The sequence below is a fragment of the Medicago truncatula genome, chromosome 1 (genome assembly GCF_003473485.1).
Source record: "Medicago truncatula cultivar Jemalong A17 chromosome 1, MtrunA17r5.0-ANR, whole genome shotgun sequence".
NCBI classification, from domain to species: Eukaryota; Viridiplantae; Streptophyta; class Magnoliopsida; order Fabales; family Fabaceae; genus Medicago; species Medicago truncatula.
In genome coordinates this window covers 28,855,322-28,926,547 of record NC_053042.1, presented here as the reverse complement: position 1 = coordinate 28,926,547, position 71,226 = coordinate 28,855,322, and the positions used below count along the sequence as shown (strand labels likewise).

The window sequence follows — 71,226 nt, the reverse complement described above, 5'->3', positions numbered from 1 at the left end:
AAAAGTAGATTTACAAATATTATTTCTCTATTGAGAAATAGCTGTAAAATCAATTTTTAAGTGATGAAAATTCAGTAAATAATCATTTTTGTATTTAATGTGTAACCAATATAACTAGGGGCGGACCCATATTGGGTCTATGTGGAGCTATAGCTTCATTTGGTAAGAGATAATGCATAATATGTGCAGGGGCCGGGGTTCGAATTCCGGACACCCCACTTATTCATCTTTAAGGTGAATTTCTCTAGCCACTAGGCTGCTTGACCAAAAAAAAAAAAAAAAAAAGAATATTGAACTTTTAGGGTGTGTTTCATGCTTGAGTCCTGCAAAGTCATTTGCAGTTTTTAATGTGAACAAATTATTGAGGATGATTGAGTTTTATCCAAATGATTTTATAGATGTGTCGGAAGTGGCGTTACACACTCAACTTAAGAGTTATGTTACAAATGTTCGATCTGACCTAAAATTGCTAAGTTCAGAGGGCTTTCAGATCTTTGTGCAAAACTTGTGGAAACAAATAAATGCAACACATTTGCTATGGTTTATAAACTTTTGAAGTTGACTTTGCTCTTGCCGGTAACAACTGCAATTGTTGAACGTGTTTTTTCAAATATGAAAGTTGTGAAGATTAACCTATGTAACAAAATGGGTGATAAGTGACTAAATGACGGTCTTGTAACTTATATTTCTTTCAAATTTTAGCTCCACATGTATCTAAAGTCGGGATCCACCCCGGGTTATAACAATCCTTTAATGTATTAAAATTCTGAAACAATCATTGATTGTTTACTCTCTAAGTGAAAATAATATCTGATATTCAAATGGTTCTTTTAACGCTGACATTGAAGCTCTTGTAGGATTGAATTGTGGTGAATTAACACATAGAGAGTTAAAACCAGTGGCGGAGTCAGAAAAAAAGAAGAAAAAAAAGAGAGTTAAAACCAGTGGCGGAGCCAGAAAAAAAAAAAGCTCGGGTGGACCACTAAAATTAATTATTAATTATTAATTATAATATATAAACACAAATTAAGGTTGTAATAAGCATTAAAGATGAAATTGAATTGACGGAGTTTGACTAAAAAGTTAAGGTGGATACTTAAATAATTACATCTTTAACAACTATAAAACTTTTCAGTTGACAGGACAATATACAGGAGATTTGAAACCCATGCAAGTACGAAGGTCTATAAGCCTTCGCTAACATGCAGAGTATAAGCATAAAAAAAATCATGTATGTCACTTTTGAAAGCGCGGAAAACTATAACCGTTAAAAAATTATTTAAAGTCTTCCAAAATAGATCTATAATTAAATTATTTAAATTTTTTGGTTGAACCACTACACCACTTTGCGGGAATTTGGATCAACTATAACCGACACAATATTGTATAAAATCTCGCAAGATAAACATATAATCATTAAGTTTTTAATTTTATTAGGTGGGTCGTGGCCCACCCTAGCCTATGAAGGGCTCTACCACCGGTTAAAACGGGAAGTAAGAAAGATGTAGATTTTTTTTTATCGTGAACAATCAAAGATAAATTTATAATTTTACTATATTAAAAAATTATCATGACTATCTTTTTCAATGAAAAATATTATGACTATTCGTTACTCATTTTGAAAGAAGATACAACAACAAATCACTCTAAAATGGTTATAATTCAGTCATTTTGAAATATTATAATTCAGTCTTTAAATTAAATTTGTTTATGTGTTTAATAGGTTAAATCGAATTGAACCGGTGACTCGATCACTCTAAAATGAACACCTATAAAATAAAAAGAAAATACAACAACAAATCACTTCATTAAATTAATACAAATCAATCCCTTAATTACAATAATATTAAACAAAAATGATTAGAATATACACAATATTACATTATTTTCTATATATATATATTGTAAGCTACGATTATATCACACATGAGAACAACAATATTTTTTTTTGAAGGATGTGAAGAACAATATTTAAATGCTCTTTTTCTACACTCATTTAAATGTTTATTAGAGGAGTTAAATGCTCTTAATTTGTTTTGGTCAACAGATAAATGTTGTTCTTATTAACGTTAATGCAAATATGAAAATTGAAAATTGTTTGAAAATTGAAATAGATACCAAAATAATAATGGAAACAATCAAAGACAATAAAAACCAATAATGACAATAAATAAATCAAAATAAGAAATCAAGCTCAAAAGTGAATTACACATGTGGATCTCTTTAATTGAGAAAAGACAAAGAAATAAAAAAAAGTATTTTTCTCGTTTAAAAAAAGGTATAATTGGCAAAAAAGGGTTGTGAGTCTAAACTTACAAGATACAAAGGTTATAAATAGAGACATAAACACCTTTGCAAATAAAACAAACTGTCTAAGTACTCTTGTTTCTATTAGTTCTCTCTCATTTTCAACCACTTTAATCCCTTTTCTTGAGTTAACCTTTCCACAAAGAAGATCATGGAAGAAACCAAATCAAAGTTTAAGAGGATTTGTGTCTACTGTGGTAGCAGTTCAGGGAACAAACCTACTTACCAAGAAGCTGCTGTTGAACTAGGAAAAGAAATGGTAGATGATTTTCTTCTATTTTTCTTATAATAAAGTTTTTTTTTTTTTTTTTGTGAGTTATATAACACAAACACTTTCATCAATCATGTTTTCCTTCCAAAAAATGTCTTTTTTAGATATATATATATATATATATATATATATATATATATATATATATATATATATATATATATATTTTATATTTTATGGTCAGATTCTACATTCTATCTTTCTTTGTTCATGTTCATCTTCTCATCACTCATGTTCATATTTTTGTGGTCTTTTACATTTTTTTTTCTCTTCCCATATTAGCCTCTTTCTTCTCCTTTTTTATTTTTTTCAGCTAATAAAATTTTATAAAGTTCCAAATCTAGGTTAAGATTGTTGAGGAATGAGAAGATTGTTGTGTTTCTCATGAAAGAGAGAAATTTGCTAGCTGGAATCTCTCTGTCAGTTGATCAGCCTTCTTGCATGATCTTAGTTTTTATTTCTGCATAATCTATCTAAAAAATTAATTTTAATATCATACAATTTTTTATTTTTCAATATGATGAAAAATAATAATAATAATAAAAAAAAATCAAGAAATGCTTTCTGCACTTTTCTAGGAAAATGAACGTGCAAAGCTTTGTATCATTACACTATACGGAGCGTGCTATTAGCCTTTACCATTTCCCACAATCTTTCATGATTTTTTTCCCTATAGCCAAGGGCTACTTTTTTTTTTTTTTTTTTACATCCCAAATTTTAATTTTATTTTTAATTTCTTATTGACTACTCCACTAAATCAATCAATCTCTATCAATCAATATTTATATAATCTAATATAATAGTATTTTTTATTTTTATTTTTTTAATCAATATTATTGTTTCTTTCTTTCTAGCTTGGTTTGGTTTTGTTGTCATGATTACTATAGTTACACGTGTCATTTTGGTTTGTGTTTTCAATGTTGAAGGTTGAGAGAAGGATTGATTTGGTTTATGGAGGTGGTAGTGTGGGTCTGATGGGTCTTGTTTCTCAAGCAGTTCATGATGGTGGACGTCATGTTCTTGGGTTAGTTTCTTCTCTCTCAATAAACATTTTTTTCCCTCATTTTGTATCAAATCTTGAACACAATATAAAAAAGTAATTTGGTGTACTACAGCTTTTGCATATGCAGAGTTCAGGAAAAAATCTCATCATTTGATGTATGCAGCCTTACCTCGTTTTTTACACAAGAGGCTGTTTCGAGTAAATTTTGAACATAATATGTCGCACTTTTAGTTTTTATATTTACCTTTTATCTCTTTTAGTTTACAACTTATATGCATTTTGAAAACACACACAATCTAGGACACACCATTTGACATCAAAATATGATGTCCAAAAATCATTCTCTTTTTTTTTTGTTTGTTTTTGTCTATATTCTATGTGTTTGTTTAATGAAAGGACAAGTTAATCATTTTATTGATTACTAAGAAGTGGGTTAAATCTTTCTATATGTTGTCTATTGTCCCATGCCTGTTCCCTAAGAAATTAATGATTTCAATGTAAGACATTATGGGGGATCATAAAATATTAGTAGAGTGTGGGACAATTTTTAATTTAATTAACCCCCCCTATAGAAGCTTCTAAATGTAGGATGTAAGGGAGCATATTAGAGTTTAATAGAATATAAATTTACTATGTGATGTGGTTAATTTGGCTTTTTGCTACATTGTTGAGTTTATGTAAAGGGAGGTGAATTATAAGTAATTATGTGTATAACTTTTACTTATGGTTAGAAGCTTTTTGAAGACATTGGTTAAAAGGTGAATACCTTTTGGCTTATGGTAGAAAGTTCTTGCGCGGGAATTGGAGCCAATGTTTTTGCCTTTTCCTTTTCACTTGCATGCACTTTGATCATTGACATGTTTTTATACTTATAACTCTTCTCTTTCATGTATCTTACTTGTCTTGCATTTTTTAAATTAAATTTGTTTTTTAGTCATTCATTAGATTCATTTTGTTAAATCACAATCATTATCCATTAAAATATTTCTGTCTTGTAATGTTTGACTAATGATGTGTATTATATCGACTTTGTTTATGCAGTGTTATCCCAAGGAGTCTCATGCCAAGAGAGGTAAACCATTGTGTTAATGTGGTCCTTTGCTAGTTACAATATGATCAATATTTTTTACTTAATTGTCAAAGTTAAATGTCAAATGTCTCATGCAATTTGTTAATAAATATATGGTGGTCGAAAATGCAGATAACTGGTGACCCTATTGGGGAAGTGAGAGCTGTATCTGATATGCATCAAAGGAAAGCTGAAATGGCTAGGCAGGCTGATGCCTTCATTGCCCTTCCTGGTATGAAATCTTGGCTACATGTCGAATTTATATATAGCCCGAGCCCACATGTCGAATTGACCATTTTTAGTAATACTTCACCGGTTTATATTTGCCGGATTCATAGGCGGACTTTATATGGTCCGGTCTGCTACAACAACTGTTGTAGCAGACCAGAGACTTTCATTGAACCAAGACTATATTAGAGGCTTCATACATTATTAATTTATTAATGAAACATAAGAATGAAAGAAAGAAAGAGCATACTCATGTGAAGTAGGATATTATCATGTGAAGTGGGATTCTTAATTTGTTTAACACATGAAGTTGGTACTAAAATGTCTTGTTATTTTGAAACATCAGGTGGATATGGAACCCTTGAAGAATTGCTGGAAATTATTACTTGGGCTCAACTTGGGATCCACAGCAAACCGGTAAGAACCATACTATTTTTTTAATTTATTTAAAAACTATTTTCTCCATCCTAAAATACAAGTAAAATTTATTCTACAAAAATTAATGTATCTGATTCAAAATTTGTTGTACTAAATATATCAACTTAAGTTACCGATTTTGTGTATATTACTCTTTTCCAATTTGTTATCATATGATGTCGTTTTTACTTCTTTGGTTATAGTTAGGGGAGATACTAATGAGATTAGTTACAAACTAATTAAGTTGACCAAAGTTATAATAGAGACATAACAATATTATAAATAAGTAATAACTAGAGACATGCCTGAAAGGTGGGAATGGAATAAAGTATATCTTACAAGGAACTATATAGCTTTTTATAATTAAACAAACTAGCTAATTCACTTGCCTCTTGTGAACTCTCTGGAATCGAATTTCCCTTAATATCATACTTTATAAAATATGAATTAGTCAAATTCGATTTAATTAATGTATGCTTTATATTTTCTTTTTAATTATTCGGACAGCACTTGCCTTAACCAACTTTGCCTCCTATCTATGATGCATGTCATACGTATTTGTTCGTTGTGTCCATGTTTAAAAACCATTGTTTTTACGTATCTTAAGATGACATGTTGCTTAGAAATGTGTTTTAGGTTTTTTTTTTTTTGTTAATTAGCTTAATTAGTTAACTAGTTGATGTTTTAATTTTAAGCATGATACATAACATTAGGAAGCTTCGTATATAATTGAACCGAAACATGTGGGGTATTGAATTTCAATTCACATGAAAAGATAGTACTTTAGGATTTTGTGTAGTTAATCGTTGTCACGTTACATTATTTGATATTGATATATGACGTTAGACTGATGGTTCTCCATTTGAATGGGAGAAAGATATGTCACTATAAAACTATTAATAATTAAATTAAAGTAATTAACTAAAGAACAACAAAAAAACCAATAAAGTTGTTGGTCAAAGGAATACTACTAGAAATAAAAATATGAATATGTCATGATTAACAACAATTCACTCTTTCGTTGATAGTCATCTGATCAAAATCAGACTATTTGATTCTAATACATATTTAAATTTTTATTATAATATAAAGATTTTGATATTTTTATTAAGAAGCTAAATAGCTCACTCAAATTGGCATCGGAATATAAAGATTTTGATATTGAAATATGAATCGTCAAATTTCGATTTTATGACTATATATGTTATGATTAGCAATTCACATTTTCGTCGGTAGTCGTCAGATCAAGATCATACGATTTAATTCTACTACATATATAGATTTTTACTATAATACGAAGATTTTGATATTTGAAATATGAATCGTCAAATTTTGATTTTACGACTATATATATATTGATATTATAATTGTGACATTAGTGTTTGATTGTTTAATATTTTTATGGAGCAGGTGGGTCTATTGAATGTGGATGGATTTTACAATTCATTGTTATGTTTCATTGACAAGGCCGTTGATGAAGGCTTTATTTCCCCAAAGGCACGTCGCATTATCGTGTCAGCATCCACAGCCAAGGAATTGGTTAGGGAATTAGAGGTTCGTGTTCAATTCCATTGCTCTTTCTTGCTTTTAAAAGATAATGATGATGATGATTTTATTTAATTAATACATATTGCTAAAACAAGTGGGTCATAATGATGATTTTTGTAGAGTTAATAATTATGAAACATTTAATGTTATGTGAAGCAGGAACATGTACATGAGCAAGATGAAGTTGTATCCAAGTTGGTGTGGGAAGAAAGACTAAATTACGTGCCCGAATCAGAAGTTGCCATGTGATGATCTTATATAAGTAAGACTAGTGGGTATTTGATGGAAAAATTAGTTTTTCTTTTTTGGGTCCTTGTCTTTGTTTTTTGGGGTCTATTTTGAATGTATTTTGGGTACATAAAATAGTCATATATATGGGCATAGGAATCGTAGAAAAAGTTGATACACTATCTTTTTGTTTTTCCAACTAATGTTAATGTTGATGATGCCCCTAGTATATACACTAAATTAGGATAGTTTCATTATGAAGAAAAATTCAACTAAATGAAAGTGTTGTTATCATTGCTTATGAAAATAGATGTGAATCTTCCTCCCATATCCTAACTTATTATTTCTATTTTCTATTGTTGCTTTTGAAATTTGATGTTAACAATTCCCCCTTTCCCAGCTTAATATTTCTATTATTTTGACAAGTATGAACATATTTCCTACCTTTAACAAATAATACAATAAATCTCAATTAATTGACTTTAAAATAAGTTATATTATAAGATGAATTGTTTCGGTGAATTTGAGTTTGAAATTGGATGAAACAATTCTTATCTATCTTCGAACAAATCTTATCTTTATACTCTAACCGCAAGCCGTCGTATCTTCTTCCATATCCAAAATTTGAATGCACCTTTGGTGTACCAGTTATCGTGCCAACGGTAAACGCTGGGTAGCCAAGTGCGGAGCGGATAACTGCTGAAAGCATCTAAGTAGTAAGCCCACCCCAAGATGAGTGCTCTCCTATTCCGACTCCCTCCACACCACCAACGTCTCTCTTCCTCTTGGTTATTGGTCGTGTGCGGTGGAGTTTTTGTGGTGTTTTCTTCCTTTGTTGTTTGTGTTTTTGAGAGTGAACTACCGTCAAGTTTTCGAGCACTGTCGTGGAGCTCTTGCTTTGCTGGCGTCAGATTGTTCCAATCTACTGATTCTTGTTGTTGTGGTGGAGGCGGTTTGTTTTTGTGCTATAGTGTTTGTTTTTGTATTTTCATGTTTGTTAAAGCATTTCTTTTGTTATTTGATTAGAGATTATGGTCGCTTCAAGCTTAAAACTCGTTTTGTGGTGGTTCTTTTTTCAATAACAAATGGTATGTTGTGATTAAAAAAACTCGAAAGGGTCTATTCCGAATGGGTTTGGTTTTGTTAACTAGAAAGGGTTTGGTTACTGACGTATTGGATTCATCCCTCAATTTGAGTTTTTACGCGTATGTGGTGTTTGGTGGTCTGACTTCTTCGACTCTCAGATGTTCCAGATCTGTCTATAGATTTCAAGGCATCATGTATACTTACACTCTGGTACTTCATGTTCGAAAGAGCCTTTATGCTTGTTGCTTTGTTCAGTGAGTTGTTGGCACTTGGATTTTGATACCATATTGGCGGTCGATTCATTCGTCATATATAAACCCTAATTGTTCTTTGCAGATGTTCACTCTTCATATTTTTTGGAACGTGGTTTCACACCCGTGTGCAGGTTTGCTAGGTTGCATGCCGTGATTAGTGAATTTTTATAAGGATAGATCATGGATGGTCCATTTGGTTTAAATGATGTATTATCATTTAGGTTGTATCTAGGTAAGGTTTAATGTCCCATTAATCTTTGTTTCTTTTTTGTTTTATTAATACAATTTTCCTTTTACCTTAAAAGAAAAGGATGAAACTTTTTTTTTTTTTTTGTTAGTAATTACTTATCTTTCATATTTTACTTATCGTTTGTTTTAAAGAATTTGACAGCGAAATTCAAACATTAAATAATGACAATGGGAAACTAGATAAAATTATGAGGGGACTAAATGTACAGAAAAATTACTTTTTTAAATTGATATATTCATTAAATATAAGAAAAAATTACAATAATTATAACTATATAAGTGTAACTTAAAACATAAAGAGAAAAAAAATGATAATAACTATTTGAAAAAGTAAAGTTACACTAGATTGTCAGAGCCCATTTTTCCGGTAAATCAGAGGGATATACCAAAAATAAAATAAAAAGTAAAGATTAATGTCGTTTCATTAAGTCAAATTGATCTATAATTGATTTTGTATTGAACAAGTAATTAGTGTTTTTGTCGATACGAACAATTAACTCATTTCCAAATAATATGCTCTTAACAAAACTTTCTTTGTTGCTGAAGAGACCTAAAGTGTCAAAATAAGACGATAAATTAATCAATCATTTGAGTTTTTTGACTTTCATATTTTACTAATTTTTGAGAAATAAATTATTTTTTATTAGCTAAAAATTTATTATTAGGGTAGTTAAATATAAAACATACATACTTATTATAACTAAATAAAATAAAATGGGGTAGCATGCTCCTTCAAAGGTTGGTTTGACAAGACCAACAAACTAGCTTACAACTTATAAACTCATATGATTAAAAATTACTTGTTTGCTAATTGACATTTCATCACGAGTTTATAACTTATTTTACTAGTATATATTTTTTAGACGATATTTCAAGTGATATTTGAGCGTATAATTTATCTTCTTTTTTTTCTCTCATTTTGACCCTTTATACTTTATTATTATTAAAATAAAATTGTTTTGTTCGTTAATCAAGTTTAACGAAATAATTATCGAATCGAATTTCAAACTATATTTTAATTGACTCAATTCATTGTTATCCAAAATTCAATCTACCAGCAAAGTGAGAAAGAAATAACAAAATGTAAAATGTAAAGTGCTAGATGTGATTAACTAATAGTATGATAGGAAAAAAAATATAAGAAGATAATGAAAGTAATAAATAGATGTAAAACAATTAAGAGTGTACAAATATAAATGTTCTTATATTATAGTACGGTGCTAGACTTTTAAGCTAATATTTTTCCTAATTTTCTAGTAATCTCTCTCGGGGTTCAAAATTCACACTTATTTGTGGAACACATGAGTTAGAACTTAGATATACCAGGGAAATTTGTGTAGCACATGAGTTAGGGCAGGGAAAAGATTGAATGAATTTGGATATCTTAAAGAGCAGTTTTATTTGACGAGAATAATTTGGATGTAAAACAATTAAGCCGGTCACGTGCGTTAAAATGCATGCCGGCATGATTGGCTCCTTCTTGCAATCAAAAAGCCTATTATTTGAGATATGTCAACTCGAGCCTGCATTGCACCATACCCTTATGGGCAGATGTTGGTTTTTAGTGGATTCATTTTGGAATGAAGGAACACTTATTCTTAGGTCACATGGCATCATCTACTAGATTTATGGGATTTCTTATTATTTACAAAGTGTTTAACCTCAACTTTGTAAAATTTCAAACTCATACTTATTATACAACACTTACAAATGAATTTATAATACTTCATCCGGTTCTATTTACAAGAAACAATTGACTTTTTAGATTTATTGAATAATTGATGTATCCGGATTAGAATATCAGCTAAATACATCAATTATTCAATGAATCTAAAAAGTCATTTGTTTCTTATAAATATGACGGAAGGAGTATCTCTTTACTTACTTGACCAAACTCTGGATTACAAAGGCTCTCTTCTCTTAGGAACTATTTGAAAAATGTGAGTGAGATTTTCTCCTCTTTAATTGTAGGATTAAAACTTGTTTATTGAGTCTTATCAATAACTTCCTTATCGTTGTGATGTTTCTTCTTGGCTTGTCAATCATGTTGACTGTGACGTCATTTTTCTACCATTTTCATCATGGAACTTGATGGAGTAAAATTGAAAGTTATTCTCTTAGGAATTTCATACCTGTATTTCTAATTTGTTGACTTCTTGTGACGCTAATCTTTGACTTATCAATTGGAACCTTTGTAGCTGATTGTAGCGTCCTCATGAGTTATCTATTGGATATTCATCCCGATTGTGGTGTCTTTTTAAGAATTAAAGTTGTTATCTTTAGCATGCAGATTTTGACATGGTACTTAGCATTTAGAAGAGTTCAAGAGCTTTGAAGTTCGACAAAAGAGTATTCAAAAAGGAGCACGGTCGAAGACAAGCAGTTGTTGTTGAAGGGAAAATAATTCAAAATTCAAAAGCAGCGGTTTCTTATTAAGACATGGGAGACATGCAGTTTTTGGTCGAGGAAGTGCAGCTCGTGGCAACTTAGTTTTTATAGTTATTTTTTCTATGTATAAATAATAGTTTTGAAGTAGATAAAATAGTCACAAGGAAGGGGGGGTTTGAATTGTGACCCTTTAAAAATTATCCTGAAACTTAAAAATGATTCTCAAGTTGTTTACTTGGAATTATGTTAACTTTCTGACTTCAGAATGTTCTGAAGTTCATAAACAAAATTGTTTAATAAAGTACAAGTGTAAGTGTGTGTTGTGTATACTGTAAATAAAAGAGTATAGAGAAGAAAGAAAGAACACACAAAGAGTTATAGTGGTTCACCCAATGTGGGCTAGTCCACTCCTCACAATCCTGTGAGAGTTTCCACTAAGATGCTTGAGATAACCTCTCAAGTCCTGCACCTTACAATCTTGTTCACCTGAACAATTACAATCCTGTATTCTCTAAGCCTCAGCAGGCTTGCACCTTCTTGCTAAGTTAACCTCTTAGACTTTTACAACCTTTGCTCAACCTAACACTTTAGGACTTCTAAAAGCTATATGAGACTTTGTTACAATTTGTATGGAAGTTGGATGTTTGTAAAACAAACAGTGGAAGAAGAAGAAGAGGTTATCCTACAGATAACAAGAGTATTGATTTGCACTAAGTTCATGAAAGACTTAGAGATTGATCAATTTCAGTTTGCAAGAGCTTCAAACAAAATCAGAGTTGTTTTCTTGTATGCTTTGCAATGGTGAAAGTTTTGCTAATGCCTTGATCTCTATTTATAGAGTCTTTGGGCTCATATAGCCGTTGTAGGATGTCCAATGGTGTTATGCCATGTGTCTTGGGTCCCACAAGCTTTAACTTGAAATTCTGGGCAAACATTCTGATCTCCGATGAACATCAGAATGTTGTTGTGTTCATGATGATCTTCATCTAGGTTCATCATGTTCTTCATCTGGGTTCATCATGTATGAATGAACACATGAAGTTCTGGGCTATGCATATGCTTTTCATATGAATTTATGGACAATAACCAATGTATGGACTTTTCTTCATACATCAGAATGTTCCTTTCCCAGATTTTATCTTGGAACCGGTGCAGGAGGATTTAGTGGGATTCTGCATCTTCATGCCCATGCTTTGAAAGATTGTGTTGTCCTTGTTCAGTACCAACTCTCAGACGTGTCTATCTCTTGTTGAAGATGACAGATTTGCTTTGCTTTTGCTTTTTGCTTTTCACCTACTATACTGTTCATAAAGTAAGCATGAGCTGAGCTTGAACATTCTAATCATCAGAATGTTCCATCTGTTTCACTTAGGATGATTTGTAAGACTATCATTTGATGTAATCAAATCCTAATAGTGAAACAATGATGAAGAGCAGTGATAATAACATCTAGGATGATATTCCCTTGTGAAATATTCCTAGTACTTCAATGTTCATAGTCTTAAATGAACATTGAATGCCTTCTTTGACATAATCCTTGTATATGCCTTTATTGCTTGATTGATCCATGCAAATGTACTTTCCTGGACATATACCCATGTCACATGTGCCTTGCATGACCTTTGATCAAAGTTCTTGAGACTCTTGGCTTGTTTAAGAACAACCTTCTAATCTCTGCTTGAACATTCTGATCTTCAAGCAACATTCTGATCTAACTTTCTGACCTCAGTGTTAGATCATGAATTCAAATGTCCTTTGATTTCTTGATTCTTGGTATGATTTAAATATTGTCCTGTCTTAGTAAAACACTCAAGAGCACAAGTTAAATACCAAGGAATTAATCAAAGTCCATTAATTCTTTAATCATATTGGTTTATTATCTTTAAAATTAATTAGGGATTTTGCCTCAACAAGTTTTTCATATGAAAAACAGGTCGCAAATCACTTATAGAATTCTGGCACTCGAAGTATCAGCGTCTAGAAAAAAGAGTCATACAAAATGTATGTAAACTAATTTGCCGAACCACCTTTATATTTAAATGCAATGCAATTTACCTTTCTTTAAGTTTCTGCGTTTAAACTTTTAAGTCTTTTTACTTGCATTTTTCTTTACTTCTTTCCGTCGAAAGACGTTTACTTTCACACACAAAAAACATTGTATTCATAAAGCAACCTATGAATATGATGAACACTCGCGTATTTTCTAGAAAAAGATTGCACAACATGTCCTAGGATTTCTGGTTTGATCATGCTTGTAATAATCAAAACTAGCCTTGTTTACAAAAAAACACCGGTAAACATTTTTATCCCTTCCACAATCTCGATTCCTAACTTCTATTTTGACGGCTTCGTGATCCTTTTCACTAAGGCTTTGTTTGGTTGAAGAATGAAGTAAAAGGAAAGAAAGAGATAGGAAAGATTGTATGAGGAAAGAAAAAGAGTAGAATGCGAGGGGATTATTTTGGTTGTTTGGTATAAGAGAAAGTAGAGTGGATAGTTGAAAGAAAGAAAGATATATAAATGTTAAATTGACATAAATACCCATGAATATAAATAATACGTTATATCTCTAAACATGTGTTTGGAAAAGAAGGTGCAGCTAGATTGTGAATAATAATTCAATTGCATGCCATAGAGACATAGCAAAAAATGAGGCAATGAATTGAAAAAAAATAAAGTGATATTACGGGCGAAACAGTGAAATGCATAAAAGAAATTATGCCAAAAAAATTAATAAAGGAATAAAAGTTAGGGCATTTTGGACTTTTCACACAAAATATGTGTTTCTCAACTTTCCCATCCATCTATGAAGGGAAAGGTTTTTAGTGTGGGTCCCACTAAATTCTTTCTTTCCTTAGTCTTTTTGAGTGAGTTTCAAATAATGGAAAGTCTTTCCTTCCCTCACCTTTCTCTCCTCATCACTTTCTTTCCTTTGAAACAAACATACCCTAATTGTGCTCAAACTCGAAGCCTCCAATTTTGAGACCTAACTTTTTATTATTAGATAAAACTTTTGGAGTTTTATTGAAGTTTATTATATCCATTACAAAATTTTGACCGCAAATTTACATGTGACATAATATATAAATAGTCATAAATCGAAATAAAAGAGGCTTGTCATTTTGTCGATAAAAATACAATTTGAAATAAGAGAGATGTGATATAACCTGTCAATAGTGTGCTAAATAAAATTAGGAGGTATATGCCCTTTCTGAGACCTCTTTGCGGTGAACGTTCGAATAATATCAACATCATCAAGTGATTTGAATATCTCTCGCTCGGTGTAAGATATCATCAAGTCATTGAACCACACATCGTTGATCTTGTTGGTAACAATTCTTTCTTATGAGCTTATGAAGTGATTATAAGTTGTAACTTGATATTATGTCATTTTGCCTAATAAGCTATTATGAATAGTGATTCAAATTTTGTTACCATAAATTAAATGAGCAATGGAGTATATATAAATTTTGATTTCTATGAGTATTGAGTATTTATTTGGATGAATGGTATAATTGTTTATAGTTAGGGAGAATTATTCTAGTTAAATCACATCAAGAATTTATTCTAAAAATTTATTATAGTAATCAATTTCTATTCCAATGATATTGATAATAATATTTTATTATATAGATTAAACTAACTTTAGTGGAATATATATTTGGCTGTTGCAAACTATTCTTGAGATCATCGGTTGGTCTAGTAGTTAGCTTTTGCTAGAACCCATGCAGGGGTGCTTGTTCGATTCCCTCTCAAGAACGTTTTTTTTAATAAAATAAAAAATATAAAGAAATATAAAAATGAGAGGAAGCAGGACTAGAACAAGAGACATCAAGAATAATATTGCGCTTTCTAACCACTGAGACAGAGGGAAATTGTTTAAAATAAATTAGCCAGATATCATATATATAGAAACACTAGGGGATGCCATGGCTGCATAGGTCTAGGAGAAGATCTGCCGCTGAGCCCGGGAGAGGAAGCAGGACTCGAACACGAGACATCAAGAATAAATTCCGCTTCCTAACCACTGAGACAAAGGGAAACTTCTGAAATAAATTAGCCAGATATCATACATATAGAAACACTGGGGGATGCCATGGCTGCCTAAGCCACTAGGAATAGCTTGTGTATGGAAAATGAGGTTGTTTCCCCCTTTTCTATTAGGATGTGTACATACAACTATGTTAATCTTCTGGCTAAGTGCTTCCTCAAGCAACATCCAGTTTCACTCATGCGGGTGATAAAGTGGAACGACAAGGGTGGTAATGACATGATTTTTGATGGTAGTAGCTTAGCAATCTCGGTGTCTCCAGTTTTGGGGGCTTTCTTAGGAATGGGGATGGTGCTTGGATCCATGGATTTGTTGAAAATATAGGCTTCTCTAACATCCTCCATGCAGAATTATTGGCAATTTATCATGGGTTACATACGTATGGCCTGGGAGTTTGGTATTTCAGAGTTATAGTGTTATTCTCATTCAAAGACCGCAATCAAGTTGATATTTGAATCTATCAATGTTTGGCATCACTACGAACAATTATTTTTAATATGAGGGAGCTCTTTTCCAGGGACTAGCACATTCACATGCATCATACTCTTTGAGAGGGGAATGCATACGCCGACTATCTTTCCAACCTTAAAACTGGTAGCCATGAGACCTATCATTCTATTGTAGTTCCTCCAGCCGATGTAGGATTTCTTTTTCTAGATAGTTTTTTTTTTTTCTATTCTCTTTTTTTTTTAACTATTCTACAAAAAAAAAAAAAGTATTAAACAAGTTTTACCTAGAGATTATCGGTAACCAACCAAACTTCAATATACCTTAAATTTACCTTTAGGTTTAGAAAAAAAAATAACAATTATAAGCTTTTCGATCGGCTCATGTTGTTAAAAAACTTGTTGGCCCATGCCACTTCTTTGAATTATTTTATCATAATCTTATTCATAATGGCAAAGATGGTTGTTTCCTTCATTTAAAATTATATTAAGAAATTTTTACTACATTGTCACTTGCCAGATTATATAATAACTCACTACCAAAAAAAAGATTATATAATAACAGAATTGTGCCACCATATGTAGTAGAATAAGAGAACCATGATGTAACCCAATACATGTGAGGCACATGATATGTAGTAAATTAGAATTACAATACAATTATCTACTTGCTAAATACATTTGATTTTATTAATCGTTATCATATAAATCTAATCCAATATGCTTGGAAAATTCCAAGTAACCGACCATCATAGACTATTTATATAATGAACTATATGTTTGATAAAAAAAAAAATTAATGAACTTATTAATGACGTTAACCAATTTGATTGGTCTAATGTTCTCGTTCAACAAGAAGCTAAAGAATTCCCAACTTCTGGCAGTGGGTCTATATCTGGTTTGGCTGTTATAGCAATATTTGTATCATTCAATATTCAATGATCCCCTGTACTGTCACGTCAGCAATATAATCAAATAGATTCAATTAAAAAAAAACACCATATGTATAAAAAGAAAATTCTTTTGGTGAAACAATATATATAATCTAATACATCTTTAAAAAAAATAATACTACATCTAATAGAGAGAAATCATAAAAAATGACTTGCAAGAAATAAAAATACTACATCTAATAATAGAGAGGAATCATAACAAAAGACTTGCAAGAAATTAAAGAATTATTCCCATCCCTAGCTATGTTTGAAATACCATCCAATAAATTTGGAATCCGCTTCGGTCTCCACCAACCCTCAACAATAAAGGTTGATCACACATATTTTTATCTCGTTGAAGTGCCTTTTAACTAAGAACAAAACCCTAGGAACTTACATTGGTGTTGTCTGTGAGTAAGCGTTTTTAAGTCACGTACTAGGGTTAACATACCCCTTAATTAGCATTGATTTGGGGCTATTGTTTTTGTACAATAGAAATTTTCGCATTGTTTAAGAATCGATATTAAAAGGTAGTTTATAAACACCTCATCAACCCTCTAAGACTCCCTTTAACTAAGGATAAAACTATGAGAATTTACACAAAGACCTAAACTGGACAATACTTTGGTAAAGCGGTGCAACGAAATTGAAATCGAAACAAAATCCTTATCAAGAAATTCAGTAGGAAAAAAAACATAAGAATTTATTTTTCCACTTTACTTGCTTCTCGCGTGCCCTCCACTTTTTCATTTTACCTATGTTCGGATTATATACATCGAAGCATTTCGCTTCGAGAATGACACAACAATGGGTGGTTTGGGTTTTGGTGGTTTGTTAGGGCAAAAGTTGCAAGGTCCGGAATGAGAAGAAAATTATAATTGTTAGGGCAAACATTATATATATATATATATATATAATGTTTCATGTTATATAATCTGAAGCGTATTTTTTGAGTTTAAATTATATAATCTGAATGGGATAAAATTGAAAGAGAAAAGAGGGTGTGTGAAAAGCTTGAAGGATGGGAAAAAATATTTCTAAAAAAAAAAAAAAAAAAATCCGAGTTATTTTCGTTATTCATATGACCCATGTTTAACATGGTCACTTGCGTATAGCCGTATACCATTCAACTGCCAATCGTAACGACCTTAGATGCACCTATTCTAGTATTTTATGAATGTTCACACAACCATGTTGAAGGAATTCTAGTCACAAAAATATTTTCAACTGAGAACGGCCAAAATGATATATAATAACTTAAAAAAGATATTGAACATAGATAATTAGATATGAGATATCCTATCATTAACTAAAAGATATTCATAATGAAGATCAACTAACATGTGAACATTATATTTGCTACAGTTTTATTAGTGTATATTATATAGTATTGGTTCCGGATAAAATAGTTAGGGTATAACTTCTATCTTAATCAAAGTGTTGTTGCATTTTATTTACCTAACAACATTTTAAAATATAAATAAAAAAAAAAAAAACCAATCTGGATTTTATTGAATCTGCAGGCCGCAATACCCTAAACCAAATTATAGGGAAAATAATATATTAACTTATGTAACATGACATGAATAATGATTTTGTCCCATTGTAGGAAATTTGTATATATGAAGCAAGTGCTATGATACCATGTTTGGTGAGTTTGACCAATGGCTAAGGCTAAAGCAGTGCCTAAAATCGTGTTGTATCTAATAGAGATATCATAGATATATACAGAGATTCTCTTTTGTTATTTATTTCTTTTTATGTATTGTCAATGTCTAAATTGTCTCTAGTTCTTACTAAGCCATTCCTTTTTATTATTTAGTTGGGGAATTTGGAAGCTAAATACCAATACGAAAGGGTTACAAAGTATTGGAAAATCTTAAATCTCATATTGAAAAGAGAATATACTTTAAAAGAGTTTATAAATAATGACATTACTCGTCTTGTGAATTGATTAAGGATGACTTAGATAAAGTATGCTTGTCCTTGAAAATTAGTCGATAATTGGAATGATAACGTTCAAAAGCGATACTTTTTTTTCTTCAAAAACGATAAAGAATAGTATTAAGTACGGATAATGATTTTTGAGAACCAATAAGCTAGGAAAAACATAAGTAAAACTGAAAACATAAAAATATAGGAAAATTGCTAGTAAAATAAGTTGAATGATTAAGTTTGTCTAAACTAAAATGTGTGAGTGATATTTTTTTTTTTTTTTTTGAGGGAGCGTGTGAGTGATATTTATAAAACAAAGATTCATAACATGTAATCGTATTGGCCATAAATGTCGACTGCAAAGACTAAAGACTAAGCTCTAATTTCGGCAAAATTACACTTTTAGTCCCTTAACTTAATTTCAGGTAACAGTTTGGTCTTTATCTTTTTTTCATTTTAATTTGGTCCTTTTTGTCCATTTTCATATACATTTTCAAGCTTCAAATCTAATATTTTTACGCAAACATAGACAAGGATCATAGATTTGAAGACCGGAAGACCATAAGAAAATAAAATCATGAATTTTATGCTTAAAAATGTATATCAAAAATGAACAAAAAGGACCAAATTAAAATGAAAAAAAGATAAAGGACCAAACTGTTACCTAAAATTAAGTTAAGGGACTAAAAGATTAATTTTGCCTCTAATTTCATATTTGATTAAACACGTAAATAATGTGTATGAATTTGATCGTTGTTGCATGTACGTGGCGCGCCACATTTTGCATTATTGCCCTTATTTTTCGGCATTTTTTGGATTTTTGTTACCTTTAATTGAGAAAGATTTGGCTAACTCATCTTCGGTTATTTTTAGTTCAACTAATCATATATTTAACTATCAGCTCACCCTAAATTTGGATGTATGTTGTTTTTGCTAATAACTTAGATTATTTTTTGGTGAAAACAAATACAAAATCTTAATACAGTATCAAAGTTTATCCATTCAAACCAACCACCAAATTATCCATGCAACAAGTCCAAATTATCCTTGAAAATTATTTTGTCAGATTATTTTTCTTTTAAATAGAAAAGGAATTTTTTTTTTGAAGGAAAATTGTTCAAGTATATTATGTATTGGTCATCATCTAAACATTTGATGTTTTGGTGACGTCAATATTAAGATAATAATTTATCCACTAACGTTTGCTAAAGGAAAGGGATCAAAGAATATATCCTAATAAGCAGAGTCAAACAATAGATTGTCCGGTAGTTTTTTTTTTTGTTTTTTGAGCAAGATTGTCCGGTAGTTACTATATAGGCGAGTATAATAATAGTATTAAGTGTTGGTAACTATAAATGAATTGTATAATTTACTACTATCTATTTTTTTTTAGGAAGAGTTTGTCATCCATTTGAATCCCACAATGTTTACGAGATTAGTTTTCGTGGTTGACGTGTGGAAGATACCCGATTTAAAAAAAAATTAAAAAAATTATTGTCTATTTACATTAAAGTAAGGCACATAATGTGTAAAAGTGGTCATATGATAATTAGTGTATGCCAAAAAGCAAAGGTCATTATTAAGTATATAAGGTGGAGAAAGTGGTGAGGAAAGTGTTGAAAAGAGAGTGTTGCTAAGACCAGGGGCAGATCCATCCCACAGCTAGCCAGGCTCAGCTCCAACTTTCTTTGTAGCAAGCCCAACCATTACTAGAATTTTTAGCTTTTCCTGCGGATTTTTGTGTAAATTCCGCAGGAAACACATTTTCTGCAGATTTTGCCAAGGATTTAGGTTCCGCAGAAAGATATATCCGTAGGAAATGTGAAATTATCTGCAGAAAATGCAAAATTATTCGCATGAAGGAAGTAACGTTTTGCGATAATTTTTTTGCCCAGATTCTATAAAATTTCTGGCGCCGCCACTAGCTAAGACTACTATATACATTCTATTGAACACACCATACAATGAAACACATATGAAGTCGGGGCATGTAGTGAACTTTTGGAGCCTATAAGCAAATGATTTTTCAAGTTTTAGTATGCAAGGTGAAATTGTGCAAATAGTGGATACTTGCTGAAAAATAAACAAAATAATTAACAAAATGTGGAAAAAATGTTTTTAAAATGTAAAAAAATAAAATAAACCCGTGTACAGTTTTTCAAAATAGCAAAACAAAATAACAAAGAATGAAAACATTGGACCCAACCCAAGGGAATATGATGTTTTTTCTTTTACGAAAGAATTATATGATAGACTTTTTTTTTACAAAAGAAATAGGATGGACTTGCTTACAGTAAAATAAAAGAAATCCAATTGAATGTGATAATTATGAAGTGAAATATCAAATTTAAAAAGAGAATCAATATTTTTTTTTGTTAACCCTCCGGTTCATAGAGGAAATGGGTCATAATAATCCGGTGTTCAACTAAAAGGTAAGTAAAGTCTGAAAATGAGTCAAAATGGATAGTGTTATTTTCTTTGCATATTATTTTGTCGAGATGTAGACACTACATTGTTGAGATTTGTTCATGTTATTCAGGCAAGTTTGATATGTTCCAAAACATACAAAGAAATCAGGGTGTGCGTAGATAAAACAATGAAGAAATTAGTTTGACTCTTTTATGATTTTGTTTGTGTTTATTTATGTTGTCATTGTTGTTGTAGTTGATTTTATATTGTCGTTGTAGAATTTGATTTAATGTAAAAAAAATTGGTATTTTGTCTTCCTATTGCTTTTAGATTCTAGAATCCAAAACTTTAAAAATACGCATCGGATTCTAAGATCCAAACATGGGTAATTTTGAAAACTAGAAGAGCAGATGAGAGGGGGTGAATTTCAGAAATTCTTTGTCTTCCTAATGAAATCCAAATTACAAGCGGGAGCTTTCTTTTTCCTTTGAGGCCTGTTCTGGTTGAGCCCAGTTTCAGATTTAGGCTTATACAGTTTCTTTTCCCACCCTTCATACCTGATTCAGATTATGAAATCTGAAAAAATGTAGGGTGTTGGAAGGTGTTTTTATACCTTTCAAATTATATAATCAGAAATGTCGTAAGCTACGCGAGAAGTTAGTAGAATGGGATAAGAAATTGTCTCAGTCTTATAGCCTAAGGTGTGCTTATGTTGGTCCAATTGCTTCCTTGGGACCCTGACTCGGTTGTGTCATGTCTCTTTCTATTCAAGCTAGAGTAGTGCTAGCAACACTCTCTCCAACACTCATTTTTTTATTGGCTTAAATTATAGTGGTCTCACACTTTAGAAATGGGTTCCATTCAAAATAGTAGGTAATACAATGGTTTCATCCAATAAGAGAATGAGTGTTGAAGGAAGTGTTGAAAAGAGAGTGCCTCTAGCATTGCTCATTCAAGCTATAGTATCATTTCCAAAAGAGTACGGGCAAAGCTCTCTCTAGGATAGCAATATCTATATTCATCTATGGTTAAGCTAAAGTTGGATGATACTCTGTCACAATTGATGGTAAAAGAATTACTCCCTCCATTTTAAAATGAGCGTCGTTTAACGTTTTTATACACATATTAAAAAAATATAATAATGTTGTCTAAAGACACGTCACTTTGAGTAAAATAACCTTGTTAACTATTCTATTGGTGCATCTCCCATCATTATAAATTAAAGTAGAATTTGATACTTGAGAATAGTGTGCATAGTAATAATTAGCGATACCATTGGAAGAAAAAAAATGAATACTACATTAAAAAGTGATAATTACATTCATTTTTAAACAATTTTTTAGTTAAAGTTACCCTCATTTTGAAAGGAGTGAGTATCATTTTGTCAAAATTGCTAGGGATAAACAACAAAATGGACAAACTATTCGAACACCAAACTCAGCAACAAGAAATTCTACAAAAAATAATTGAGTTAACAACTATTTTGGTTTCCGATGTAACTCATTCTCACATTGGTTTTTTATTGTATCAAAATTACAAACACATCTACAAGTATCTTTTTTATTAGTCATTTTGCTCATCAAATATATTTTTAGGTAGTCAATTTAGTCCTCAAATGTGTTTTTCATCATCAAATTAGTCCATAAAATTACCAATAAAAGAAACACTAGGCATGTTTTTGCAATTTTAATACACTCAGATATTGACAACATCTCACAAATTTACGAACCAAAATGGTTGTTTGCCCAAAAATAATTCAAGTTCTATACTTAAACACACATGTAAAGTTCGAGAGATTATACACTCTGCTTTTATTAATGTTCAAACTTAATTTTTTTGTGTGCAAAACTTAATTTTCAGTCTGCATTTAGTTTCTAAATTTCATATTACCAAAGTGATAATTTCCAATTCTATCCCATTTAGCACAGGATTGATAGCGATCTGGAACTCTAGTAGTGGCAAAAAGGTATACATCACACCCAAATATGATCATGCAGGCACCATAATCAAAAGAAATTGCAAATTATTATAAATACATAGTACAATACAAAATCCAAAACACCAGTGTGCAATTATTACCACCTTGAGGTTTTAAATTTGAGGACTAATATTACATGATACTCTTTTATAACTCACAAATTGATACAGATGCACATGGCTACTCTTAACTGGCATTCACGTTACACCGCAGCAAAGTAATCTTTGCTAAGTTTTGGGTCTGGTTTCATGGACTTCTCCCCAGGCTTCCATCCAGCAGGGCAAACTTCATCTGGGTTCTCCTGCACATACTGCAAGGCCTGCAAAACAAATGCACATCAAGGGAACAATGAAGTTATGTACACGATAGAACGGATATAGAAGCGAACAAATAAAAATGTGATATTCTAAATAGATATTGTTCAATCTTGATGTGGTTCTAATTAGTTGTATAATCACCTGTAGTGTTCTCTTTGTCTCATCAACACTTCTACCAATTCCCAAGTTGTTGATGGTAGAGTGCTGAATAATCCCTTCCTTGTCAATAATGAACAATCCTCTCAATGCAATTCCCTGCAACATTGGGAATTTTTAGGCACATTATGACACAAGTCCAAAATAGTGGAATGGAAGACAATAGTTTAGATGCCAACTTTTGACTGGTTAATGCTATTAAGCATCGTAAATTTCATTCCAAAACAACATTGAAATATGAGCGTAAAGGACAAGTGTTGGGGAAGGAAAAGCAATGTCCTAGTTCAATTCCTTAAAAAGTCAAATAAAAACTTGCTTTGATTAGATAGCAAGTCCGATAACTCGGGAAATTCTACAAATGGGAGAGCATTCCCCGTAGATATGGCATACCCTTGATAAGTTCGTTTAGGGAGAGATGATACAACAGAAAATCTAGACGGCTGTTGCTTTACTACAATCCAGCCATACATAAGTTACACTATTTTAATATGTTAGGACATACCTGATCAGGAATGAGAACACCGTAAGATTTTGATATGGATTTGGTGACATCGGAAACCAGAGGATAATTCAAGTCACCAAGGCCGCCTGACTTTCTATCTGTTTGAACCCATGCAAGATGCGAGAACTGCACGATAGAAACAACGGCGTCACTAATAAAAAAAAGAAACAGATGCTGGAATTTCTGTTACATAGGTTATACCACATACATAAGAACATAAAGAACCTATCAGATACTAAGACAACAAGCCTTGTTTTTCAAGGGTATGTGTCAGCACTCAGCATGTGAGCGTATCCAGTGGCGGAGCCAGGAATTTTATAGAGCCTGGGCAAAAAATTTATCGCAAAACGTTACTTCCTTCCTACGAATAATTTCACATTTCCTGCAGATAAATTCACATTTCCTACGGATATATCTTTCCTGCAGAACCTAAATCCTTGGCAAAATCTGCAGGAAATACATTTCTTGCGGAATTTACACAAAAATCCGCAGGAAAAGCTAAAAATTCTAGTAATGGTAGGGCTTGCTACAAAGAAAGTTGGAGCTGAGCCTGGGCATTAGCCCAGGCTAGCTGGGGGGTGGCTCCGCCCCTGAGCGTATCCTTGCAGTCTATGTAAAGACTGTGTGCATTGGTATACAAATGCTATGTATCTCATTACATATGTAGATTAACAAGATATATTTCAATTATTTATGTTTGAACAAATGTTCATTCACATTTTTTCATTTTCCTTTATTTATGAAGTAATTCCCTCTGACAATACTCTTATTCAATTCAGCAATTATTCAGAGACGTGAAAATACGACATGTATGAACTGTTAACCTTATAGTAAGAACTAGTTTATCTCTACAAAATAAATCCTTAAACAGTATGGAATCTTTAAAATGCCCTGTAATCCTTTGCAGTTGATTCATTTTTCTTGCTAACTAATAGACACAAAGCAGGTATGTCATAATGAAATATAACATGAACTTATGCATACACACACACATTGACACACAACATTAACTAGGTCAACAGTAATGATAAAAGAAACAGTCTAAGCCAATGTACCACTGTCCACTGAAACACCCAAAATCTCGGTATAGACAGAAAGCAGGTATGTCATAATGAAGTATAACATGAAATTATGCAGACAAACATTGACACACAACGTACCACACTGTCCACTGAAACACCCAAAATCTCGGTATTTATTGCCTCAAACTCTGCATGTCGGTCACTGAAAGCAGTGATTTCTGCAGTCAAGTATCACACATTATCATTAGGAAGTTAAAGAAAGAAATTTAAAAGCACGACTAGATCGACCTGACTAACCAACCTGTTGGGCAAACAAAGGTGAAGTCCAATGGGTAGAAAAAGAGGATAACATACTTCTTCCCAATGTAGTCAGAGAGTTTGACCTGGAATGAAAATGATTTAGTCAATCAAACATGAAAGTTTCCAACAGCAATTACTCGAAAATAACCACATAATAAAAATGCAAAGAAAATATTCAATCTAGTAAGAATCAGTATTCTTATTTGCTTTGGTTGGTGGCCACGTACGTTGATAAACTCTTGATCAAAAACAGCCTCTGCTTCAAAATCAGGTGCTGCATTTCCAACCAATGGAAGCTCACTCTGTGAGGTCAAACAAGAAGTTTAAAGACTAAGATTTGGTCATTTTAAAGAAAAATTCTCAAAAACGCACATGAACTAGAAATATTGAAGAAATTTCAAATTTTCAATACTTTATGCTTAAAACTTAAAAACACCCAAATGCATTGAACATTCTAGCTCAGAGCAAGGCCATAATTTGGATAAACAACTTGCTTATGTATAGTCAAACTGTTTTCTATAACAGACGGTAAAATAAAGTCAAATTGTTTTCATATAAGCTATAAGTTGTTTTCATAAGCTATCTTGGAGATCTTATTGAATTTGGAAATAAGATGAAAACAGCGCTCAAATAAGTCAATCCAAGCAGACCCTAAGATTTAGTGATTAAAGACAAAAAACCGAAAAATGCATATGAACTAGAAATATTGTAGACATTCTAATACTTTATGCTTAAAAATACCCAAATGCAATAAAGCATTGTAGGTCAAAATGAAGTCAACTTGTTTTCATATAAGCTATAAGTTGTTTTCATAAGCTATCCTGGAGAGCTTATAAAAACAAGCTTAAAATATCTTACTATAGAAAGTCATAAGTTGTTTTCATAAGCTCTCCCAAACAGACTGACAAATGCTAATACAGCCTGTCAATTTAGGGGGCCTTATATGAGCTTATCCACATGCATAATACAGGTGAATAAGCTCATATAAGTCAATCCAAGCTTATGCTAAAATTCAGAGATTAAATGTAAAAATCCTAAAAATACAACACGAACTAGAAATATTGTAATTGTCAACAAAAATAAAATATTATACAAATTTCAATACTTTAAGCTTAAAAATACTGAAATGCACTAAAGCAGTGTTGCTGAAATACTCAAATTAAAACAAATTTCACAACCAACTAGCATATCTAATTATCAACAAACCCAATAATCAATTAATGTTTAATTAACATAATTAAGATACAGAAAAAACACACACAGCAATAAACAACAGTAACATTTTCAACAATGCAGAAAATTTCAAAAACAAAATTGGGGGAATGCTTACAGAGGCTTTAACAAGAAAGCTACTACGGCGAGAAGAATGATGAAGCGAGGGGCGAGTGAAGGAAAGTGAAGGGAGAGAGAATGGTTTAGGAAGAGAATTGGGGATAGAGAGAGTAGAAGAAGAGGGTAATTTGGGAGAGAAAAGTGAGGATTTAGGGTTTAGAGATGAGAAGAGAGAAGAAGCAGAGGTAGTAGTAGCTGAGCATGCCATGGTTTGGGATGATGATGGGAAGTGCTATGAGGTTGAAATGAAATGGTTTGGGTTTTGTGGGGTAAGATAAAAAAAAATGTGGTGAAGCAAACTAAGTTGGTTGAGTTGAGATTGAGAATTGAGAAATGACAACACACGGTCACGGAATAGCAAGCAATAAGACAAGGACCACCAAAACTACTAATGGTATCACGGTAGTTATATCAAAATTACGTTAAAAGTTATGTGTATCTTTAACAATATCACGGTGATTTTGGCATACTCGTCATGATAGTAAACATACATCAAGTGGTAAAATTTTGCACTTGCAGGCAAAACTAACGTGTCTTCATGCTTCTCTATAATTAATGTTTGGTCTAGTCGTGAAAGGATAGACTTTAGCCATGCAGATTCGGAGATTGAATTCCCTTTAAAAAAAATATAAATACGAATATCTTTGTAAAGCCTTCGGTTTTGTTCGAAAAATTTAAAGGGAGGACGATAAGAGAGTTATGAGAGTGGAAAATTAATAGGAAATGGATAAATCTTTTGTATTAATTTAATAGAAAAATGGATAAAGCGTTCAAACCATCAATGTTGTTGACTTTTCACCAAGAGAGAGTTCACTTCAACCCGAAGAGGCATAGAACCTCTTAAATGCACCACCCCTAGTATGCATAAGTTATCCTCACTTACAACATCATTTACCTCATGCAAGTCATCATAGTTGACATAAAATCACATAACCACTTATGTTGACATTTTATTTCTTCCATTCTCATTACTTTTCAGCATTTTGATTTTCATTACGGTTGTATACAAGGCCTATAGGAATGCTACAAATATATATTGTTATAATATTCTTAAAATTAAAAATGGTTAATCATAAACATAAATTTATAATCCCCTAAAAAAATACTCTTCAAACCAAATGATTCAGCTTAAGGGTTCATGTGCTCCACTAAGGCTTCGAAGTAGGTTTTCCAAACTCTTGTTAACAACTTCGGTTTGTCCATTTGTTTGGTTTTTGACTAGCACTACTAAATGGAAGCTTGGTGCCCATCTTCCTCCACAGTGTTCTCCAAAAATGACTTAAGAATCCCTGTAAGAAGTGATAGTTTTTTTTTAATTCCATGAAGACAAACAATTTCCTTAAAATATAAGCTAGCAACTTGAATAACATCATTAGTCTTCTGACATGGGAATGAGCCATTTTTTAAAATCTATCCATAATTACCATCGCATAATTTGTATGGCGTTGAGTCTGAGGCAATCCAAGTAAAAAATCCATGCTAACATTTTCCCAAGATGCTTCTAGAACGGGGAGTGGCATATAAAAACCAGTCTTTTGGCTTTTCTCCTTGGCCAAGTAGCAGACTCGACATCTTTAAATATGTCAATAGACATCTCTTTCAAGTCTTGGCTAACATAAATTTCCTTTCACAAAAGCCACAGTTTTATCCCGTACAAATGACTTGTTAAACCTCCATCGCGGGTTTCCCAAACAATTGCTTCTCGTAGTGAGGACTAAGAAATAGATAGGGCTTTTCCTTGAACAAAAATTCCTTATGTTTGTAGTAGTCTTGAGAGTATATTGTAAGCCAGTGACATTCCAACACCTTTTAAAATCTGGATCATCTATATATAACTCATTTACTATCTCAAATCCAATTACTCTTTTAATAGTGGTAAGTAGGGTACAACGCTTACTAATAGCATCTGCAAAAACATTTTGAACTTACACCTTATGTTTAAGTAAGAATGGATAAGGATGTAAAAACTCACTCCAAGCCGCATGTATGTGATTGATCTTTTGTTGAGAGTTCAAATGTTAGGGATTCATGATCAGAATGAAGAAGGTTACATGATGACCTTCGTGACTTAGAACCGCGCCAATTCCAGAACAAGGTATCATGGAAGGAGTGTAGTGGTGAGACAACTAGTTTTTGGAAAGATGGTTGGGTGGGTGGTGCCCCCTTGTGTTTGCAATTTCCCCGCTTATTTTCAATTGCAACTGATAAGGATGTGAAGGTGAGGGAGTTGAGGGTGAGAGAGGGAAATATGTGGGTGTGGAAGTGGTTGTGGAGACGTAGATTATTTGTATGGGAGGATGATTTATTGGGTCTTTTGGTGGAAGTGGTTGATTCATGGGTAGTGAGAGAGGATGTTGATAGGTGCATGGTGGTGGAAGCCAGAAGATAATTGAGTTTTCTCGTTGAGTTGGGCCTATTTATTGTTGGAAGAGAAACTTCTTACCACAAATGAAGTACAACCTTTTGAGAAAAAAGTATTTCCATACTTATGAAAGAGTTCGGCTCCTTTGAAGGTTATCACACTCTCTTAAAAGGTGTTACTAGATCGTGTCCCTACTAGAATTAACTTAAGAAGGCAGAGGGTACCAGCTCCTAATGAACCTTTGGGGTGTATTAATTGTTATATTGGGGAAGAAACTGCCTTGCATTTATTTCTACGTGTGCGGCTATGCTAGAGAGGTGTGGCAATCTTGATTCCTGAAGTAAGGAAAAGTTGTTGTATCAAAAATGTATATTACTATGACATTTTTGTGAGATATATTACTATGACATATTCACCTCTATAATTATGGGTTTGGAAGAAGATGATGAAGATAGTGGATTTTTTTTTTTTTTTTGAATAAATGGAAAGTGGATTATTTTGAATTTGAAGAACCCTAAAAAAGAAAGAGTATAAAGAAGAAGAAGATGAAATTATTTATTTTTTCTTTGTTGTTTTCATGTTATTTAGTTTTTTTAAAAAATGTTAATTAAATAATGACTCGGCCTCCATGTCAACGATTTTGGATAAAAAATAGAAATATGGATAACCTTGTGTATTTTTTAAAAAATAAATGACCTAAACCGGAAGAAAAAATAAGATAAAAGACTTAAGTATCACAAATGAATAAGATAAAACACATGTTGAGTAATTTTTGCCTGTTATTTTTCTATAGATTCCCTCCACTAGATGTAATCATGCGTATCGGACACAAAATATGAGTTCTTTTCTAAGCCAAAATTTGAACATTGTTTCATCATATTGTGAGAGTCTAACATCTTTGTTGGATCCAACTTTTGTCGGTTGCACAATGTAATACTATTATCAAATTATCGAATAAGAATAAAAAGATTGTGATGAATTTTTTTTTAGCAAAAGGATTATAGCATTTCATCACTTAAACTTTGTTTCTTTCGAAAACAAAAACCAACAATTTACACCAATATCTTTTGTAAAAAAAAAATCTTAAAATTAGCTGACAATAATAAGATTTGCAACAACAATGTACACACATTACAAATTTACAAGCATTAAATTACCATCAAGACATTTACTTTTTTAACATGCACAACTCTAAAATAGTGGTAGTGAATAGTAAAACATTTATTTAAAAAGGTAATACTACACCATATAATTTTTTATGTATGTTTGTTTTAAAAAAAAATCATGTAATAAAAAAAGTTCTATTGTTTTTTATTCAATAAAATATTTTTTGGAAAACGAAATGTCACACCATATATCATTAATAATTAAATCCGGATATACATCTATGGTATTTCATCAAATTCCCTTACACCGAGTGTTCCTTATGTGAAGACGTTCAAAAGTATCATTATGTGTATTGCACGCATCTATTACCACTACTACCAATAAATCAAATAACACTTAACCAAAAAGATAAAAACAATAATGCATTTATAAATATAAAAAAATAATTATAAAAATCATAAGCATCTCCGGTGGTAGAAAAATATTGATGTTCTTAAGGTAATTTTTTTGGGCCAATAATTACCACATAGAATTCAAGAATTTTCATCATTTTGACTGCAATGTATTCAAGTTCTTAGTTCTTAGTTTTTTTTTTCTTAGTTTGTTTTATATGAGGTCCACCATGAACTTCACATATTATATATTCATTTCCTTTCCTCTTCTCTCTCCTTGCTTTTGTTTTCTCTAACACAATAGTGCAAGAACTTGTTCCTCTAGGAGAACAGTTCTCCAACCTGTATTTCCATATCATTCTCCTCCAATACCTAGAACAAAATTCTCTGTTCTTGTGTCTTAAGAACATAGTGTAGAACATGCATTGGAGTTGCTCTCTTTAAAAAATGATCATAATCATAAAAACTATTCATATATGTTTGCTTCTAAGGTGTGATGCGATGAACTACATTGACTTTTCTACCGAATAAGAGTTGACAAACGTAAATGATAAAAGATGTTCATATTTTCAGACAATGATCCCATATTTTGACGAATCCTCTCATTTGTTACCGAAAACATCTACATTTAATTCCACTTAGTAAACTCTATCAAAACATTTTATACGACTACTTGTCATGTAAAACCATCTACCTTTAATAATCACACTAATAATGATTAAATAACGAATATAAAAAATAACCTTCAAATATTTGTGTCGTGAATTCAACAGATCTATTAAAGATGAAATGATGAAGAAAATAATAAATTTACAAATAAAAAGAATATAAAAAAGAGAACGCCTTGAAAAAGAAAAAACTACTTTATATCAATAATAATCTGATCATGAAATATAAGGTATCTCATCAAAGTCATAAAAGTTAGCCATATGCTACTAAAAAAATGTAGCCATATATGTTGATTTGAAGGTGCATCAACTACATTAACTTTTCTATCAAATGAGAGTTTACAATCACAAACTATAAAAAGATGTTTATGGTTCATCTCATATATTTCGAGTAATCCTCTTTACATTTACGTATGCACCAATAAACTCTATCAAAATACTTTACCCAACTATTCCTCGTGTGAAACCATATAGCTAAATAACGAAGATTAAAAATAATATTGTGCTGTACATTATGCGGAATTCATTGTTACTAATAACGAATAAGAAATTATATTAAAAAAATAAAATAATAAACGTATAAATAGAAATAATCTAAAAATAAAAAATGAAAAAAAAAGAAAGAAAGAAATCATTGATTCATTTTAGTTCACATTAACAAATAATCCAAAGAAAGAAAATAATAATATTTTGTTTTTAATTTTGTCTTATTTGGTCACACACACACACACTCACCCATACACTAACTCATGTAGTCACGTAGTTATTATTAAGTTTCTTCCCTCCACATCTATCCGAAACAAAATTCCCTCCCTTCTTCCCTCCTTCATTCTCTTCTCTCTTCTCTCTTCTCTCTCTAAACCCCACTTTCTCTCTCTAAAACCCTACTTCCCCCCCAATTTCTCTCCGATCATTTTCCATTTCCGTTTCCACTCCGATTCTCCGCCGTGACCGTAATGTCCGCTAACGCTGGACCTTCCGACCGTGGCTCGCCGATGCCGACCGGAGCACAGATTCGGCCGCCTTTGAAGCGTCATCTGGCGTTTGTTTCGACCAAGCCACCGTTTGCACCGACTGATGAGTATCATACTTTCGCTGCTGTTGATTCTAGGAAAGTCGCCGATCATGTCAATGAAGCCGTTATTGTTAGATCTCCGGTGTGTTCTTCGTTTTAGTCTTTCTGTTCTTCGATTTTGCTTTGTAATTTTGTTTCGTTAATTTTGCTTCTTCGGAATTAGAAGGTTATGTGTTTGTGTTTTTGTGTTGTTTGTTTTGTGATTTTTTATTTTTTTATTTTTGTGGAAATAGTTGGATTCGTGTTTTATATGCTTTTGATTTTTGTTTATTGGAGTGAAATTTTGTTTGATTCTATTATTAGTTAATTTGTTGTTATTATTATTATTAATTATTAATTTCACTTTGAAATGTTAAAATTATTTCCTAACACTGGATCTGAATTCAAACTGGTTTAATTAAAATTGGAGGGATTTTCTGAGGCTTTGAAATTTCACTAGTATGGTAGTTCTGTGCAAAATTGTGTCGAAAACATTTTCGGCGGATACGATTGTTGTACATTGGTATGTTCATTTTGCAATTTTGCTCTTGAACATATGCTTATTCTTGTTAACTGGTGCATGCGAGTGTGTGTTTGTTTGATAGGTGTAGTCTAATGCTTGGCTCGGCAGCACTGACACTTTTACCAAAGGCGTGTTTGGTGTTTGACACGCGATCGTGTTTGACACTGACGCATGTGATTACATTCAATTATGTCATTTCTTTTTAAATTATTACCGTTGTCGACGTGACTGTGTCAGTGCTTCATAGATACTTGGTGGTTATGTGCAAAAATGTGTTGATTTTTGGCGGATAAGATTACTGTTCATTGGTTGAAATTGAATGCATGTTTACTCTTGTTAACTGATATAGAGGTTTTTGTTATGTGTAGTTCATAAACTTTGAGTGCCTTGGTAATGCTCACTTATGAACTCTTTTCATTTGTGTCTTAATGTAATGAGATTGAATTGCTTAGTTTGCTTGTTAACTTTTATAGCTAGCATTGTTATAAACTTGTAACTGTATGATTAATTGCTACTTTTGCTTAGTTGTTTGAAATATACCACTTCCATTTCACTGATATATTGATGCTCTTGTGTGTGTATCTTTGATCATCACTTTTCTCTTGCTAATCTTATTGTTTATGAACATGATGATGATCCTAGGTCATAAAGCGGAAGAATGGAATGAATGAAAGTGAAGGAGACTCGCAAAAGTCAAGTAACAGCCCTGGATACAATGCAATGAACAGCCCCTTTAAAACTCCTTTGTCTGCAAAAGGGGGAAGGGCAAACAAGTCAAGGGCATCCAAAGAAGGCAAATCATGTCCTCCAACACCTATCTCAAATGCTGGTCAGAAATTTTCCCGATTAACTTTCCATTTATCTACGTTATGTTCAAATTGTAATTTGCTTCTTTCTTGTTTTACCCCAGCTTATAGTTTCTGATGACATGCAGGTTCCCCTTCCCCGCTTACTCCTGCTGGTAGCTGTCGTTATGACAGTTCCTTAGGTAATTTTGGAAGCAATTTTAATCAACAAGCTCTTCACATTCACCTTCTGGATATGTATTAGTGTAGTTATTTCTGTAAGAAAAAACATGAGAAACTTATACAAGAACGTCACAGGTCTCTTGACAAAAAAGTTCATCCATTTGCTCAAGCGTGCTGAGGATGGTATTCTTGACTTAAATAAGGCAGCAGAAACTTTGCAGGTCCGTTTTTTATACAAATGATTTTGACCAATATATCTGTTACCTTTTCTTTTTGTATCCTACATGAATTTAAATTCTCCTGTACTATAGGTGCAAAAGAGGAGGATATATGACATAACTAATGTTTTGGAAGGCATTGGTCTCATCGAAAAGAATATCAAGAACAGAATATATTGGAAGTAATGTGACACATTTTGTAATTTTTCCAAAATATATATGGCTTTTCTATCGTTTAGCTTAAAGTTTAGATGTATGTGTTTAAACAAAATTCTTACGTTAAATCTTGTGCCATGCAGAGGAATTGAATCTTCTACGCCTGGTAATGTGGATGGTGATATCTCTTTGCTTAAGGTAAGCGATGTAGATGTTTTCTTGAGACCTATTGACACATGGAACTAATTGTTATACAATTGTCTGTCTCAGTGACACGGCTCATGTATATTCATTTCCATCCATAATGTCAATTTGCTGCACTCAACATTTAACGGCTCGGGCTCTTGTTGGTCAAGTTCCACGTTTATATTGATGCTATCAATATTAAAAAGGATTAGTAATGAAGGATAGCATCAATCTTGTGATAAGGGATATAGATAATGTTTCACTGTTGTTTTCTAATATTGATAAGGGTAGAGATTTGAGTTGAAAGAAGCATGAGAAACTCCACATGAGAGAGAAAGTTTGAGAGAAGAGAGAAAATAAACTGAATATTAAACTGTAACTGAATAACCACCACTAGCTCACTGAGGCTGAAGGCTTTTCTGTCTCAATGGAGAGTTCTAGAGTACTCACAATACAGTGATAAAAGACACATACTCATTACATTACCTCCTCAAGCTCAGGGTGGTTGAGGCATAGGCAGTATCCTGGGATTGTTTCTAAGTAAACTGAAACATTGAGTAGACAGAGGCTTACTCAGAACATCATCTACTTTGTCCAATGCCGGACCACAAAGTAATCAAGTTAGAGCCAATACAAATGCATGCCGCAGAAGTAGAATGACTGTTATCAATGTTTGAGGCCCAATCAGCATCACAGAAGACCTGCAAAGTGAACGGGTCATAGGAGAATGAGACTGCAGCAGAAGCCCATATGTGTCAGTACCTTGTAGAATGTGAAGGATTCTTTTAACCAACTTCCAGTGTTCATTCAAAAATTCAATACTAAAATACCTCTGACCTCACCTTTTCTCCCCTCTTCTCCTATATGCAATAGAGGCTATCCCGCTACTGTTGCTCTATTGCTATCCCAGTTTTGGGGTCAGCCACTCTGCGCAGCTATCTGAGATTAACAACATAGAATACCATAAGCTAGTACTGGATTTGGGACCTCTTTCTTTAAATTCTTCATGTTATCAGACACTTACGGGGCCCCTTATCTATCTTACTATCACGTGTCCAGAGATCACATACTCTGCATATTTTAAGCCAATTAATGCAAGAACCATGATGTGGACATTGTAACGCTGCTATGTGTGTTCTTTGATATAAAGTCCTCACTCGGTTGATTAATTATCTTGTTAGAGGAGAATGTTCCACAACTAGTTGAATATTGTAACTCAAACTAGGTTTCTTGTCCATTAACCCGAAGATCAGTATCAGGTTACTTGATAAAACTTGGCCCATCTCACATAATCCCCATGCTCCAATATGAGGGAAAGAAAGAGGATAGCGTCAATATGTTGTGATAAGGATAAGGAGAAAATTTGATTTTTTTTTGTTTTTGCATGTTGATAAGGGTGGATATTTGAAACTGAGTTTCATAGTTTATTAGTAAGATTATGTATATCATGTTGTTAAAGGCACATGTATGCATAGGTGATTATGTATGCACTGATCAGTCAAACCAAAAATACATACATTTTATTAATTAGAATGACTTAGTGGCATAGCATGTTATAACATAATGAATTATGCTGTCAGCCTTGTTGCTTTGACTTAGAAGCTACCTTGCAACATGTTGTTAATTGGCTGTTGGCCTTGTGGCTTTGTCTTGCAGTCGGAAGTTGATAACCTTTCTCTGGAAGAGCAGAGACTAGATGATCAGATAAGGTTATATGTTTGCTTTACATTACAAAAAGGAGAAATTTACAATTACTATACTGTTGTCTAATGCTTTTGAACCATTTTGTTAACAGGGAAATGCAAGAAAGACTGAGAGGTTTGAGCGAAGATGAAAACAACCAGAAGTAATCTCCCATTTAGTTCTTAGATTCATTTTTGCTTTGTCCTCCTTCCAGAAGGAAAAATATTGTTATTGATAAATGATAAACTTAAACCAATTTTCAATTCCTTTTAGGTTCCTTTTTGTGACTGAGGAAGATATTAAGGGCCTACCTTGCTTCCAGGTGAGTTCTTTTTTTTGCATTGCACTCCAACTTTTTCCATTGTTATTATCAACATTGTTGTGTTCTCCTTTCATGCTGTTATTGAGGTTTTTCTTTTTATTTAATACTAGTGCATTTCTTGTAGCAGAATGAAACTTTGATAGCAATCAAAGCTCCGCATGGAACCACCTTGGAAGTTCCTGATCCTGAGGAAGTAAGTTTAGGGAATCAACTGATGAAAGGTTCATGATCTTTGTAAAACTAGTGTTTCTGATACATGATGGAAAATTAATGCTTCCATATGCATTAGGCCGTTGACGAACTACAGCGGAGATATAGAATCATTCTAAGGAGCACAATGGGTCCAATTGATGTCTACCTTATCAGGTATAGCTACTTTGGCTGTTCATGATTTACGGGGGATGCTAATTACTCCTACATATTAGTAATTAATATATATATGCATACTTTTGTCTAGTTTTGTAGTTTATCTTTTTGATAATGCATTCTCCAGTTAATTTTGGAATTTTTGAACTGTTTTCAGTCAATTTGAAGAGAAATTTGAAGAGATTAATGGTGCTGAGCCCCCCGCAAGCTTCCCTCTTGCTTCAAGTTCAGAGTCTAATGAGCAACAAGCGACAGAAATGGTACCTGCTGAATGCAGTGGAAAGGAACTTGAACCTCAAGCTCTGCTCTCTTCTCAGACATACTCTGATTTAAATGTTTCGCAAGAGTTTGCTGGGGGAATGATGAAGATTGTCCCTTCAGATGCTGATGTAAGTATATCACAGCCTTGTGAGGGTTCCCCCTCCACTTCATACTGGGGATTTTGGGCTGCACTTGTCTAAATCCTTCGTATTGATTAAACGCTTTGGATGTGGTCCTGCAGTTGTTTTTATAGTATTTAATGATTGGTTAAGTGTGATTCTTTGATGAAATGCAATGTACTGCATTCTTTGCTGATATTTTTGGTAATTTTGTAGAATGATGCAGATTATTGGCTTCTATCAGATGCTGAAGTTAGCATAACAGATATGTGGAGAACAGATTGTATCCTTTTTGTTTTAATGCTTTTCTTCAATGCTTTTTCTTTTTTCTTCATGTGTCTTATGTCTTATTTGAAGTAATATGTATGATTCCTTAACTCCAGCATAACAGCTAATGTTGATTGGAGTGGAGTGGACATGCTTCATCCTGACTTTGAAATGCTCTCGAGGCCACAAACTCCATCGCCGGGACTTGCAGAAGCACCATCGACTGTAGCTAACCCTAATCAGAGATGATTTTGACTTGTCCGTTATCATTAAGTTAGAAAGTATGGTCATCATCCTCTGTATTGAGGGGAAGCTACTTCAATAGAGTAATTGCTAGCTAGCCTTGTGAATGTTGAGGGTGTTGTCAGGAGCTGTTGAGTTTCAAGCTGAGAGTTCTTACTACACTTCAAGTAAATCACCGACTCTCTCTTAGGCTTAAACGAGTTATAGTAGACGTAAGCTTGTGGAGAATTTAGCTTAGAAGTTAGAGAAGTTGCGATGAGTATTATTACAGAAAATGTTGCTACTGCACGAAATGCAAGGTAGGTAGACTCGACGATCAGTATATGTATCTGGACAAGTTATTAGCCATATTTGAAGTGTGGCATAGTGGGTCATTTTTTATTTTTTTTTCCTTTTTGAAAAGGAGAAGCTGCTATGCAGATGCTGACCCCAAACAACTTCAAGGGTGCACTGGATATTGTTAGGACAGGACTGCCTTATTATTCAATTATCATTCATGCTTGTAAACATTTCATAAACAATCTGCTGATAAAATTATGTCATTATTATCCGGAACTACTCCCGCTTTTTCTATCGTTTTGTTTTATCTTTGGGATTCTTATTGCATGAAGGCATACACATGTTTGAGCTTACGATAGTTTCGAAAGCATCTGGGGATGTGACCACTCTGCTATACGATTTCAAGCATATCCAAGTGGGAACAGGGATTTTTTGTTTTTTCAATGAGCTGCTGTGTTTGGTAGTCAGGGACATTCGATCGACAGGTGTTGTTAATGATTGCTATTGTAGTAAACTGTTTGTTGAAGCAAGCAAGTTAAGTCCTTCATTGGATAATAAGGAGTGGATGCATGCTGCAATATCATAGGATGTATCGGGACTAAACTAGTCTAGAGGCTACGTTTGCTAAAGCTTGTAAAGTAAACACCAGAGTTTTGAAAAGAAGACATGATGTCAATAGTATGATAATATGGTCACTTAGAAAAACAACTCTGGTGTCGCAGTCCCCTTGTTTGCAAACGTGTGATTAGCCAATCAAGATTTTTTAAGAGATTTCAGCCTTGATTTTCTAACATAGTCAAATCAAAGGCATGAAGAGTCTTGAAGTTGAAACCCACACCACCACAAGACTTATACATAACCGATCCATAACACCGCAGGACCTCCCCATTAAAAGGAATTCAACAATGTTTTCTATTTTTCCAAATTCAAAAAAAATATAGGTCGGAATGAATTGCAAAAATGATTTTATGAGCACTTATCTGCTAGCTTTAGAAATGTTTAAAACTTGTCAAGAAGTAGTAATTTGCGGACATAATCTTTAGAAATTAAATTTTGCTTTCATGTTTCTACCAACGATACAAGACCTATAGAAGTATTTATTACTCCCTCCCTTTGTCCCTAAATATAAACATTCATTTGACTATAAAAAACACCTTTTATGAAGGTGTCTTTTAGCAAATTATTATATTAGCATTTGTTAAAAGACACCAACTAATTTTTATGAAGGTGTCTTTTAACAAAGTTATAACTAAAAAGTGGAAATCACACCTTGAGGTGTGGGTTGCTAAAAGACACCTTCATGGGTGGCTTCTAGCATAACCATATATATATATATATATATATAGAGAGAGAGAGAGAGAGATAGGATCCACTGACACCAGGTGTCAACGGATTCGTTGACATCAAATCTTAAACGTTCATTTCTTTTAATCTAAAGGTCAATAATTTTTTAGCAAAATCTTAATGTGGCCATTCAATATTTTATATCTCACTTTTAAGACTATTTATTATATTATCTCTCATCAATCTCATTCACATTCTTACCTAAAGCCTTATGTTTCTAACCTTTTTTCTTTCTTTCTTCGTTTCTTCCATTTATCATCCATGATGTTTCCATCATTTGCCATTGTTGGAGGTAGAAATTTCATGATTCTTGAAATTTTAGTTTGTAGAACTAGAAAAAATTATCATTGAAAAAGTTAGGTTCCCAAATTGTGGCATACGATTTGTCAAACTTAGATTCAAGGTTTATGTTGAAAAAATTTAAATGCTAACAGATGCTTGATTCATGTGGATAAACATAAAACAATTAAACAACCATGAATCGATTCTTTAGTTAGGTTACTAAATTGTGGCATATGATGTGTGAATAGCAGATTCAAGGTTTATGTTTAAAAAATTTACATGCTAACTAATGCTTGATTCATGTCACAGATAAACATAAAACAATTAAACAACCATGAACCAATTCTTTTGTAAGATAATATGATGCTGGTACAGGATATATCATTGAGAAGAAGACAAGTCCCATTTAGGAAACAAAAGGATTTTTATGAAAGGAGATATGAAATACTTAATGTCCACATTAAGATTTTGATGAATAATTATTGACCTTTAGATTAAATGAAATGAACGTTTATGATTTGGTGTCAACGAATCCGTTGACACCTGGTGTCAATGGATCCTATCTCATATATATATATATATATATATATATATCCTTAAATATGTCACTTTTCAAGTTACTTCTTTCAAAGAAACCCCTGATTAATACTCCATCCGTCTCACAATTATTGTCTCTTTAGCATTTTTTTTCCTTCTCAAAATAATTGTCACTTTACAATACTAATGCAACATTTATTATTTTTTTCCCACTATTATACCTTTATTTATTGAATTTCATCCAACTTAACTATTCCACTAACTACAATTAATAAAGGTGTTGTAGTAAATACTATTAATTTTACCGTTGAAATCAACACAATTAATCATTTCCTTAATAATCGTGTACAAACCTTAAACGACTAATATTGTGAGACGGAGGGAGTACCATAAAGTATTACTGTTACCGATTATCATTTTACAAATGTCTCACGAAGGATTCGAACTCAACACTTCGAGATTAGAAAGTTAAGCTCGGGTTTGGATTTTAAAATATAGTAGTGTTAGTCACCTATTGTTATTTGGAATTAATTATAGACTGTGTATAAAGATTTGAAATGTATTTAACCCTTTCTTCGATTACTTTATGGTACCTCCCATTCAATTAATTCTCGCAATGGCTAAGGTTTAAAATTGAAACTTACAAAAATACAGGAGTAAACTAAAAATCAAGATAAATGACTATAAATTTATTTTGGCCAAAATAATCATCACATGTAGTTCATTTAACAAAAGCAAAAAGAAAGAAAAAAAACAATACTTGCCAAATGGTCACTAGAAACTCTTATTTGAATGATAAATTAAATCAAAGCATAAGAAGTGAACTTGCTCTAACTAAAAGAAGGTTGCAATGGCAATTGTGGCTACCATGATGACTCCAAAGATGGATGATACAATAGAGTGAGCAGACGAAGAAGGCGAAGGTGCACCTTCTTCTAGTACATTGATGACAAGCTTCATTTGACGAGCAGCGCAATGATTTGCCTTTCCACATACATACCACTTTCTTCCTTCGGTTTTCAGTTGAATAACGTCCTTTCCGGTGGAAAGTGCTTCATTTTCTGATGGAAAAGTGCAGCTTTGAAAGAGTTTACCATCCACTTTGAAGACATTGTGCTTGGTATTATCATAATTGAACACTGAAATAAAAAGATATAAAAGAGAAAAAGTTGAATTTTAAATGGCAAGTTCTATATGCAGAAATTTACATGTTCTTAAATATTGCTAAGCAAACAATATTATAAAAATTAACTAATTAACTATCTGATATGAAGCACATTATGCAAATAATGGTAGTGCAAATCAATTTTTTTTACCAAGGTTGTCACCAACACGAAAAACTTTGTCTTGGGCCCATTGAGTGTAGTTGAAATCAACGGTCCAACCCTTTTCATCACCCACAACGTGATCAGCTGCCATTGCTACTGAGGAAAGCAAAACCATGGAAATGGCAAGGTAGATTGCACGAGAATAAGTCATTTTATCAAAATTTGAGTGTAAAATAAGTATTTTCCTTTCTTAAAATCTCAATCAAATGCAGAAGTTGCTAATATATGATATGCAAGTGTTATTGCTTTGATGAATTGTTATTTATAGTGTCTTTGTATATTGATCTTAACGAGAATTAAAATATATGAAGCCTTGCAAATAGCAATAGGACAAGTACCGGATTAGGTCGGCTTATATTTTCTACATTTCAAAAGTTCTAGAGTAAATAATGTTTGATCCTTGTTTTAGATATAAGAAAATGCTATCTAATTTAGATTTTCAAAAAAATAATTCATTAAGTTTAATTATCAGAAAAAGTTAAACAATTAAAATAGTTCATGATCCATGGAAAGACTAAAAAACCACTCTCTCCCAAAATAAGTACTTACATTTACAAAATTATTGTCCTAATGTGTCCCAATGTAATAGTTACTGTGGACAAAAGACTAATAATTATGCCCTTCAGAAAAAAGAAAAAAAAAGTCTAATAATTAATGTGTACTAATTTTAAGAGACTATTTATAGATTTGTTTCCAAAGACTAAGATAGTTTGTTATAGGTTAAAATAAAAATAATTTTGATATAAATATTTTGGAGAATGTTGTTGGACAATCTTAACAAGATTGTAAATCATGCTTAAAAATGCTTTGTTTTTTGGTCTAGTAGACACGTAGCCTAATGACCGAAGCTCACACATTTTAAATGTGAAAAAATGAGGTGTTTGTGGTTTAAACCCAACCCCTGCATATATTATGCAATGTTAAGGTCACATGGACCAAATTATGCATATTATAATTATGGGAAACACTGACACATTGAAAGTTATCTTAGAATTTTATCTTAGAATTTGTGTATTCAACACATTGAAACAACAAAAAGCAACTTAATCTACATAAAAATTATCAATTGTTTATATTTTTGGATCCTTAACAAGCAAGACCTACAATTATAATAGCTTCTTACTAATCTGATTATAGATCCCGTAAACTATATTTTTATCTCTCTTCTATAGAAAATGATTTTCTTAAAAAAAAAACTAGGCTAAATGCAATTTTAGTCCTGTAAGTTTTCAAATTGTGCAATTTTGATCCCCCTAGTTCTTTTAGCAATTTAATCCTCCATGTTTACCCCTTTTTTGATTTTAAAGTCCCCACATCCATATTCATTTTTAAGAGAAACCTAAATCATGGTTGAAAAAACATTCAAGTAGAAAGCTATGCATATTAAATAGTTTATTATTAGTATGGATGAAAAAACATGGACACCATAAACTATATCATTTTTCTCTCTTCTAGTTAAGTGTTTTTTTATATATATAAAAAAAAAAAAAAAGCTAATCTAACATGGTTATTTCATTTTTAACAAAATGATATTTCTTTTAGAAAATTTTACAAACAAAAATAACTATAAGATGAAAATGGTTTAAATATATCTTAATCAAACGGCCCTGAATTGGATGCTACATGTTTTTCTTAGGATCGAATCTTTGCTCAACATTGATTAAAAAGAAAAAAAAAAATTCAATTGATCAAAAAGTAGACAATTAATTGTAAGTAGACAATCAATTTATCAAAAACTCAATTTATAAAAAAAAAACTCAATTTATCTGTAAAAAAAATAGTACTGTGAGTTCAACTAGAATTAAACTTTAAAGTAATTTGGCCATAAATGATAATTAAATAAATGTGCTTACAACTTTGTTTCTTTGTAAAAAAAAAAAAAAAAAGCCTTGGTTTTGGAACGGCAAGTAAATTCTTCAGCATGCATAAGTCAAAGAGAACAGAAAGATATTTGTTCCGACGGCCTGCAGCAATATAGTGCTTTTCTCCTCTTTCACAAAATAATCATCACATAGTTTATTCAACAAAATTCAAAAATAAATATTACATTAGCCAATAAGTCACTAGAAACTCTTATTTGAATAACAGATAAACGATATAAAGAAGTGAACTTTCTTGTAAAAAAAAAACAAAGAAGTGAACTTGTCTCTAACTAGAAGATGGTTGCAATGGCAAGTGTGGCTAGTGGATACCATCAAAGCCGTTCCTATGAATTTGAAGGCTCGACTCTGTAAGTAAAACTAGACCCATAATAAAATAAATATGCATTTTTAAAAAAAAAAATAGCAATCTTCTATTTAAATTGAAAATGAAATTCGTAAACATAAAAAATAATCATCATGGTAACTAACACAAAAAAGATCTATATTCTAATAAATAATATAAAAATACTTGTTCAGACGAATACCTTTATCAACCTTCCAGCTACTCAAGACGATTCTTCCTTCTTAAATTTACCGAAGCAAATTGATCAATCAACTCTTCATATTGTATATTTTCCAACATAGCATTCTCAATTGCTATCATTGCCATTAAATCTTTCTTGTAGCATGGCAGACCGCATGTAAGACTTCAACAACTTTGATTTTGAAAAAACTTCTTTCTACGGAGGTAACTGTCTCGGAAATAGTCAATCAACTTCTATATGCAACAATTGTATTAGAAAAAAAACTTGTGTTTTTCAAAAAAAAAATCTTAAAGTCTCAATAGCTCACATTTCTTCATCAGGCAAGATATCTTTTAGTGACCTTAACTCCACATATAGTTCTCTTCCATCAATATCAGATTTCTCGTTTATGTTTCAATGCATGTTCAAAATTACAACAAGAAGACTCTAAAGTCGCATTATCTAATGATTTTAACTTGTCAGAAGTAAACAAAAAATCAAAAACAACTTCATAATGTTGAAATTCTGGAAAGAAAAAAAAAACGTTTTTGTTTGGCCTATTAGGGGGGTAAATAAAAAATAAATAAAAAATTACAGGGGGTAAATAAAAAAATTTTTACAGGGGAAAAACCGGAAATGACCTATATTACAGGGGGTAAAGACCTATTAACCCTATTTTAAATTATCTCACATGGTCCTGTCCACATCATATTTCAAATGGAATGAACCACAATGACATAACTTTGCAAATAAAAGACTATTTTAATGCGTAAAAATGAGCAAATTAAAACCTAAAATAAAAATAGGGGATTAGAGTATGATTCAGTCCTTAATGGATTTTATTCTCTAGTGATAAAAATCTCATGTCTCCCACGCTTGTATAAATATTTTTCTATTTAGTCAATTGACGTTCTCTTTTTGTATTAACCCTCTGATTCTTAGGCTAAATGGTTCATTGTGATTCAGATTTTAGCCGAGAGTTAAGTAAAATTTGGTCAAGAATTGTTCTACTTAAGAATCGAACTCATATTATACTGAAAATTTTGTCATTTGCTAAAAACACATTTAATCTAGAACGTATGCACTATTCTTTTTCTATTTTTTTACAAGGATTATTTTGTTTTCTCTTCCTATTTTTTGTTTTTTTTTCCTCACTATTAAGACAATACTTGTACGATAGCTATACTTACTTATTAATGTCTCTCATGCTAAATACATAGTTATAAATTTCTTTAAGAAATAAGAAAATATTAGTTTAGGGTTTCTTATATATCGTTTGCATTTAAAAATTATTTTTAATCAAATTATGTTCCTTGTTCGCTAAAAAAAAGTGTTCGTCGCACTCAGTCCCTCTGAATTTAAATTTATGGCTCCACCCCTAGCTCTTATGTTGGGTATTTGTATTGACTGCATTATTGCTAAAATAAATATCCTTGACTGTGTTGTTGGAACCAATGTTCCAACATGTGTTTAGGCATCTCTGTAAGATGTTGGATACAATGTTCCAACATTCTGGCACGGTTCAGTGTGACCGTGTTCATACCTATTTGTATGTGCACCCTTTATTGTTTAAGGAAACAATATTTTCTTATCTTATTGACCAAGCAACGCGCATATCCATACAAAATCAGTTGTGGAATATTTCTAAAGTAATATTTATATTTTAGGAAATATTTGTTTTTGTTTTGAACGATCATAAAGATGTTCCGACATTTTAGGACTTTCCATATTTGTTTCTGATTTCTGTTTTGTAGATTAGCTGAACCGATTTGCTTTTTTCTGAAGCGCAACTAAAGTATTTAGCCCAAGCTGCTTCAGTATATAAGGGAGACTTCAAGACCTAATAGATCATTCAAGCCGTCATTCTAAAAAGTTTAGATTTTTAGGGTTTTGAGTCTACATCGTTTGTGATGCAAGTTTAGAACCTTTATTGTGAGCCTTACTTGTATCGTTTGTGATACATGTTTAGGACTGTGTGTTGAGTTTGATACTCTTGTGTACTACACCGAAGTTGTGAAACAAGGTGTTGGTTGTTTTTTGAAGGTAACTTCATCTTTGAGTTTGTGTTTAGGTTTGATAGGTTACAGGAGTTGTGACTGACCATAGGATAGTGAGATGAGATCTCAGATCTATAAGTTCCTAGGTTGAAGTCTATATGAATAAAAATTGGGCATCTCTCCTCAAATAGGGATGACAATGTGTAAATTCTAGGGACATTGGGTAGCTCAACTGTAGCTAAGAGATTAGGAGTTAGATGTCAGGGTTCAAACACAATCGAAAGAGAAAATCTTATTTAACAACTAGTTAATAACATATGACATTAAAAATAGGGTAAAATCGAGCTATCGTAATAATTGTTATTTTTTTAAATGGGATAGTAATAAGTTGTCAATTATTTATAAGAATGTAAAAATCTTTTTTTTTATTTATGAAAAATGACTATATAATATTGGTTGGATATATTGTTTTGAAAATGTTATATATCAATACAATGTTATTAATTCGTAGTTTTTTTAACGTTGATGTACTTTTCACTACTATAAATAGGAGTAGCCTCAAGGTATATATGATAACTTCGCATCTTATATTAAAGTCTTGTTTAAAACGTTATTTACTTATAATATCAGTGTCTTAAATGTATGCTCCCCTTGTTGAGTAGTTAATATTAGAAACGTATTTACCCCTTTCGTCAATTACTATATGGTACCTCCCATTCAATTAATTTCTCGCAATGGCTAAGGTTTAAAATTGAAACTTATAAAAATACAGGAGTAAACTAAAAATCAAGATAAATGACTATAAATTTATTTTGGCCAAAATAATCATCACATGTAGTTCATTTAACAAAAGCAAAAAGAAAGAAAAAAAACAATACTTGCCAAATGGTCACTAGAAACTCTTATTTGAATGATAAATTAAATCAAAGCATAAGAAGTGAACTTGCTCTAACTAAAAGAAGGTTGCAATGGCAATTGTGGCTACCATGATGACTCCAAAGATGGATGATACAATAGAGTGAGCAGACGAAGAAGGCGAAGGTGCACCTTCTTCTAGTACATTGATGACAAGCTTCATTTGACGAGCAGCGCAATGATTTGCCTTTCCACATACATACCACTTTCTTCCTTCGGTTTTCAGTTGAATAACGTCCTTTCCGGTGGAAAGTGCTTCATTTTCTGATGGAAAAGTGCAGCTTTGAAAGAGTTTACCATCCACTTTGAAGACATTGTGCTTGGTATTATCATAATTGAACACTGAAATAAAAAGATATAAAAGAGAAAAAGTTGAATTTTAAATGGCAAGTTCTATATGCAGAAATTTACATGTTCTTAAATATTGCTAAGCAAACAATATTATAAAAATTAACTAATTAACTATCTGATATGAAGCACATTATGCAAATAATGGTAGTGCAAATCAATTTTTTTTACCAAGGTTGTCACCAACACGAAAAACTTTGTCTTGGGCCCATTGAGTGTAGTTGAAATCAACGGTCCAACCCTTTTCATCACCCACAACGTGATCAGCTGCCATTGCTACTGAGGAAAGCAAAACCATGGAAATGGCAAGGTAGATTGCACGAGAATAAGTCATTTTATCAAAATTTGAGTGTAAAATAAGTATTTTCCTTTCTTAAAATCTCAATCAAATGCAGAAGTTGCTAATATATGATATGCAAGTGTTATTGCTTTGATGAATTGTTATTTATAGTGTCTTTGTATATTGATCTTAACGAGAATTAAAATATATGAAGCCTTGCAAATAGCAATAGGACAAGTACCGGATTAGGTCGGCTTATATTTTCTACATTTCAAAAGTTCTAGAGTAAATAATGTTTGATCCTTGTTTTAGATATAAGAAAATGCTATCTAATTTAGATTTTCAAAAAAATAATTCATTAAGTTTAATTATCAGAAAAAGTTAAACAATTAAAATAGTTCATGATCCATGGAAAGACTAAAAAACCACTCTCTCCCAAAATAAGTACTTACATTTACAAAATTATTGTCCTAATGTGTACCAATGTAATAGTCATCGACTCGGCGGGGGTACTGGGTCAATGGGTCAATGGTCGAACTAGTGAGTCATTGGTCGAACCGCATGACTGAACCGGAACCACTCGGATGACTCGGTTAGATAACTCGGTCCTTAGATTAAATTTATATAGTTATATAACCGGATTAACTCGGATTGAATCGGTGACTCGGTCACTTTAGAAACTAAAATAATGACCCCTGTAAAATAAGATAAAAACTATCCAACAATAATATTGAACCGGTCTAGCTTCTGACCCTTCTATCCAACAATAAGATAAAAACTAAAATAACGTTTTAGCTTCTGACCCTTCTAATTCCGGTTTTTTTTTTTTTTTTCAACTAACAAATCCAAAACGACGTCGTTTTGGTGAGCAAAAAAATAAAATAAAATTGAACCGGTCTGACCACGACTCGGCCGAGTCACCGGTTTTTACCGGTTTTGACCGAGTTATCTGCATGGCCGATCCAAATGATGGCTCGAACCGGCCTACCCACCGGTTCACGGTCCGACCGGTTCGAGCACTAATTTTAAGAGACTATTTATAGATTTGTTTCTAAAGACTAAGATCGTTTCTTATAGGTTAAAATAAAAATGATTTTGATATAAATATTTCGGAGAATGTTGTTAGACAATCTTAAGAAGATTGTAAATCATGCTTGAAAAAACATTGTTTTTTGGTCTAGTAGCCAAGTAGCCTAATGACTGAAGCTCGCACATTTTAAATGTGAAAAAGTGGGATGTCTGTGGTTTGAACCCCGACCGCTGCATATATTATGAAATGTTAAGGCCACATGGACCAAATTATGTTGTAATTATTGGATATTTCAAAAGTATTTTAGTTCAAGATTTATTGTTATCAATAATGAGTTTTTGCTCAATTTTATTGTGCTTGACCGTTTCCATTATATGCTTTTATGAAAGAATATTTTCAGTAATTTTATTTAACAATTCTTCAAAAGGAAATTGTATATGTGCTTCATACTGAGTCAAACACATTTATAACGTTCCTATTTATTAGCCAATTTTAAGGCATTATTTTTCTGAACCCAACAGTTGCAGATTGCCAACAAAACAATTTTGACTCACGTACTAAATGGGCGCCGTTTGAGGTATGCGACCCTTATGGGTCATGAATGGTAGGACATGCATTTACAAGATTTTTTTTTTTTTTTTTTTTTTTATTTTTTTTTTTATGCTGGTCTTATAACTTGCATTTGTAGGTCAAGCAAATATTAGTTATCTGTTGTTGCAGGTCATCATTAATATATTAATCACATGTAACTTTAAAAATAATTTGATGTATATATGTATGTGGTTTTTCCAAACGACAAAATTAATAGTTAACTTTAATATTTAACTATTAATTGTTTGTTTTTAAGAAAAAAATAATATAAATTTTTAAGTTTGGGGGACATTTTGCACATAAGTGCAAAACTTCAGGGGAATATTTGCAAAACGTCATGTTCACTAACAGAAAAATTTGACGGAGAGGGTAAATTGACTAACATTGTGAAATTTCAGGGGGTAATTGAAGTTTTGTTAATTTCAGGGGGGTAATTGATGAAACTTACAATTTCAGGGGGGAAATTGACTATTTACTCATTATTTTATTAAAGACAAAAATTAAACATTATACTCCCTCCGTCCCTCAATAAATGACCTTGTTGACAATATATATTATTGACTTAATATACTTTGACCATATTTTTCTACTAATTCACAAAGATAAATAATATCATGTAAGATGTTGTTGGAATCGTCTCGATGAATATTTTTAAAATATTAAGTTTTCATAATTTTTTTTAATAGAGAATTGAAGATATCAAATATAAAACATATGCATTGGTACGTGTGTCGAAGTCAACTAGATCATTTAATATGAGACGGAGGGAGTAATATACATTGCTAGTGGGTCAACATGTCTAAAGATCTATGCCATTAAAAACTTCTTTTCAAATCCAATGGCTAAAAAGCATTTTAGAAACAAAAAAAAAAAAAATGTAGTCACCTACGGTAGGAGACCCATTGAGGTCTCCTACCGTAGCCTAAGCCGTACTAAATGAATGTTACACGTTTTGACTTGGTTTTGTGCAGTATAAATACAAAACAATGGTGGCATTTACGGTAGGAGAGGGCAATAGGTCCCCCTACCGTAGGAGATCATATAAAAGGGTTTTTTTTTTTTTTTTTTACAATTAAATTGACATGTGTTTGTTGGTGGTTGGCACAATAGATACTAGTGTTGCATTTTTTTTTAGAAATGATGCATCCTCCGGTCACTATTATAAGCAAAAATCAACATTTTAGATTCATTCATTAAATGATGTATGCGGTTTATAATACAGACTACATACATCATTTAATGAATGTATCTAAAACGTTAATTTTTGCTTATAATAGTGACCAGATAGTGTATTTGTACAACCACTTTATGATAACTTTTTGACAACATTCTTTCTCATACTCACGTTATACTCGTATTCTCACTCTTTCCTTTTCTCTCTCCATTATTTTTACTAATGAAAAGAGAGAAAAGAAGTTGTTTGTCTCAAATGGATGTTCAAATATCACTATTTTTTTTAGGGAGTTACCTGCATGTTAGTTGTATTTAAGTAATGAGAAATAATATTTAAACAACTATTTTTTGATAATTATTGTGACAATTTTCTCTCTCATGTTTACATTAATTTTTTATTTTTTCTCTCTATTGTTTTTGTGTCAATACCTCATTTTCTTTATAAAATTTTGGTACATTACCTGAAATCTCAGCCATTCAAAAGTTTCATCCTATATTCAATGATTGATATCTATTTAAAAAAAAAAAAATCTCATTTTACAAAAAAAAAAAAAAAACAAGTCTCCTACGGTACATGAAAAGATTTTTATGAGTCTTATACACAACTTATTTTTCTCATCCAAAATATTGAGTTTCTGTGTTACATCTCCTGATATCTTTGAGATAAATTTGAGTTGTTCTATCATCTCCGGTTATGATTCATAACGGGGAAGAACTGTTGTATCCTGGGAGGATATGTGCTTATGAGGCGGATAAAATCCTCAAGGACGCTGACTATGTCACGCCTCAGGTTACATAATAGTATTTTGTTTTGCAGGTTTCCCCTAATTAAATTTGTGAAGGTTTTGTGGAATTGTGTCGACAACTAAATTCGATAAGTTCCTTTTACTTTGTTTCACTTTATTATTAGTCATATTTATTTGTTATGATATTTCTCTTTAATTTCTTATTTGTGATAATTCCACACCTAATTATAAAACAAATTATGCATATTATAATTATTGGAAATGCTAACACATTGAAAGTTATCTTAGAATTTTATCTTAGAATTTGTGTATTCAACACATTGAAACAACAAAAAGCAACTTTATCTACATGAAAATTATCAATTGTTTATATTTTTGGATCCTTAACAAGCAAGACCTATAATTATAATAGCTTCTTATTAATCTGATTATAGATCCCGTAAACTATATTTTTATCTCTCTTCTATAGAAAATGATTTTCTTCAAAAAAAACTAGGTTAAATGCAATTTTAGTCCCGTAAATTTTACAACTGTGCGATCCCCCTAATTTTTTTTTAGCAATTTTAGTCCCTATATTTACCCTTTTTTGATTTTAAAGTCCCCGCATCCATATTCATTTTTAAGAGAAACCTAAATCACGGTTGAAAAAACATTCAAGTAGAAAGCTATGCATATTAAATAGTTTATTATTAGTATGGATGAAAAAACATGGACACCATAAACTATATCATTTTTCTATCTTCTAGTTAAGTGTTTTTCTTAAAAAAAAAAAAAAAAAAAGAAGCTAATCTAACATGGTTATTTCATTTTTAACAAAATGATATTTCTTTTAGAAAATTTTACAAACAAACATTACTATAAGATGAAAATGGTTTCAATATATCTTAATCAAACGGCCCTGAATTGGATGCTACATGTTTTTTATTTAGGATCGAATCTTTGCTCAACATTGATTAAAAAGAAAAGAAATTGAAAAGAAAAAAAAAACTCATTTTATCAAAAAGTAGACAATTAATTGTAAGTACTATTCAATTCTCTTACCAGTAATTTAAATCAACTGACTTCTCTCTAGTTTATTGATAAAAGACTTCTCTACTTTATATTAATTAATATAAATATTGTTTTGAAAATTATAAATTGGTGAACATATTTCAAGCCATGAAAATTATGTGAAGAAAAGATGTACTAGCATATTGAAAAAGTTGGACTCTTCATTAAAAATAAACAGTAATTAGATGTAAATTTTTTCAAACGGCAACAAAAATAATGATCAGTCATAGTAAAACTTTGAACAATTACACAAGAAAAATATAGTGATAAAAAAAGAGTTTTGAATCATAGGTATACCAAAACTAAAAACTGGTCAAATTGAAAAGGGACAAGCTTAAAAATTAATTAAACGAGAAAGGTTGCTTGAGAGATTAAAATCAAATATAATGATTATGATAATGTTTTCTACCTAATTAAGTTTCTTATTCTTGTTGTGATTGATTACTTTGAATACATCATTCAAATAAATTATCAGTTGGAGACTTGTAATTAAAATCGATTATTAACTCAGTTAGAAGTCCTCATAAACTTAACTCAGTTAGTACGGACAACGTATAATATTGCAAGGTCACGGTTCAAACCCGGCCACCACAAAAAGAAAAAAAAGTTAGAAAATATTAACAACAGAGACCAAATGTTATTGTTTTTTTAGTTTTTTTTTTTTTAATTGAAGCATTTTTGTTCGAAAATTGCTCTTTAGTCCCTTGGATTGTTGGAGTTGGGATCTCTCCATTTATGATCATGTTCAATTATTCAATTTGAGTTAAACTCACAAAAAAGTTTGAAAAAGAATATAAAATGAAAAAAGATCCTTTCTCAAAACCCCAAAACCCTCTACTCAATTCTTAACCCCAGAACTATCGAGACATATTTACCTTTCGTTGGTGGGTTAGGTCTTGATGGTTAAATTCTATAACTTTTAAATGTTTGGACTTTACAATTCGAACCAGTCGTATTAATTAGACGCTAAAGGGTAAGGCCAACATAGTAACACTTTGGCCTCCTATTTGTTTTTTAATTTATTGGATACACTTCTTATTGCACTTTTCAACATTAAATTTATAAAAATTTCATCAAAAATAAATTTTATTTTAACAAAGATTAAATTGATTAACTTTCTTGTCAACTTAAAAAGAAGTAGGAAACCAAATTGATTACATAAATTTAATTTAATGAATGAGTTTATATTATGAAAGTTGTGGAAAATATAATGTAAACAAAAATTTGTAGGTTTACTAAAATGCTATTATGGTTGATAAAAAGCCAACCCAAAACGTGTTTGTGTTCTAAAATAGCTAAAAAGCAACAAGTTATGGTGAGGACTCTATGTTATGTCTTCAAGTTACGGTTACGACTATGACATCACACAGATATGGGTTTCAAAATGTATCTTTGGATGAAGATTATATCAATGAGGGACACTAATATCTTCCATAGTCTCACGTGTTTATGTTCAATGTCACATTGTTCATTTAGTAACTTCGATATAAATTCAATGATTAATTAATATCTTCATTGATTTACATGAATCACAAACAACCATGAAATATATCTTATCGTGCAACTTGTCCTTATATTGGTACCTTTGATAATCTTTTTCTAGTACAATACTAAACTTGATTAAACATTTTTGTGATAAAAGTGTATTTCTCAATTAGTGTTTGATATTATAAAGTACAACAAATATTTTTGTTATATAACTAAAAATGACTGCTTTCAAACTAAAATATAAATCTAGACTTTCATTTGGTTGGATTTAATCATCCTTAAACAACTTGGTATTTCTCCATTTCTATGTCTCTTTTTCAGTTTGTATTATTTTATAAAAGAAGTTTTTCTTCTGTGGTGGTCGGGATTTGAACCCTAAACCTTGCATATATTATGTATTATCTATACCAACTGAGTTAAGCTCACGATGACTTTATGTAAGGAGCATATTAACAAACAATAATTTCTTATATTGCAAAATACTCTTAAAATATAAATGGGGTTCTTTCCCCTCTCTAGTTGTGGATATCTTGTAAAAAATAATAAAGGCTAAAATATAGTTTTGGTCCTGGCAAATATGCCTCGTTTTGGTTTTAGTTCCTGTAAATTTTTTTTGTTGTTTTTGGTCCTTGCAAAATATTTTGTTTTTGGAAATAGTCCCTAAATATTTTGCAAGGACCTTTTTCAAAATCAAAAGATTTTGCAGGGACTATTTTTCTAATAAATGGGTTCAGTCATCATGTGCCACGTGTGCAAATCATCACTAAAGTGGAGCTAGGGACCAAAACCAAAATGAGACATATTTGCAGGGACCAAAAACAACAAATTTTTTTTTGCAGGGACTAAAACCAAAACGAGACATATTTGCAGGGACCAAAACCATATTTTAGCCAATAATAAATAAGCATTGACATACCTATTTAATTTCCTTTAAAAAAATAAATAAGTTGGAGTCACATTATAAAAACCAGGTTCGTAGATTCTATGTAACAACTTCATGAGAGTGAGGAATGCATGCAAGTAGTAGTTTTATAATGTGAGGGTTGGAGTTGGTGTCCCTACCCATATGATTGAAGGAACAGATTCTTGTTCCTACCTGATCCCCACGAGATCAGTTATGGACTTGTAGTAACTAGGTAAAAAATTTCAAGGGGGACCACAAAACTAGTTAACCAAGAATCCAAGATTACACACTATTCACAACATTTCTTGTACCAGAAATTCAATATGAAATGATGAACATTGTTTTTTATTTTTTTATTTTTTTCATTTTATTTGTTGGTATAATATATGTTTCATGGTATAAATTGCGGGTTAAAATTCCCACCATTTAGCAAAATAAATGATGTTTACAATTTAGAGAGAGATAGACACAAAAAATAGATGGTGGATCCTACCACTAAGTGGGTTCCACAATCATTAGTTATATTTTATTTTTTTTCAAGATTTTATTGTATTTATCTCTCTAAATGTAAGAAATGGATAAAATCTTACGTCGCAATCCCTGATATTTTGTAAAATTATAAAAAATTAAAAAAGTGTCAATCTATTTAGTAATTGAGCAAGGGCATCCTGATATGATATGTGATGTGAACATCAACATAACAAAAAATAAAAAAGTCTCGTCGATACAACCACAATAGCAATTCGATTAAAATTATTGTGAACACTTTTAAAACATTTATATAATCAATTTCTCATAAAATTCAATCTTAAAAAAAACAAAAAATAATAATAAAAATGAAGATGGTTTTTTCCAAGAAAATGCAAAACATTATAAGTTGTTGGGAGAATATGAATTATATTAGTCAAAGAATAAGAAACATACCTGTCTCACAAAAGAGTGGAGAGTTTGTTGATGGCAAGAGCCATTTGTTCCATGTAGTTAGCCATATTAAGAATGGTGGCATTTAGGGTGGGTAGGAGGAATTCTTTTCCACCATGGGAAAGTCACTTTTTGACCTCTAGATCAAATAGAGAGCACACTTTTATAGTGGACCCTCAATCTTGAAGTTTTTCGAGGGGTCGTCTCCGAAAGGGACCAGCTCGAATTCACCGTCAGGAACAGGTCTGAGAAGTTTCGAGTTGAACTGATCCTTCTTTTCCCGTTTTTGTTCCTTAAGGTCTTCCTTGGTGAACCTGGGATCAAGTTCCACCAAGTTGGCATCCAGAGTGCTCGCAGCAGCTTTCCCTTTGTCTTCAGCAGGTTTTCTGGATTGGGAAATCGAGCTCTGGGTTTTGTTAGCCTGGAGGAAACATCTTCTTGCAGCTTCGATGTCTCCGTTGAGAGAGGCGATGATGCCATCTTTTGCATGGTATTTCAACTTCAGATGGGCGGTTGAACATGCGGCCCCTAGTTGTGCAAGCCCGGTTCTCCCTATAATGCAATTGTAGAGAAAAGGGCATTCGATCACCAGAAATGGGATCTTTATTGTTCTCTCTGCCTCCTTTTCGCCGAAGGTGACCAGTAGTTCTACGTATCCCTATGGCTGGGTAGATGAGCCGTTGAAGCCGTAAAGTTCATTTCCAACGTAGGGAGAAAGTTTTTTCTCCGCCAGTTGAAAAGTATTAAACAGGCTAGTGTACATGATGTCGCACAAGGCCCATGTGTCAATTAGGACTTGTCGGACGTCTGAATTGGCCATCGATGCTCGCACGAGCAAAGGAATGGCTGAATTTGAAGCTCCACCAGGAAGTTCTGAATCATAGAACGCCAAAGGTGGCCTTCCTCCGTGGTTGGAGGGGGCTAGCAAGTTTACACTCATGAGTTCCTCGAACTTTCTCTTCATGCTCTCCATGGAGACGTTCAGTGTTCCTCCCGTGATAACGTTGGCGGAGGGGAACTGCTCCCAGGTGCATGAATAAGGGGTGATTTCCACGTTGTCAGGGAAGTCACCGAGATGTTCTATGGACATGGCAACTGTCTTACCAGGCTCTGAGCCATCAACGATAAGCTCGACGGTTTTTCTTTCTGCTTCTGGGTTTTTTACGAACTGTTTGAGTCGTCCTCTTTGAATGAGGAGCTCAATAACATCTTTCATATGGATGCAGTCGTCAGTGGTGTGTCCATGGCATTTGTGGAATCGACAATATTTTGTTTTGTCGACTCCCTTCCTCTTTTGAGATGGGGCCTTTGGTGGCTTGATGCCAGCTTCTATCAGATCGGCTACCGCGATCTCATCGAGGATTTTCTCCCCTGACATGGCTAAGGTAGAGTACTTCGTGAAGTGACCGTTGGGTCTTTTGCCTTCCCGAGTAGCCTTGCCTTCCTTCTTCTTCTCGTGGAAGGGTTTTTTGGAGGACTCAGCAGCAGGCTCCTCTTTCCTGGATTTGTTGAGGTTGTCCGTATACAGCTCTTCTTCATAGGCGATGTAGATCTTGGCGATCGCTAGGAACTCGTTGAGAGTCCTTGGGCGATCTAAGCGGACAACCTTCTTGATGTCTGTGCCTTCGCGCAGACCTTTGGCGATGAGGTACCATTTCATTGTTTCATCAGCACCCCGTACCTGGACAGCTTTCCTTGAACAATGACTTCAAGGGATCCTACCGTCTTTGGCTACGTCCTTGAAGCGGTGAAATGGGTCGTGAACTCGTAGCAGAGGTCGCGCCATGAATCGATGGAGTTTCTCTTTAAGTTCTTGAACTGGGTGACAGCTCCTCGCCTCAGAGTAGTGATGAAAAGCTTGCATTTGACGGCGCCTTGCATCGACCTGTAAGTGAGAACTGCCTCGATGTTCTCGATGTGCTCGTCCGGGTTAGCTGTCCCGTCGTATGAGTTCATCTTTGGAGGCTTCTCCAGCCCGCGGGGGATAGGAGCTTCTTGGATGGTCGTGTGAAAGGACCGTAAGCATTTCGGTCATTTTGGGCACCACGAGTGTCCTCGGAGCCATAGGGAGACCGTCTCGGAGGGGACCACCTTGGAGGAGTCCGCCTGGGTGATCTCCATCTGGTTGACCTCCTGGTGTAACTCGGAGATCTGACGCTGACCGAATGGCGGAGGGATCTGGAACGTGACTGGTGAGGGCTCCTTCCTCTTCTGCTACGTATTGGGGAAGGAGTCTGTTTGGCTTTAACTGAGTGGCGCGCTTGCTCCAGATCCATCAGGCATCGGTTTTGTTCCTCGATTAACGACGTCTGTCGTTGAACCGTGCGGATCATATTACCGACGAGGGCACCAGTTGGTGTGGTATCTTCAGGCGTCTCCGTAGGTCGTTGGGGACCCTACAGAGGCCTTTGTTGGAGAGGAACTATTTATGCTGGTTCCTCCCTGGGTGAATCCACAGGTGAAGGTGAGGATGTCATGCCATCCCGTTGAGGGATGCGTACCTCCTTCGTATCTGGGAATTGACATCGTTGGCAGCCATATTAATTTTTTGGAAAGCTTTGGTTTTTAGGAGTATAAAAAAAAACGGGGAGAGCTTTTATTTCCCGCATACGGCGCCACTGGTCGTATCTGATCAGAAGGTGATTGCCGGTGTCGTGAATGTGGTGGTTGAATACGTCAGAATGCTTCTTGGATCGGATGGGAGAGGGGGGGGGGGGGGGTGTTCCTGCAGGCACTCTGACGCTCAAGTCAGTAGAGATCAGAGAGTGAGGGTTTTAGAGGAAGAGAGATTCTACCTTGGTGACTGCATTGAGTCCCCTATTTATAGAGTTAGAGGGCTGCAGAGCCGTTGTAATGGCACACCTAACTCTGACGGTTACGAAATCGTGGGAAGTGTAACCGCCTGTGAGTTTATTGTGGGAATGTTGAAAGAGACGTTGAGGTTCGTTTGAACCGGTCTCTTTCGTTCTGTGCACCCCCTTGCTTGGAAGGGATGTGTCGCAAGTAATTTTGCAAAACGTGGTGTTTGGGCTTTGGATGATATTGGGCCTAAGTAAATGGACCAAAGAACCTTTTGGCCGGTCCATAACAGTTGTATTGAGGGATCATTTTTAAAATTGAAGACTATCTTTGAAATGATTAACAATTGTGTTTAGACCCAAATTACTTTTTTTTTAATGGATTTAGACACAAATTACTAATGTGAAATACCAATAATAGTACCACCAAAGTAATTGTTAATGATGCGAATCAATTTTTTTTTGAAGAGTAATTGTTTGCAATTTGTTCAGTAAATTTTTGTGACGTAGTACTTTTCTTTTTATGGACACGAGTAGCCTTAGTAGCTTTTTTATTTTTCTTATTATTTAACAATGAAGTAGTGATTTTCTTGGCCTTTTGAAGATCATGGAAAACTTTGAGGTTAAAGAGTGAATGATAAGAAGAACCGGGGGAAATGAGATCTCTTGAGAGAGTTTTTTTTTACCCGTGATCAATGCTAAGACATATGGCTATTTGGATTATGATAAATTAGAAGAATTAACGGATTAATTAGAGAATATGTGGTGAAGGAAGAGATAAAAAAGGTTATTTATATATATATATATTATCATAATTATGAATTTAAGTTCTCCTAAAAAAATATTAATTGAATTTAAAAAATTTGCACCCTAACCAATGTCTTATGTCTTGGCTACACCATTGCTCAAGGAGAAGCAAGCCCACTTTAGTACCTTGAAGAGAATAGAATGCAAGAACAGGGGAAAGCTCATTAAATTTAGGGTTAAATATGTTTTTGGTCCTTATAAATATACCAACTATTCGTTTTAGTCCCTCTAAAATTTTCCTTCAACTTTTAGTCCTCCAAAAATTTTCCATCTTCACTTTTGGTCCCTCTTTTAAAGTAAACTCATATGTAGAATTCATATTTTTTAATAAAAATTTGCAGAAAAATTCATAATATTATAAGAATCTCTCCTAAAAAAATTTAGAATTTTTCAACAAAACATGAATTTAATATGAATTTTTATATTTTTGAAGGTTAAAAATTCATATTAAATTTATGTTTTGTTAAAAAATTCTAATTTTTTTTTGAGAAATATTTTTACAATATTCTACACATTCCTGCACAATTTCATTAAAAAAATAATAAAATTAATTTAAAAATAGGGACTAAAAGTAGTGATTGAAAATTTTATTGGGAGCAAAAGTTGAAAGGAAAATTTTAGAGAGACTAAAACGAAAAGTTTGTATATTTACAGGGACTAAAAACATATTTAACCCTTAAATTTATAATGTGCAGGTACGATTATGAGTCAAACATGATCATTTCTAATTGACTTAACTTTTATGTGGAGAATTGTATCTATTTGATAGGTGAATTACCACTTTGAATTCTAAAATCAAATCATACGCTGAAAAAATTATTTAAAACATTGAAATCAATGAATTCATTTTATGTGTCAATGAATGTCTAAATCAAGTTCTTAAAGATAGAAAGTCATTTTCTATCAGTTAGTAGAGACAATTTATAATATACGTAGGAGCTATGGTTCGAACAACCGAGACTCCACTTACTCACCTTAAGTGACATCATCTATTTCTACAGCCATAGAGTTTTGAAGGTTAATTGTGGTGTGAAAGTATTTTGAGATCTTCTCTAAATTCCAATACTAGTTTGTCAATATTCTTCCCAACCATAAGATGGGTTTGCTGCTGAATAGGAATTATTCCACAAGATTTTTTTTGAATAACGCAATAATGTGTGGTTTTTCTTCAAGCATTGACGGATTAAAACCCTTAGAAAGTTATTTTACTTTTAATTACACGCGGATTGGTTCTTCGAGCATTAACGTATTGAAATCTTAAGAGTCAAAATGGAAGAAGATAACACAATAATTATGAGTTTAAAATAACAAGATCAAAACATATGCGCGGCTGCTGGCATAATCAAAAGGAAATCCAACTCAACATATTGATCTGTTCTAGCCTGAATGTTGCATTGCAGTACAGGACTTCACAAATTAGTGCCATCAAAACCAAGTCAGAAGGTTAATCACTCACTCTTTGTCAACATATATTACATTTTATAACAGCTGGTGTTGCAGGACATCATCTTTTGTAGGTAATGCAGAAATTGCCCCTCTCCTGGTCACCATGATCGCGCCACATACACTGGCGAAATATAACGCCTTCCGGAGACGTTTCTCATCCTGCCACACAAAATAAACACTCACAACTTTTTTCTAAATCAACAACTAGAATGTGTAAAGATATCTGAATTACCTTGAAAATACTCGGGTCAGAAGCTATGTAGTAGAGAATCCCACTAACAAATGCATCACCAGCACCAGTTGTGTCAACAGGTTCAACATTTAAACCTCTAACTTTTCCCTTAAAATCCTGCACAAAAATTTAGTAATCACTATTAGCTGAATGCTGGTCACTCACATGACAAGATAGTACTGTGAAATATTAAACCTCGAAGAAAACCTTGCTTATGTTTTACAACTTGCCATTCGTCATTGAGTGTCGAAATTGTTAATTTACATTCGACAAGTCACAGCCAACATTTTATTCCACTCATCCGAATAAAGAGCAAAGAAAATAATGAAATGAGGGATTATAAAACCTATTCAGACAATTAAAATACGAGTTAAATGACTTTGGCAAGCTTACGTTAGTGTAATATCTACAACCCTCCGACCCACTGGTAACAATTAGAAGCTTGAGAGTAGGGTGAAAAAGCTTTTTTATTACATCATCATCATCATAAGGATCACCAGCATCAATCAAAAGAGTGATCTCATCTTCGCTGATCTGCAATACATAAGAAATTAACACTTCAGATAGACTCAGGGAAAGAAAATAGAATGACGTGCAATGGCATTTATAAAGTGTATTGCATAAAAGTGAAAAACTAGACAAATAAAATTTACCTTTATGACATCGGCTAGATTCCATATGCTCATTATACCCTTTCGAGCAGCCTCGGCTGATGGCCATAGTTCCAATCTGAATTTCGGATCATACGAGAGAATGCAATCACAGGTTTTAGCAAAACTCAAGGCAGCAAGATAAGACGCCTTGCAATGCTCATCAATCAAACCGATGGAACCATAATGGAATATTTTAGCTTGCAATCAGTATTAAATTAAAATTATACAGACTTAAACCATCGGTCTTTATGGCCACATTTTATAAACAAAGATGGAAATTAAAGGCACCTTCTTGATGAGTTTACGATCAACCTCTGAATACAGAAGCATATTAGCACTAGGATTACCGGAAAGCCAGCACTCGCGCTCCCCATCAGCTCTAAGGAAAACATAATGCAACTGGGTGCTGGCATTAGAATCAACCAGCATGCCAGATGTATCAACATTATTTGCCTTTAAAACATCAACCAACGTATACCCATATTCATCTGGTCCAACCTAAAACACAGATGGTAATGAGTTAAGCTATCATTTTCTCAGCCAACATAGATTCACTTCCCTAAAATTCAGAATACTACTGCAAGAAGTATTATTCCTAGGTACAATCTACAAGTAAATACATGATATCTGTAGGAAAATCTTTTAAACTAATTTAATTTAACAATAAGAAAAGGGAAAAAGGTAGAATGTGGTGGAAATGGGAAGTTATGGTTGGTTAGGTTTTAAAAGATATTCCTCAAAATGCATGAACTTTAACCATTACATTCCCAAGCTCACTTTTCAGTGAGTTTATTTGTTTACCTTGAAACACACACACACATGCCATTCAGAAAAGTGTAATCAATTTCAAATAACCCAACACATTACAGATTTCTTAAATATGAAGATTTGAACAAATCAAACATGGAAGTCCTGTAGACATAGATGCACACCTTGCTCATAAATGCAGATGAACCCCCCAACTTAGAGATGCCAACTGCCACGTTTGCAATAGCACCACCAAGATCTCTCCAGCAGCAACCAGACGGTTCGTGAATGCAGATGTAATCTACCAACAGTTCATCAAAACAAACAACCAGTCCACCAGTTTTGCTGCAGCCTTCTGTTATGGGAAAATCAGCCTCCTTATTCCGTAAGTTAACAGCAAAACTACCTTTGTTTTCTAGGAAAGTCTGAGTGTGAAAACTATATGTGTAGGGCTTGGACACTTCATCCTTATTACCAGCTTGGACGTCATCATCAACTAATCCTCCTCCCAATACTATAGTATTTTCAGGAAGCATCCAGAAACATCCTTTGGACACGGTTACATTAGAGAATTTGACCTGCAAGTAGCAATAGATCCCTGTAAGTCCAATAAGAATATATATATATATATATATATGTATGTATTCAGATGACATGGAAGAAACCTTTAATCCAAGAGGCGCAGAAGAAGGTTGAATGTCTTCAATAGGCCTGAAGTAGTTCTCTACTCCAAAGACTTTATTAACACCATCGGTCATTGACAACGTCAACATCCTACCTTTCCGTGGAGCAATGAGATTCGTAAATTCATCGACCTGCCAATGCATTTGGGTGTGAATAATAAAAGAAGAATACAATCAATTAACTGAATGGAATGGAACGGGATCGAAATTGAAACCTGCAATATGAAGGGACCATCGAGAGTAGTTATCGATGTAGTTGGGAGCATTAAATCATTACGGTTATGGGTAGGAGGAAGTATACCACTACCACAAGAATTGAGATTGGAAAACAGAAACTTCTGGAAACAGATTTCAGCCTTTTCGAGGTCATTCAAGCCATTTATCGAATCCCCTAGTTGGCGAAGACAATCAACAACTTTTTCTCTCTTCAAATAAAACCCTAGTTTGATAAGCTGTTGGTAAATGGGGCAATCGGAGACGTCCGCGACCGTTTTCGAGGGAACTTTTTGATGTTGCGGCAGAGACTGATCTACGACGGCGGCGGCTGTTTTGCTCCTTCTTTTCCCCTTTCCCATGGTTTTGTTTTGCTTTTTTTTTTCTTTTCAGTTGTAAGCTGTGTGTGTGCATATTTCTTCCAATCTTGACGGTTTTGCTTCTTTTCCCCTTTCCCATGGTTTTGCATCTTTTCCCTATCATCGTTTCTTTTTTTTATTTTAAAAATTGACACAGATTATAGATTTACAATCTATCTATTAAAGGAATATCATGCTGCAAGTTTTCCCTAGAATTCACTATGCAAGGAATACCATTTTGTACTGATGGCATTGAAGCGCGGGAAAACCCCAGGTTTTTCAATTTGGTCTGCCAATTACCGTTTTACCCTTTTGGTGGAAAGCATTGGCCTGTGCACACTGCACAAGAGCTGGACGGTTCACACTGCAGAATTGACAAATTTCATTGCTGAATGCTGAAGGTTTGAAATGCGGGGTCATCATTACAAACCCATGTCATCATTAAGTGCTTATGAAATAAGCTAGAAACAGCTTATGGACATGTCATAAGTTGTTTTTATAAGCTTTTCTCAGACAATTTTTCAAGTGTTTATGCAGGTATTTCTGAATGACAGATACCATATGAGAAGTAAGTTCATCCATTTACAGTTCCCAAATTTATTCAAATATTATTTTTTTTGTTTCAGTTCTTTGGTGATTTTTCCCTACAAAAAATGATGTTGATTTTTCACTAAAAAAATGATGGTGATTTTTTTTTGTGTATATTGGAATTAGATGCTCATGCAGAGTGTCAGGAAGCAATTTACCAAGTTGTTCGGGGAAGCTTTCAAAGCTAATGTTCTCACCGAACCTTATGTGCAAAAAATGGCGTCAAACATGCTGATTATCAATGGTCAGTTTCTCTAAATCGATTCATTTACCCTCTGTTTGGATTTCAACTCAGTTTAATTACATGCATGATGACTTATGAAAACAGCTTATATATTAAAAATAACTTATACATAAGCACTTAATTAAGCCGTTTATCCAAACAGTCACATAGTGTTTTAGTTGCACTGTAAATTATTCAATTTTTTTTTTTGGCATGGTAGATATTCAGTCACTTCGATGTTTATCCCCTAAAAGTTTTAAAAGTGTGCATTTATTTTATATCTATCCTAATTCACCAACAAATTGAAAAAGTATTTTGTTATCTTATGTTCCATATCTATTTATGGACTGTCATGTTTCTACGTAAATATGGCAGCAACACGGGTACAAGGATACGCGATGGAGGCTGTCTGGTCATTTTAAAAAGAAGAATGGAAAAAAGAAGAAAGTCATTGACATTGCTCTTGAGGATTTAGAGTAAATCTTAGTGTTCTGTCTCTTTTATATTTCAGTAATTTTTTGTTGCTTCATTTATATAGTTTGAAGATGCTGAAGTTTTCTTTTTCTATTACCAAGCCTTTTCAGTCTTGAGATCTTGGCTTAAGAAGAATTTTCTATCTGGTAATGAAGTCTCCCTCTTCAGATGAGCTTACAAATTCTCATGCAGCTTATTTCGTAATAAAGGAACGCTTCTTTTTCTATGTAAGTGTTTTCTCCGCTTGCTATTCAATAATGATATATAATCTGGTTTTTAATTATGGAGTCCATGCAGCAGAATTTCGTCATGGCAGAAGAACTCATATATATTTTTTTCTTGCATGTAATTGTGCCATTCCTTTAATTGTCTGTTTTTACGCTGCTTAAGAGCAGGATATCAATGCTTACTTATGCAAGAATGTCTGTTGTGTTAATTTATCCAAGTTCATTGTTTGAATGAATGTGTTAACGAGAATATAGTTCACACAGGTCTTGGTTGATGGTGCCAATGATAAGGTACTTATGCCAATCATGTAGACAGATGCAAGTAGTAAAATAACATAGGGTCTGAATGGAGTGACTGCACTTGCATGTGTATACTTCATTTGAGAGTCATGATCACAATCTTTACTCAGCTCAATTGTTGCTGTTTTTTTTCTTTGGTTGTAATTCTTTGTGCAGCATGATTCATTGAAATGTACGGCCATTTGAAATTCAGTTTATCTTTCATTGTATGAAGTGGATTCAAGCAATATTGTCGGTATAAATAGCCTGAATTAATATCAGAAACATAACGTGAATTCCACCTGTGTTTGGGATGCACACAAAAGCTTACCATTATGATACAAATACATGTTTGTTGTTAGTGTTTTCTTTATTGTTATAACTCAGACTGTGAACAATTGTAGAGCATACGTTTAGCAAGGGTTTCTCTAAATTGTGATTAGAGGTTTATTATAGATGATAGACATAATTATATGCATCAAAGATGGCACTATCAGAACAAAATCATTTTAATTGGCTATCAACTATGCATTTGCAATACTGGCCCTCTCTTATTAACTTCTTCTAAAACTATTCATGGAGTAATTGTTGTGGGAATGGTTTAGAGAAATTATGGCGGTTTGAATGATCGGTTGTTTCTACTTGGTTTGTGTTTATATTGATATGTACGGTGGAGATCTATGGTAGAAAGCTATGGCATGTTAGTTGGGAATTAATAGGGTAGTTGCAATTTACGTTAGATTTATGGTCTTCCATATCTAGATGAAAGATTTTGCTGTCACATGTGCATCATTGTTTTGTGATAATTTTCAAGAGTTCTTGAAGAAATCCATGGTAGAGTGTGTAGAGGGAGAAAGCTTATGCAAACCGTCCAAAAAGTAACATTTTGGTCATATTACCCCAATTTCAAAAGACATCTCTCGTGATTGGACCTTTTCTTCTGCACACATGATATATTTTTCAAATTGATTGAGTTGATTGTAATCAAAACATATTGATCAATAGTCTATAACAAACCCGCGCGATAGCGGGGGTCAAGCGTCTAGTTACAATATAAAGATGAATTCTGCTCTTTACCCAACAAAAATTGCTCATCCCCAACTGAACAGACAAATTTACTCCTACGTGGGTTAACTCACGCCAATTGTTTCCTTAAGCGTGACTTAAGTGTTATATCATCAAAACAAAAACACAAACCTTCATTTTTCCAACTTCTCAAAAAACAAAATTTTCTCCTCCAAGTGCGATTTTCACCATTCTTGCGCCAATCAAAGCCAATTTCTCCCACAATATCAAGTAAGTGATGATCATCCTACTCCATTCCATTTTTTTTGGTTGAAATTTTAGAATTTTGTAAGAAATTTAACATTTCTAGGTTTTTATGAATTTGTCTTGCGTGTTAGTTTTGATGATTGTTAGTGATAAATTAAGTTAGAAAATGTATTTTAGATGTTGTTTAGAGTGAAATGTGGTAGTTTTAGGTATTTGAAATTGTTTGATTTTAAGTTGATTGAAATATGAACTCTAGGTGTTTGATAAAATGTCTCAATGAATTTTTGTTTTTGTTTTTTGGATTGTTAATGATGAAATTTGTTAGAAATATGTTTGTTAATGTTGATTATAGTTAGTTAGACTGCAATGTGATAGTTTGCAGATTGAAATGACACTGCCTAAATATAAGTGTTGTTGTTGAATGGTTAGAAATGTTGTTGATTTTTTGCTTGCAATGTGACAGTTTGCGGATTGAAATGTTGTTGACACTACCAAAAATGTCTCATTGAATGATTTTGTGTATTGAAGATTTGAAAGCTGAAGACTGAAATTCCAATGCAGCACAATGCTGGGTTTGATAAGGCGGTCAAGCAAATTTTAGTTTCAATATCTAAACTTAAAAGTTAAACCTTGACCAAGTTGGATTGTTTATAATTATTCATATTTCTTTTGGATCGAAATTTTACCTTGATGAAGTTCATTGTGAGGAAATGCCCTCTTAAACTTATGTATTTTACCCTCTTAAATTGTTGTTGAATGCACTAACTGAAGTGTGGTAGTGGTGATCTTTAGTTGGAACATGAATTCAGCTGAAATTGTTAGTGTGGTATTGCTGGTCTTTTTACATTTTAACTTTATTGTATTGTTGGGACTTAAGATCCATTATTTGTTATTGCTTAAAATCACTGTTTTAGAAAAGAGTTTCTCTTGTCAATGTTGTATTGAAGGATCATTTTTAAAATTGAAGACTCTATCTTGGAAATGATTAACAAATTACTTTTTTTTTTAATGGATTTAAACACAAATTACTAATGTGAAATACCAATAATAGTACCATCAAAGTAATTGTTAATGATGTGAATCAATTTGATGAATTATTAGGAGCACGATATACTTCAAAAGACTATGACTACTCTAACAAAAATGGTCATGATGTATAAATAAAAACAAAGGAAGCAAAAGGTAATACTCTAGGACAAAGCAGCATTAACATATTAGGCTTTCAAAGTCCAAACAATCTCAGAAACGGACAAGAAGGTGGACTTGGATTTGGAATGAAAATGTGAAGAATAGAATCTATTATTAATCCACTTAGCACGGCATTTGCAACCTTATAATCAGTCCAAGTCGATCGCTATCCAACACCTTCAGAAATTTCACCAAGAAATTAATGATATTTCTTTTTGTTTTAATAGATTCTATTCTTCACATTCATGTTCAATGTTCAATATTTTGTTTACTTTCATTAGCGTCAGAAGTGAATGGCAGAAGTTCACAAGGATCAACTAGTATGCTCTAAAATTAAAAACAGTTGATAAAGTACTTATAAATGTTGGAATGTTTTAATATTAATTATATTCCAATGATATTATGTGGGTAAATATCTCTATAATAATTATATTAGCTATTTATCAATTTGAAGCCTTAATTGATTAGTGATCAAATTAAGTAATAAAGCTTATAAGATTTCTATTTAGAATATTAATTAATTAATTAATGGATATGAACTCAATGGGTGGATGTCTGAATGACCCATTAACGGAAAAATGGAAACCCTAATTGTCATCTAATATAAAAGATGCTATGATCACCAAGACACCGTATGTGGCAAACTCTCTCTTCTCCCCATCTGAAGAGGACTTGAGGCATAAATGTACTGGTTGAGGAAGAACCAAATCAGTTTCCACTAACCGTGTTGATGTTGATGTTTGTTTCAGATCACCTCCTCTCTTTATCGTTGTTGTCGAGAGGGCTACCACCAAAGCTTCATCTTCAGGTATTCCTAATACTTTAATTCTTACTATTCTTGATAAATCAAACATGGCGTAGATCCGTTCATATTCATGTTCAATGTTTTGTTTGCTTCCGCTATTGATTCATATTCGTTGAACATGTTTTATGAAATCTGTTTTTATTAAGATCTAAATTTTCAACAAATGGTATTAGAGCATGTCTTCATGTTTTGATTTATCGAAATTGGTTAATATTATGTGAATTGTATGAAACCTAAAACTTTGTTTTATAGGGATTCTCGTTTCTTCGACAATGATCAAATCTTACCTTTCAATTGAAATTTATAAAACGAATGAATTTGCGTTGATGTCTCAAATTTGATGTACGGTGCATAATATTATAATTAATTTAGAACCTTAACTTAATTTTGATGAATTGAAAGGAACCTAGTTTCAGTTGTAAATAATAAGAGCCGTATTTGATTATAAAGAAAATAATTTTGATTCATATTTGGTTTCTTAGTTTTTCGGCTCATATTCGTCATAAGTGATATTTTATTTTGGTTGCACCAAATGATTTTTTGGTATTACATGTTTTTGCCATTCACACTTTCAGCACTTTTTTTTTTTTTTTTTTTGTGTGTGATTGCTGTGCACAATTTTTCTCGTGAGAGAAAAGAAAAAGAAAAAGAAAATGATGAATATAGTCTCTTTGTAATTTGGAAATTCTTTATTTATGAATTTTTACTAGGTCTTCTCTAGAATTCATCATTGATGTTTACATGAATATCATGCATCCAACCACCATGTTGTTATCATTTTTGAAAGGGTTAATAGGCTTTTACCCCCTGTAATATAGGTTATTTTTGATTTTCCTCCCTGTAAAAATTTTTTTTTTTCAGATTTCATCCTTGTAAATTTTTTTTTTTGTTTTAGAATATCCCCCTAAGCATGCACACGGTGCATTTTTGCTGATGTCGCATGATGCGTCACCTTTTTTTGATTATGTGGCGCTGACTATATAAAAAAAATTATACAATCAGCGCACCACGTAATCAGAAAAAGGTGATGCATCATGCCACATGAGCAAAAATGCACAGTCAGCATGCCTATGGAGGTATTCTAAAACAAAAAAAAAATTACAAGGATGAAATATGACAAAAAAATTTTACAGAGGAGAAAACCAAAAGTGGCCTATATTCCAGAGGATAAAGGTTTATTAACCCTTTCTGAAAATTTTCATGGGTCGGTTCAGTACTGTGTGCATAATTTTGGGTGTAAATTAGACCTATGGGAAATTTTAAATCTTGTCATGTTTATGATGAATCCAGCCACTATGTTCCACGTTATTGGCTTGTATTTTTATTTTTTTTATTGAATAAAATAAAAGGGAATTAAATTTGAATTTGAAACAAATCCATAAAACCCTCTCGGCATTTTTTGTTTTTGTTTTGTTTTATGGATATATATGGTTTCATATCCATTTGAAATCAAATATGTGAATTTGTTAGATCCTTCATATAATCATATTCGGTTTAGAAAATATACAAGTATATTGGATTCATGTCGAATTTAAATTTTGCAAATCTTTAAACAAATCTTTCGGTTTGACTTATTTATAAAGTTTTTTGGCTAAACTGTACTTTTCGCCCCCTATGTTTCAAAATGTTGCAGTTTTGGCCCCCTATTAAAAAAAATAGCAATTTTGGTCCCTTTCATCAAAAAATTGCTGAGAAGACGCCACGTGTCCCAAAAAAGGGGCCATAATCGCAACTTTTTGTAAAGATAAGGGGTCAAAAAGCATATTTCCCTTATGTTAGGAGGTCAAAAGAGCATATTTCCCTAAACATAGGGGGTCACTTTTGCCATTTTTTTTAATAGGGGGCCAAAATCACAACATTTTGAAACTTAGAGGGCGAAAAGTGAAGTTTAGCCTATTTTTTTTTATAAGCAAGGAGAGAGGACAGACATCAGGAGACATCATCGACATCCCAACTAGGTTGGCACCCCGAGATACCTTCCTCCTTTGCCGAAAAATCAATATTTGGATTTCATTTGTTTTAAAAATTTGATTTAAGATGATTTTTAAATATCATTGTCATTTTTCATAGCTTAATTTCTATTTGAAATTAGTTTTGATTCACAAAGATTTTATACATAAAGTTTATTTTGAAAAGTAAGCACATAAAGATTAAAATATATTTATGATATATTTTTTGCTTTTAATAATGAATCTCAAAATCCTTTAAAAAAAAAAATAATATAATGAATCTCAAAATATTATAAATATTTTTTTTTTTTGTGCATAAGGTAAGAATTTGGTTCTTTAAAGTTTGAGAAATAATAATTCTAATTTTGTTTGTTTATTTATAAACATAAAGTATGTTTTCTTATTTAGGAAATAATTAAGTCTGGAGTTATTCATTATTTTATTTAAAGAATCAATTGGTATATATGAATCAATTGTGGCATGAATATTTTGGTTTATATAAGATTCAATTTTCTTTTGGTTTAAAATTGAATATATTTTTTTTAGGGAAAATATTTTTTCTTATAACATGATTATGATGTTAGAGTTTATTTGTAACGCCCTAGTCGTTATTTATTTATTTCTGATTTATTTAGAGTCTTTTATGTGATTTTAAATAATTATTGTTGATTATGTGGTGTGTTATATTTTATTATATGATTTATTTTTGGTATTATTTAGAATAATGTGAGAAATATAATTATTTGGAGTTTTGGGGGTTAAATAAGAATTAATAGAGTTTATGAGGAGTTAAGTAATATTGGGAGGTTACATTAAGTTAAAAAAAATAGAAACTGTCAGTCAGAAGTAATTCACGTACAAACAGAGCTTTTGGAAGAAAAAGGGAGAAGAGTCAAGAACAGCCAAGAGAGGAAGATTCTGAATTTTGTAGAGTTTGTTCGTCTGAATTAAGGTAAGGGTGAGGTTTACTCTCAATAGTATAGATTGAATTCTGATTTTGATTCTAACATGAGGGTTTTGGGGTTAGGTTTTGATCATTAGATTTTGAATTGAAGAGTAAAATCATGTTAATGATGAGAGATTGCGTACATATCATAGGTATAATCATATAGCAATGCTGTAATCAGTTTTGGGGATTGAATTGGGAAAATTGGGACTTTTGGTGAAAAACTGCAGAATTCACGTAGTCTGGTCTGTCGCAATTCGCCATGGCGGAGAGATATTTCGCCTGGCGGATCATTCCAGTAGCTTTTCGCCATTCCCTCGCCATTAGTTCGCCGTGACGAAGCATCACAGTAGCTTTTCGCCATTTCCTCGCCATTAGTTCGCCTGGCGAAACATCTCAGTAGCCACTCGCCTTT

General features: G+C 32.6%; 7 protein-coding genes and 1 long non-coding RNA gene across 9 annotated transcripts; 3 read left to right on the top strand and 5 right to left on the bottom strand.

The window, feature by feature from the left end:
* Positions 1–2,351: 2,351 nt before the first annotated feature.
* Positions 2,352–7,399, top strand: LOC25483697 (cytokinin riboside 5'-monophosphate phosphoribohydrolase LOG7). The gene is made up of 7 exons (XM_013612400.3): positions 2,352–2,566; positions 3,505–3,602; positions 4,623–4,653; positions 4,783–4,882; positions 5,225–5,295; positions 6,706–6,849; positions 7,003–7,399. The coding sequence occupies exons 1-7, from the start codon at positions 2,459–2,461 to the stop codon at positions 7,090–7,092; spliced, it is 642 nt and encodes a 213-aa protein (XP_013467854.1). The 5' UTR covers positions 2,352–2,458; the 3' UTR covers positions 7,093–7,399.
* A 15,425-nt stretch (positions 7,400–22,824) lies between these two features.
* Positions 22,825–26,758, bottom strand: LOC11420246 (2-Cys peroxiredoxin BAS1, chloroplastic). Its single transcript, XM_003592403.3, has 7 exons — positions 26,427–26,758; positions 25,324–25,398; positions 25,098–25,179; positions 24,935–25,014; positions 23,775–23,900; positions 23,258–23,371; positions 22,825–23,118 (listed from the first exon to the last, which is right to left on the bottom strand). The coding sequence occupies exons 1-7, from the start codon at positions 26,634–26,636 to the stop codon at positions 23,002–23,004; spliced, it is 804 nt and encodes a 267-aa protein (XP_003592451.2). The 5' UTR covers positions 26,637–26,758; the 3' UTR covers positions 22,825–23,001.
* Positions 26,759–31,723: 4,965 nt separating this feature from the next.
* LOC11409018 (transcription factor E2FA) lies at positions 31,724–37,881 on the top strand. Of its 2 annotated transcripts, none has more exons than XM_024777508.2 (14): positions 31,724–32,114; positions 33,177–33,363; positions 33,469–33,522; positions 33,638–33,723; positions 33,814–33,902; positions 34,020–34,074; positions 35,719–35,771; positions 35,858–35,908; positions 36,019–36,067; positions 36,192–36,260; positions 36,357–36,433; positions 36,591–36,822; positions 37,030–37,096; positions 37,205–37,881. In XM_024777508.2, exons 1-14 carry the CDS (start codon positions 31,914–31,916, stop codon positions 37,327–37,329), a joined length of 1,395 nt encoding a protein of 464 aa, XP_024633276.1. In that variant the 5' UTR covers positions 31,724–31,913; the 3' UTR covers positions 37,330–37,881. The 2 variants fall into 2 exon arrangements, with proteins under 2 accessions (XP_024633276.1, XP_003592452.2); XM_003592404.4 differs by having other exon boundaries at positions 31,725–32,114; positions 36,195–36,260.
* A 2,541-nt stretch (positions 37,882–40,422) lies between these two features.
* On the bottom strand, positions 40,423–41,310 carry LOC11419342 (blue copper protein 1a-like). The gene is made up of 2 exons (XM_003592405.4): positions 41,082–41,310; positions 40,423–40,904 (listed from the first exon to the last, which is right to left on the bottom strand). The coding sequence occupies exons 1-2, from the start codon at positions 41,242–41,244 to the stop codon at positions 40,600–40,602; spliced, it is 468 nt and encodes a 155-aa protein (XP_003592453.1). The 5' UTR covers positions 41,245–41,310; the 3' UTR covers positions 40,423–40,599.
* A 4,941-nt stretch (positions 41,311–46,251) lies between these two features.
* On the bottom strand, positions 46,252–47,139 carry LOC11422287 (blue copper protein 1a-like). Its single transcript, XM_003592406.4, has 2 exons — positions 46,911–47,139; positions 46,252–46,733 (listed from the first exon to the last, which is right to left on the bottom strand). The coding sequence occupies exons 1-2, from the start codon at positions 47,071–47,073 to the stop codon at positions 46,429–46,431; spliced, it is 468 nt and encodes a 155-aa protein (XP_003592454.2). The 5' UTR covers positions 47,074–47,139; the 3' UTR covers positions 46,252–46,428.
* Positions 47,140–55,085: 7,946 nt separating this feature from the next.
* On the bottom strand, positions 55,086–56,582 carry LOC112418588 (uncharacterized). Its single transcript, XM_024774996.1, has 2 exons — positions 55,601–56,582; positions 55,086–55,474 (listed from the first exon to the last, which is right to left on the bottom strand). Exons 1-2 carry the CDS (start codon positions 56,580–56,582, stop codon positions 55,086–55,088), a joined length of 1,371 nt encoding a protein of 456 aa, XP_024630764.1.
* A 3,192-nt stretch (positions 56,583–59,774) lies between these two features.
* LOC11415131 (probable fructokinase-7) lies at positions 59,775–62,882 on the bottom strand. The gene is made up of 8 exons (XM_039827120.1): positions 62,504–62,882; positions 62,271–62,420; positions 61,791–62,183; positions 61,147–61,356; positions 60,859–61,056; positions 60,599–60,739; positions 60,206–60,322; positions 59,775–60,132 (listed from the first exon to the last, which is right to left on the bottom strand). The coding sequence occupies exons 1-8, from the start codon at positions 62,861–62,863 to the stop codon at positions 60,007–60,009; spliced, it is 1,695 nt and encodes a 564-aa protein (XP_039683054.1). The 5' UTR covers positions 62,864–62,882; the 3' UTR covers positions 59,775–60,006.
* Positions 62,883–63,088: 206 nt separating this feature from the next.
* Positions 63,089–64,245, top strand: LOC120576121 (uncharacterized). The gene is made up of 3 exons (XR_005642227.1): positions 63,089–63,428; positions 63,575–63,692; positions 64,047–64,245. It is a non-coding gene; the product is annotated as an uncharacterized lncRNA (long non-coding RNA).
* Positions 64,246–71,226: the final 6,981 nt, after the last annotated feature.

Bases quoted from the DNA above. Each gene is read 5' to 3' on its own strand.
- LOC11409018 (XM_024777508.2), top strand. From the start codon at position 31,914: ATGTCCGCTAACGCTGGACCTTCCGACCGTGGCTCGCCGATGCCGACC. The intron at 33,724-33,813 runs GTCCGTTTTTTA...CCTGTACTATAG, and splicing joins AGGCAGCAGAAACTTTGCAG to GTGCAAAAGAGGAGGATATA. The intron at 35,909-36,018 runs GTAATCTCCCAT...AATTCCTTTTAG, and splicing joins GAAGATGAAAACAACCAGAA to GTTCCTTTTTGTGACTGAGG.
- LOC11419342 (XM_003592405.4), bottom strand. From the start codon at position 41,244: ATGACTTATTCTCGTGCAATCTACCTTGCCATTTCCATGGTTTTGCTT. The intron at 40,905-41,081 runs GTAAAAAAAATT...TTTTTATTTCAG, and splicing joins TCGTGTTGGTGACAACCTTG to TGTTCAATTATGATAATACC.
- LOC25483697 (XM_013612400.3), top strand. From the start codon at position 2,459: ATGGAAGAAACCAAATCAAAGTTTAAGAGGATTTGTGTCTACTGTGGT. The intron at 2,567-3,504 runs GTAGATGATTTT...TCAATGTTGAAG, and splicing joins TTGAACTAGGAAAAGAAATG to GTTGAGAGAAGGATTGATTT. The intron at 3,603-4,622 runs GTTAGTTTCTTC...TTGTTTATGCAG, and splicing joins GGTGGACGTCATGTTCTTGG to TGTTATCCCAAGGAGTCTCA.
- LOC11422287 (XM_003592406.4), bottom strand. From the start codon at position 47,073: ATGACTTATTCTCGTGCAATCTACCTTGCCATTTCCATGGTTTTGCTT. The intron at 46,734-46,910 runs GTAAAAAAAATT...TTTTTATTTCAG, and splicing joins TCGTGTTGGTGACAACCTTG to TGTTCAATTATGATAATACC.
- LOC112418588 (XM_024774996.1), bottom strand. From the start codon at position 56,582: ATGAAATGGTACCTCATCGCCAAAGGTCTGCGCGAAGGCACAGACATC. The intron at 55,475-55,600 runs GCTCATCTACCC...ATTGCATTATAG, and splicing joins TGAACTTTACGGCTTCAACG to GGAGAACCGGGCTTGCACAA.
- LOC11415131 (XM_039827120.1), bottom strand. From the start codon at position 62,863: ATGGGAAAGGGGAAAAGAAGGAGCAAAACAGCCGCCGCCGTCGTAGAT. The intron at 61,357-61,790 runs GTGTGCATCTAT...TCTGTGTTTTAG, and splicing joins CATCTGCATTTATGAGCAAG to GTTGGACCAGATGAATATGG. The intron at 61,057-61,146 runs GTGCCTTTAATT...TACTGATTGCAA, and splicing joins ATCGTAAACTCATCAAGAAG to GCTAAAATATTCCATTATGG.
- LOC11420246 (XM_003592403.3), bottom strand. From the start codon at position 26,636: ATGGCATGCTCAGCTACTACTACCTCTGCTTCTTCTCTCTTCTCATCT. The intron at 25,399-26,426 runs GTAAGCATTCCC...TTGACCTCACAG, and splicing joins GCTTTCTTGTTAAAGCCTCT to AGTGAGCTTCCATTGGTTGG. The intron at 25,180-25,323 runs GTACGTGGCCAC...TTTTCATTCCAG, and splicing joins TTGATCAAGAGTTTATCAAC to GTCAAACTCTCTGACTACAT.